Raw genomic sequence first — 72089 nt, forward strand, 5'->3', positions numbered from 1 at the left:
ATAACCTACATATAGGAAAAGGAAATTTTCAACATTATTTTGTAAACCCTAAGACGGGTGAACCAATTAGTGAGAAGAAGCCTCACAATTCCATTAGGTGGTGTACACATCCATGCATAGCAGCACATTTTTGGGAGTGGTGGTGGATGGTATTTGACCATCCACCACACGCTAATCATGAGGTGCCCATGTACTTCCTTAGGAATTTATGGGCTGAGTTTGAGTTGGGTTTGAAACCCAACTATTTTGATATGAAAGCATTTCAGGGGGTTGGTAGAGAGATGCCTCAAGATAGGCCTGGGGCAAAGCTGAGTGACAGAACGAGAAACTGTAGGCGAGCTGAGCTCCTTGTACCTCTTCCTATGCCTGTTGTGCCTGCTCCTCACCATCATCATGCGATTTCATCTGCTTTTACCCATTTGAGTGCCCTTTCGAGAAATTTAGTATAGCAGTGGATGCAGGCAGTACATGCTCCTCCACTTGGACATGTTTGTACTAGCTGTGGAGGCATATGCACAAGCCTCTAGAGCGATCCTGGAGTAGCACACGATGGCTATTATGCTAAGGGTGCAGATTTTGATGATGATGTATACGCTGCCCGTGGTGATGGTAGTGACGAGATAGACATGTCATCATTTTTTGACCTCATGCAACAGGGAGAGCCTGGAGAGAGTCAAGAGCAGCAGGTAAAATTTTAATTTCAATATAAATATAAAGTGCACATAATTATTTACTTTCTACATATATGTGTAATTGTATTAACTATATTAATTTGTACTTTTCAAATAACAGAGGATGGATGACACTGTTCCTCCTAGGAGGTAGTATAGTCTTTTTTCGAGACATACAGATGTTGGTGTCCCTTATACGGTATGCACTTTGAATTACACTGTAAAAATGTACATTCAAATTTGAATTTAATAACATGTGCTCACATGTTCTTTTTATTTGATTTTGTAGGGATTGTCTGCATCTACACATATTGATGTTAGTACAAGTCCTACTCCAGTTACCACTGAGGTAAAACCTCAAATACATGCGGTATGAACTTTTGACTGAAGACCAATAATTTGTATTATTTTTATGTATGTACATTATTATTAACTTATAATCTGAACAATTTTGACTCACATGTATATATATTTTATGTGTTTTGATTTTACGAACAGGAGCATGGATATCATACTCATCCATACAGGCCTCGGTATAGTCTATTTTTGACTCCATCTTATGATTATCGTGCTAGCATACCTGTAGACACATCTGTGACATTGGCTACCACTCAGGTATGATATATACATTATATATACATGTTTAATTTATAGTGTATAAAAAATGTAGTGTACAAATTATGTACTTTGTAATTATATTCATGTATATTTAATTTTGACTAAACATTTATGTATCCATAATTTTAGGAGTACGTCACCACGAGTGTTGCTGAGAGCACAGGACTTAGCCAGATGGAGGTACCTACATTGTCATTTGAGGTCAGTATTTTGATTTATGTACATAATGTATAGTTAATTATGCTCTAAAATCAAATTAAAAAAATGTATGTATTGTAAATTACAGGACCTCACCACTGCTACATTTGGTAGTTTTGACAGTGCACCTCCTCCCGTTACTGAGGGACACACATCTCATGTGGTATAATTTATTTTATTATGTAGTGAATATTTAATTTATTTGCAAGCTAGATTTTGAGACCCATTTCAATTAAGCAAGTACATGATGAGACGTGCCTCCTGTTACACAAGGTGGTACATCTACCTCACAGGGTGTCCGACATGACGAGACGACTCATATTACACATGATGATCCATCTGAGTCCTCTTCGCGTGGAGCAAAGAGGACATTTGATTATATAGATTAGGTCTTTTTGGCACCTATAGATTGTGTTTTTATGATGTATATATATATATATATATATAATTTATGATGTATGTACACTTTGTGTTAGGATAGTTAAAACTGTATGTTAGACCATGTACTATTTTTTTACGATTTCTTATCATGCTTGTGTATGTAGTACATATATTACTATGTTTCACTATGTTTTAAGTATATTCAAACCATTTTCTTTATTCTGACATATTTTATTCATGAACATATGACACATTTTGTAAGTATATATGCAAGATGAACAATAATTTTAACTATCTATAGAGCATTATTGGATAAATATCACATCAAATTTATGCATTGAGATAATTCATACAAATAAAATTGACCTACTCAATTAAAAAATGTATTGATAACGTACCTAACAATGTATCATAAGTGATCTTAATGTGTTGTTTGGTAATGCAAGACTCATTATCACCTAATAAGACCTATTATGTGGTAGTAAACATATGAATACCTATCATAATGTATAACAGACATAATGACTTATTAGGACTCCCATGTCCCCTTAAGACACACATGTATGGATAACTTACCTAACAGTGTACATCATGTAAGTGATCTTAATGTGTTTTTTGGTAATGAAAGATATAATCAATACAATGAATACAATAAGTAATGATCTTTAAATTATCATGTGCAAGTCACTTGTTTTTAATATTACAATCAATAGTAATTTGAAACCTCAAACAAACATTAATTTAAACATGCTTGAATGTAAAAGTAATAGAACAAAATAGGAGGTCATTACTTAAATTGACAATTAATTTATAATAATTTATCAAGTGCACATACCTTTAACTTTCAAATAGAAGTAAACTCTCATTTTTGAATTAGTTTGTACAACATATTTCACAATATAAGTAAGACAATGTCAATGATATATTTATAGTTCACTGAACTCATTTGAAACATAAAATTGGTTGAACACATCTCTTCAAATGAGGTCCTGTAAAATAAAAATGTAAAACAAAAACACACATGTTAATAAACACATAAATTAATATTCAAGGTATCTAAACTATGTAAATATATATGTGTAATTTGTATGTTCTTACTATGTGAAATTGCACAAGATGTTGATGTTCGATCCACTTTAACACTTAAATTTGCATAAATTGTAATTGAGACCTAAATAAGACATATATAAGTTCTCTAAATTGGCATTGACAACACAAACATACATGTAATTAAATTATATAAGTACATATATATATAAATAATACAATAATGAAAAAACTTACATGTGTTTGATTTAAATGTAGTCATCCCACTGTACCATCTGCATCCTCTCTCTTTTGCAATGCATCTATGATTGTCTCATGCTCATCCATTGAAATTGTCCATAATACCTTATTGGCAGGTCTCCCTTTGTACCTTTCTAATTTGATATTTGTTGCCACAACCAAATGAGAATAGTGTACAATCTTCTTTTCAGTTTGGTAGTCTTCAAATGCTGGCAAACCATTTCTTCTTGTTAGGTATCTATGTAGCCAGGTGCCAGCTACAACAATAGACCCGATTGGATACTCAAAACCATCATCGTCTACTTGATGACATGTCATTTTTTTCTTAGGTTCCACACATCTAGCTAGCCAATACTTAGTCAGTTCATCATTATCGCTAGGTGCAATAACAGCATAAACATGTCCTACAAGATAAGATAAAGTATAAAAACACTTTAATCACTCGTGCACATATGCAAATTATATAAATTGAAGCATGAGATCGCAAAAAAATCTAATTAAATTGTGCATACCAGGTTCTATGAGGTATGAAATACGATCATAGTCTTCTGATGCAAAAGTAACATTCTGGCCTTCATTTACTATATCATCTTCAAAATGCGTGTCAGTAGGTGCTAATGATCTTTGTTTCCAATCTTCAACCCATTCTGTATTCTCACATTCTTCCCATTCACTTGCAAGACAAAATTGACAAAAACAAGCAAGCTCCCTAATCCATATAGTCCAAGTGTTAGAATCTAAACTCCTAAATGAATGCCATTTAGCTGAACCACTAATTGTATCACAATCATATCTTGAAGGGATATTATTTTCTTCAACTAGGTAGAAGAAACGTTTGATTGTAGAGTTTTGACTTGATCCCGTGTATAAATATTTGTTACACCATTCGACAATCTCATGTGCATTTTTGAATTTAGCTCTTTCCTCAAATTTTGATTGCTCTTTACTAAGGGATCTCTTCACACATGCACCAACACCATCATGTTCTCCTTTACCATGTCCAGCCTCAAAAAAACTCCATACATGTTGGATGCTAGTTTTCTTATGTGTCCTACTCAACCAATAGAACATTCTAGCATTCTTGAATTGTCCTGTACAATTATCTGACCATATCCAATGTTGTGTCATTTGAATTTATCTTTCTTTTAAATTATCATAAAAGACCTTGAAACAATATTGGACAAACTCAGATGAATGGAGTTTATTATCACTTAAATAAAAATGGTACTCTCTCAATATTTTTCGATCTTCCTCTGTACTATTAGGTGCATGCCTATAAACTATATGAACATAAATTGTTACTTGCACTGAATTGTAATATTGTGGTTGTACCTCTTCTTGCGGTGCAAGCGTGTAGTTCTCTGCAAAGTCAACAACTGAAAGTATAGTACCAATTGGAAATGTATTCTTACATATGCGAAATTGTCCATCAAGCCATCTAGAATATTGAGAGTGTTTAACATATTTTGGTATGATCACACTCTTAAACTCATCCATAAATGCATGAAAACTAACTTTATCTGTAAATAGATCACACCTTCTTCCAAACTTCCCATCCTTCAATGGATATTCAATAGTTTTGAATCTTTTTACCTCAACTAATTGTTGTCCAAAAGTAGTCAAAGCATTTTCATGCAAACATTCATCTAACAAAGAAAGATTGCCACACATATCACATGTACTAGAAAGACATGCATTCAAAAGAAAGTATTGATCATTAGGTGGCTTACAAAACAAACCTGATATGAAATCTTTTATAGTTTGAGGTGGTATTTTTATACCACATTCTTGCAACATTTCTTTACTATGCATGGTACCACGTATAGATTGAAATACATCATAATGGTAACGAAATTGAATATGAGTTTTACAAAAACATGTGATTCTTTCCTTGTTAATCCTTACATACCATGGTTTACACTTTTCAAAAGATCTTTGACTAATGGTAATATTTAATACCTTACCATCTACAAATTTTTTAAACAATTCAGTTTGAGTCATGTCCAAAAGGTGTTTAGGATGTGGATCACGTATTTTTGATCCAATTCTCAATTTAAGAACATCTCTTGAATTAGGTGATACTCTTGTATTATCATGCCAAAAAATTTCAATCAAACTTTTGATTTCACTAGTAAGTTTCATATCACATCTCGGGAGTCTACCACTAGAAGTCCATAAAATATTTGCTAGATCACATTCAAAGTTAACCCTTCTCTTTACAGCTCTTTCTAAAGTCTTACGATTCACATTAAGATATCCACTTATGTTGGTAATCAATCTTTTCTCAGATGTTGATTTGTTAACTAAAGTTGTTGTTATTGCTCGTCGTGCTGCATTCTTATCTTTAGACTGACTTCTCTTTTCGATAACATCAAAGGCATTAACAATAGTGGATACAACTTGTTTTAAAGACTCATTTTTATTCTTGGGTTTTGTATACATTCCCAAACTTCTCATTACTTTTCGCATTTTAGACATTTTAATTAGTTGCAACATTAGCTGACATTGAAACCCAAATTTCTTATTATAAAAAAATGCCTATACAATCTATTAGCATGTGTCCTAATTTGTCTCCATGAAACCAATCCCTCAAGATTATCTAACACATCATTAGGAATATGAAAATTATGTTCAGACACTTTACTATCATCCTGACATGTTTGTTCAGTAGTTGGTGTTTCTATGTCTACATTCATGCAATTTTTTATTTTCAGACACTTTACTATTTTCACTGTTATTTGGGATTTGAATATCATTTTCAAATTTTCTTGGCATTTCTTTTGGGGCAAGCATTTCAATTGGAGTGTTTTGTGCATGATCGTTTGTGAAATGTCCCTTTACTGATTTTGTATGATATTTCAAGCCTCTAAATAGATCTTTAAGATCAAACAACCAATCTTTCAAAGATCCACCAATTTCTCAATAAACCCCAAATCGGGTATGCCAGAAATAGTGCCAAAAACTTCACTGCTTCACATATTATTAGTAAACCTAAAAGTGGAAATTTTTATAGAAATTTCAGCAGCATAAAAGCCTAAAAAATGACATTTTTAGATCTGTATAACATTTACACAACAGCTCCCAAATGGAGGATAAAAACAATGCTCATCGGGCTCCCGAAAACAACATAGAATAGCCCGAAAACACCACAAAAACACTAATAATCTATCATAGAAGTATAATCACGAACAAATACATATATTCAGCTCTATTTTAACATCTAAAAGTTTGAATACAGCACCAACCCAAACTGATATGAAATACTCAACTAGAAACACCAAACTCTTACAAAAAAACACACCCGAAAAATCACAAATTTGCACTATTCAGCACAAAGGAAAACTCTGCATGAGCATGCACATGGAATGGCTTCAAACTCCCATCCTTAGCCTTCTTGGAAACCTGCAAACTCCTGTTCTTGGGTCTCCTTCTCACAGGTTTGGTAGCCTCTGAAGAATAACAAAGAAATGAGCAAAAATCAAGTTCTGGAATCAGCCCAAAATGCCTCGAAACCCCTTAAAAGAGGGCATAAACGTAACTCACGTCCAAGAGGGGTTAATAAAACATATTTTAATAATAATTTTCATTTATTAGTCCATTAGCTTCCAAAGATTATCCCCTTTTTCTGAAACTTCACCGTTTTGGGCATGCCTGCGTTAGCAAAGATTATTATTTTTAATTATTTGAAAAGGGGACATGACAAGTCCTCCCCTTCCAAATATTGGTTGTCCTCAAGCAATGGCTGAACAATGAACCAATCAATCCACCTGGATCCCAAATGTAGTCATGAACTATACTATTGTAAATTAACATAGGCTCTTGCAATATCCTCTGCAATATAACCAAGAGGAATCCATAATCCAACTGACAATTACAACTCAACAAAACTCCAAAATCACAACTTCCACAATCAGAAACCCACAAGACGCAAACTCTTAGAACATCAAAACCCAAGTAAAGTGGACAAATCAAATTGCCAACACAGTAAATACCATCAACGCATCCCACTGGCCTATAAGGAATGTACAATCCAACTCTGCAACAATGGTGAATGCTCCCGAATGAAACTATACCAAGTATGGAGAATCCACACACTGTACAAATCCTATAGTCAATACAACTCTGCAGATCATCGGCCACTGTCTCATAACCATAACTCCCATGCACCCTTGATGATGAAAAGCCATCATAAGATAAAAAACAAGAAATGGAACCCAAACCAAATTTCTTGCCATCAACTCTTCAACACAAGGATCAAATGCTAACTGATGTACATACCCTACAATATAATGTTGATAAAAGAAACCAACCTCAGTCAACAACTCACCATGAACAAGTGATACAACCCACTGTGTCTGATCACCAGCTAAGTCAGGAGATGTCATAGCCAAAGGAGTAGAATCAATAACAACACCCGCTGAAGCATCACTCCAAAACTCCTGCTCTAAGTCATGTATTATCAAGCTGTCAACTGTAGAACCTATCACCATGTCGTGCCCATCACAACTCTCATCTCGAGGCATCAAACTATCCCATAACTGATGATAAGCACTAGGAACCAAAATAAATCTCTGTATTATCATCTCATCAACATGGTCATCAAAGGTGAATTGATGAGCATACCTCACAATGTAATGTTGATAGAATGTGCCAATCTCAGTCAGTGGCTCAGACTGCAATCCAGATGTAGCTAACTACAATCGATCACTAACCAGGTTGGAACTGACTACTACCTCTGAAGACATCACCAAGGGAGTAGTATTACTAGTAGGAACCATGCCAACTGTCATTTCACCAACATCACACATGGTCTTTGATACAACATCTCTAGTCTTTGTGCCATTAGTACTAGAGGTCACCACCATGTCAGGCATACCACAACAATCTTCTGCAGCACCCAATTCAACTGAATCTGACTTTAGTGGGGACGAACCCGATATACTAATGTTAGTATCAAGGATGGATACATCCCCATCTCCATTGTCTTTGACAATCTTGACCATGGACATCCTCAGATCACCAGACACCATAGCTTGTGACTGTATAGAATCTAGTAAAGACTGTAGTTGCTCTAACTCCATGGTCACCTTAGCCAAATGAAACTATGACTCCTTGAAAGCCAACTATGTACTCTCAAGAATCTTAGAAGTCACCTCGAGTTGCTGAGTAAGCTCACTCACCTCATCTTCCTTGGCCAATAATGCGTCATATGCTGTACTCCCCCACTCCATAAGATAATCTCTATTAGCTACCAACTGCATATAATTCTGTCTCAAAATCCGAATAGCCTCCCATAAAGAGTGGATCTCTATCAAGGAAAGATAACTTCCTTCCTACTCATCACTAGAAGGAGAACCCCATCCATAAATTGCTAACAACTGACGAGCAACATTGAAATGCTGGCAAGCGATAGCAATGTCTTGCTCACTAACTCTCAACTGATTAGACACATGATGGCACTATCTAGACTGTCTCCTACAAACCTCCTTTGATGCATTGTCTAAAGGAATATCCCCAAAGTTACTAGTCTCTAGAGTATTACCATCCATATCCTGTGAATCAAATCCAAAGCTCATATCAACATACGGAGTGTCAAAAACTAGAGCACTGCTGTCCAACTCCTTTGTACCAAAAGAAATTGCCAAGGAAACTAAGTCTTCAAAACTACCCACTACATCCTCTTGGATGTCATCAATGCCAATATGATCCTAAGACTCATTTGTACACACTGCCAAATATGAAAGATCATCAACACATTCTAGCAAGTATGGTCGACTAGATATATGAACAAAGCCCAACACCAGTGTATAAAAACTAATACCAACATCAGATAAGCTGCTAGCACAAGAAAAGACAACACCGTGCAATTTGCTAATCAAATCCATGATAGCACCCAAACAAACACTGCTACCAAAAAGTGTTAAAGATCTCTAGTCAACTGAATCCCAAATGCCAATATAACAATCTCGAGTCCATATTTGTAAACTAGAATCAGCTGGTAACTCAAACAAACTCCTCACTTGAGTAATATGACCACTACCAACTAACGCCACATACCTGTCATGATGAGATAATGAAGTCACAATACTGTCTTTGTTCACTTTCAGCTGGCTAGATAAATCATGTGAAGTACTACTAGCCTCAACCTCATGTGGCGAAGCATCTAACTGTGCCTGGTACTCTCTCTTAGCAAAGTCATGAATTCTCAATGTCTTCTCATCTCTACCAGGTATCTCACCATCATGGACAAAAACATCTTCATAATCATTATCTAAACCCACTACCTCCTGTGGTAGAGTAGAATCTGAGACCTCTGCCTGGTTATAAGCTAGTTTCTCAAACTCCTCATGCAAGTTCTTGGTAATTGTGTCACTTGCCCTGTGAGAAAATTTGCCAAATAGAAATCTGGTCAACTTATCCACCTTAGTTGGGTTGAACAACATGTCATTCATCATACGGTGGTGCTCAATCAACTTTTCAGACATGTCATGGCTTATTTTCTTAAGTTTATCTCGAATGTCTAAATAACCATCCTTTCTACTATTCTAACTCTGGATATCAATTGTCCAAGATCGTGTCCTCTGAGACTTTGTACTATACCTATCCATTTTGGATAAAGTAGAGTGTAACCCCAATAGGTTATAACTTCTTCAAACACCAAGAACTAACATGCAAATGATTAGAAGTAGCATGCAACCATAGATTTTGACATGCAGCTGATTAGAAGCAACATGCAACCACCAAATTCACTAAGAACTAACATGCAAATGATTAGAAGTAGCATGCAACCATAGATTTTGACATGCAGCTGATTAGAAGCAACATGCAACCACCAAATTCACCAAGAACTAACATGCAAATGATTAGAAGTAGCATGAAACCATAAATTTTGGCATGCAGCTGATTAGAAGCAACATGGAACCATAAATTATGACATGCAAGATTTGGGTAGTTCTCAAAACTGACATGCAAACTTCTACAAACCCTCAGGCTGGCAAGATCATAGCTCTGATACCACTAAATTTCCCTTTACTGATTTTATATGATATTTCAAGCCTCTAATCAGATCTTTAAGATCAAACAACCAATCTTTCAAAGATCCACCAATTTCTCAATAAACCCCAAATCGGGTATGCCGGAAATAGTGCCAAAAACTTCACTGCTTCACATATTATTAGTAAATTTGAAAGTGGACATTTTTATAGAAATTTCAGCAGCATAACAGCCTACAAAATGAAATTTTTAGATCTGTATAACATTTACACAACAGCTCCCAAATGGAGGATAAAAACAATGCTCATCGGGCTCCCGAAAACAACATAGAATAGCCCGGAAATACCACAAAAACACTAATAATCTATCATAGAAGTACAATCACGACCAAATACATATATTCAGCTCTATTTTAACATCTAAAAGTCTGAAATATATTAGCAACCCAAACTGATATGAAATACTCAACCGGAAACACCAAACTCTTACAAAAAACACACCCGAAAAATCACAAATCTGCACTATTCAGCACAAAGGCAAACTCTGCATGAGCATGCACATGGAATGGATTCAAACTCCCATCCTTAGCCTTCCTGGAAACCTAAAAAATCTAATTCTTGGGTCTCCTTATCACAGGTTTGGTAGCCTCTGAAGAATAACAAAGAAATGAGCAAAAATCAAGTTCTGGAATCAACCCAAAATGCCTCCAAACCCTTTAAAAGAGGGCATAACCGTAACTCACATCCAAGAGGAGTTAATAAAACATATTTTAATAATAATTTTTATTTATTAGTCCATTAGCTTCCAAAGATTATCCCCTTTCTCCGAAACTTCACCTTTTTGGGCCTACTTGCCTTAGCAAAGATTATTATTTTTAATTATTTGAAAAGGGGACATGACAGTTTGACAATTGCTTCTCATGAAGAAAATCTAAATCATTTAAATTGTAACCTGCTTCTAAAAAATCACCAATTTCATCATGAGAGAAAATTCGAGGGTTTGGAGACACACCTGTATTGAACGCATAATTAGAATGTGCACCTGAATTTTCTTGTATTGGGTTCTCTTCTTTGACTTCTTCATCCATCATGGTATCTTCAATGTCTTTTTCCTTTGAAACATTGTTCAAGTCTCTAATTTTGTCTTCTCTCTCGTTGACGTTGTGCTTCATTCTCTTTATTTGCTGCAATCTCCTCATCTGTCAGAACTCTTTCTTTCTTCTTTCTTCATTGTTTTGATCCCATGTTTGCACCAGTTTTGAATTTGAATAAGTAGCCTACAAATTGTATAAGAGGACAAGAAAATAGAATAAGCATGACGAAATTCGGTGTTGCAAGTTGAAACTATTGTTCAATCATTTCAACCATTGAAATTGGGTCGGTGGGGCAGCTTTTGGGACCTAACGGGTACATCAGAAACGGGTACCCAATTTCTTAAAAATCGAGTACCCAATTTTTTAAAACTCGGGTACCCGTTTACAAATCGGGTACCCAATTTTTAAAAAATCAAGTGCCCGATTTTTAAAAATTCGGTATAACGGTTTAAAGAAATCGGGCACTCAATTTTTGAATTACAAATTGGGTGCCCGATTCGTGAGACATGAGCGGGAATTTGGCATGGCTCCCGACTTTTGCATGGGGTTTTGCCTTGGGGAAAGGCATGGCATAGGCTTGGTCCCACCAAGCTATGCCTTTGTACTCCTTTTTTTTTCTAAGGCATTTAATCGACAATTTTTGATATTGTGATAATTTTTTTATAGTCATTCCTATTGAATTTTTTGACGAGACAAAAACCCATTATAGGTCTTGCTGTTTTGATTTCAAAAATGTAAATTTTATAGTGTTATTAGTTTATTTTCTATTTTTCCATTATTTATTAATCAAAACTATCTCCTAAACATTAAAAAGTGACATTCACTAAAATTTTAATAACTTTTTTATTTTATAATTTTTCTTAAATTAATTTATATGTCATCAATATACATACAATTCTTTTGATGTTTAAAACAATTTTTTTTTTTGAAAAAAGTAAGATTTTGATCAAATTATGTGGTCCGTACACGAGAGGTTTTAAAATTTACCTTTATAGCCAATTAATAATTAATAATAAAAAAATTATTAAATAAAAAATTAAGAAAAAATATTGTCATCAATCTTAGGTGTATTAGGTAACTCCCTTTAAAAGGATTTGCAAAAATTCATTTATTTGTGTCAAATTATGGTGTTCATACACGAGCATGGTATGGTCCTGAAATAGGCATTTTGAAAAAGTGGTTTTTAAAGATCCATACCAAAATAATAACCTATCATATGGGTGCACAAATAAATTACATATTCAAAAACTAGATTTCGAACACTAAAATTTTTATTTCTGGAGTTTTTTAATATTCAATCTCTAAATACCTCAAATTTTGACATCAATTGACAAAAAATTTCAAAAATAGGAAAAACACTTCCACTTTTTGGCCAAAAGTGAGACCCAACTTCTTGCACTGACCCTTGTATATCTTGGGATCATTACCTTTTGCAATGGTCTATGATCATCTCCTTAGCTAGCTCTACAAATATTAAATGTCATATAGAAGTTGGGCAAAATGGTTTATATATGTTTTTGTGCCATTACAAACTCATATGACAAAACTAAACTACTTGACACTTGAATGCTCTAATGCTCAATCATGTTGACTCATTCATACCGTCACTCAACTTCACTATAACTACTTTCTTAATTCCAACTATATTTCTTTGGGCATACATATGCTCGGTCTCATCTCAGTTCCAACTATATTTCTAGGTGCATACACGTGCTCGATCTCAACTAAGTACTCAACAATCACTATCTTGTTCGATACAAGCTTTGTATACTCGGCCTTTACTTTATGAATCGGTAGTAGTGATGATCATGTAATCTTGCCTAATAAATGACTAAGTATTTGGACACTAATAGACAACATAGGCTTAGACATCAACAATATGCCCCTTTGACATTAGCAACGAAAACACTTTGTCATGAATAATCATTTCCTTCAAAATGAATACTCCCCCTAAGACCATAGCTTAGATGCTCATCTGATCATTTCATGTCTTCTAATGCTGCTACGATCTTGTCCTTTACTAACACTTCAAAAATGTTTCCCATTGTGGTTTATTTCACTTCCCCTTTTGACTGTTTCACTAATATTTCCCCCTTGTTTTTATCACAAATGGCTTGGGGCTGCTAGGGCTAATTTGTGCTTATCAAAGAATTACTGATGACTTGCCACAATATTGGCATAGCCTTTATTCCATCTCTCCTTGTCAAGGTCCAAAATTTGAAACTGAATTTCTACCTTGACAACTAGATCAATAAATTGTGCAATATATGAAAAATGTTTATCTTTCTTCAAAATGTGCTTGGCAACAAATACCTCCTTTTGAATGATTTCTATATATGGCATTAATTGAAGTTGAATTAATGTCAACTTATTCCTTATTTTTGTATCTTTGGTCATGAGCTCAGCTAACCCCTTTTGACCAAATGTCAATTCATTAAATGAGGATGAGCTTGAACTTGTGTTCTTGCCCAATGTAATTACACTTTCTCTATTGTCTACATGTAGCAATTCTAATGAGTGATTAGTATAAACTATAAAGAAATCAATATCACAAATTTTAGGTACAATGAATGAATGATTTGCAGAATTGTTTCCAATTGTGTGACCAATGTAGAATGTTCAACTTGTCTATGTACGAGTTCTTGTGAGACTTTCTCTAACACTTTATGCTCAACTCTTCTCTTAGACCATTGAAATAATTTATCATTGGTTTCTATATCTTCTGTCTAAATCTTATCAGCTCATTATACTAGCTGATCCAAAATCAGATGTTGATTATTCAAATTTTTAATCTCAAATGCATCTACAAAAATGTCTTTGACAATATATAATACTTTCTTCCTCTTCTGCTCTCTTCTCAGTTGTTCTTGCTTTGCCTTGCAAGTTAGAAAAGTTTGTAGCTCTTGCATTTTCTCAAGTATCAAGTTATTCAAATCATACATAGGTAAAGTTATTATCTTGTCAAGATCTATTGAGTAATTTGCCTCACCTAATTGAGTCACATCTTCAGACCATGGGGGTGTATCAATATGTAAAGCACAAACCTATGTTTCCCTTTTATAAAGGAAAAGGCTAACAAAAATATAAATATTCAAATTCAATGACATAAAACTCATATTTTTATTTAGAATTTGAAAATGAAGTAAACTAATCTCATTTTGGTTTTGACAAGGTAGTGGCAAAATACTTAAGTCATTACTTTGCAAAAACTTAGTGTATGTTGAGCATCAATTGCAAGACAATACATGCTTAGCAATATGATTGTTAGTGTTGAGTGATCTATACGTGTCAAGTCACTCAGGTGCCAAGTCAATAGAAGGAGCTGAGAAAGTTAGTGTGTGCTAAGTGATGTAGATGCCAAGTAGACAATGTATGTCACATTGTTCAAAAGCCAAGTTACAACATTATGAACACATTGATGGCCGAGCATCAGAGTCTTTGGATGTCAAGTGAATAGTTTATGACATAGTTGTTTGTAACGACATAAACTTATATGTAAACCATTTTTAGGTTGACATAATGTTTATTTTATGATTCTAGAAGATATGTATGGAGTCCTATTAAGCTTCTCTATGCAGTACATGCAACCAATCAGATTAAGGGATGTTTCCTCATTTTGGTTTTAACAAGGCAGTGGAAAACACTTAAGTCATTACTTTATAGAAACTTGGTGTATGTTGAGCATTAGTTGATAGAAAATGCATGCTACACAATATGAAAGTTAGTGCTAAGCACTAGTATGTGTCAAGAAGTCTATGTGTGCCGAGTCACTCAAGTGTCAAGCCAACATAAGGAGCCGAGCAAGTTAGTGTGTGTCGAGTGATGTAGGTGGTGAGTAGACAATGTATGTTGAGTTTTTTAGAAGCCAAGTTACAACATTATGAATACAATGATGGTTGAGCATCAGATCCTTTGGATGTTGAGTGAAAAATCTATGACATATAGTTCTTTGTAATGGCACAAACTACTATGTAAATCATTTTTGGCCCAAAACATGCAATGTTTTATGATTCTAGAAGATAAGGATTGAGTCATATTAAGAATCCCTATGTAGTACATGCAACCAATCAGTTTAAGAGATATTTTAGGTGGAAATATGGATGAAACCATAGCCATTGATTCTAACCTAACCTTAGTCCACCTATTTTTACTTAAGGAGGAAAATCCTAAAGAGTTTGTATGCGAGGAGAGAAGGTGCGAGAGACTAATGCTAAGTGTAGAGAGAGAATTCAAGGTGACTATGGGGGTTATGATAGTGCTATGAATTGAAAAATCTGTTGGAGAGAATAGAGCATAGTAGAGGAAAGACAGAGGAGACATATTTGATCTGAAGGATCAAGGATTTATTGGTAAAGAGAAGATCTGACATCTAACAATAGAGTGCTAATCGAAGGATCATGCTGCTGAATCATTTTAACAGGTGATGCAGAGTAAATCTCCTAACAAAGTAGTCTTAATAGACTTGTTTAAATTTCTTAACTGATTGATTTCTTTATTGTAAGTTTAAGTCCTCTAATAAGGCACACTTTTAATAGGGCATTGCAATCCTTTAACAAGGTGAGACCTAATAGTGTTTGTAAGCCTTTAATAAGGTTGACCTTTTACAGGGTTGATCATGTTTCATGATCAAACATTGTAACCTTCATTGGATACACTTTATTATTATAGTAGTGAAGATCTGTGGGTGAATCAAGATCTCAAAATTTAACATCAAAACCAAAATATTGATTACTTCATCCCATATTTTATATCTAACATTTAAATTGTAATGTTGAAACATAAATGAAATACATCACATCCATGAAAGATTCAACACATAACACAATAATTTTGTAACCTAAAAACACTTCAATGCAAAGTTAAAACTAGGGTGGGGATGAAACCCACAAATCTTCATTATTTCAACAAAAAAGTTAACTTGTTAGGGTTATAATGTTTTATCATAAGATATGATATACCCTGTGAGGGGTCTATCCTATTAAAAGCTTTAGAGACTATTAGGTCTCACTTTGTTAAAGGATTTTACACTTACAAAAAAGTAAGGACTTTGTTAGGACATTTACATAGATTTGTTAAGACTGTTTTGTTAAGAGATTTATCTTGATTCAATTAATAGTAACTAACTCAGTACTTGACGCTCAATTTTCTCTGTAAGCTAGTCTTGGGTCTCCTCTTTGCAATATCTTTGATCTGATCTCCTAATTTGATATCTTTGTTCAATCCTTTAGTGCTATGATTGCCCTCTTTTTGATGTGTTTTCAAACTTAGTCTTTTCTCTTCACATGCACATACACATCTACTTCTTCATTGATTCATGCATACATATTGATTCTAGGGTTAGAATCCTCCTTAAATAGATGTTTTGTGAAGGTTCTAGATCTTGATTGATGGTTTACAATCCACCATCTTTTATCATTTCTATTAGATTTTGTGATTGGTTGAATTGTGTACCTTAGGATCATTACCTTATGTAATGACATTTGATCATCTCCTTAGCTGACTCTACAAATATTAAATTTCATATAGAAGTTGGCCAAAATGGTTTACATATGTGTTTGTGCCATTACAAACTCATATAACAAAACCAAACTGCTTGACACTTGAATGTTCTGATACTCAGTCATGGTGACTCATTCATACTGTCACTTAGCTTCTATATAACTATTTTCTCGACAATCTTTAATTTGTCAATGTGCTCAATTCCTTATATTGCTTGACATGTACATATGCTTGGTCTCAATTGAATACTCGACAATCACTATCCTGCTTGGTATAAGTTTTGTATACTTGACCTTCTCTAGATGACTTGGTCGCAATGCTAACCATGCAATCTTTCTTAGTAAATGACTAAGTGTTTGGACACTAATAGACAACATAGGCTTAGAGATCAATAATATATGCACTTGTTAAGAAATATTTGTGTATAGAAAATGATTCATACCATCATATTTTGAAATTGTTTATTCCATTATGAAATGGTTAAGATATAATTCTAGAGCTAGTGGATTATATAGTTAGTCATGCATTGTGTATTTACTAGAGCTAGAAAGGAGATTGTTATGGCATTTTTTAATATAATGAAAAAGCTTGTGATACATTGACAAAATAGTTTGGAAGGTTAAGGTAATATAAGTGTATTAGCTATAATAATATAATATGAAAAAAAAATATTTTCATGGAAATATTGTATGTGAATAAGGATCTAGGAGTAGGTGTATAATTAGGAAAATGATTTAAGCAAAGTAATTGTGCTAAAATTGTTATGGAAGGTGTAGTTTTTAGGGGTAGAAGGCAAATAAGATAGAGTTGCTAGGTGATATGTATGGGGATTAGGAACAATAATGGATAGATGGATAGAGAAGTTGAGATGAAGCATGTGATGTGAAAGAATTGAGAGGTTATCTTAAAGTAAGGTAAAGAAATGAATGTAACGGATGAGAAACCAGAGGATATAATGGATTGAGTAGAAGAAGTAAAGTGTTGAATTATTCATATGAATGGTGGTGAAGGTTATGGAGAGAGTCTTAGAGTTCTAATATCTCAATAATATAGTCAATTATTTTTTTATTGGTTGATCACTAAGAGGCCCTAAGATTAATTATTTTTGTGTTGTAATTTATTATTATATTATTATCTATTAAACTTAAGTGTACTTGAATTCAATGCCTCCCAAATAAGAGGCTCATAATTTACCATTGTATTGTAGACTCTTGCCTTAATCTAATCAATTTCTTTAAACATATCCATGCCATATGATTTAATCAAAAAAAAAATTAAAATAAACAATCACATAAAAAATTCTACAATCTAATTTTTTAATATATTTTCTCTATGATATTATTTGTTTCATTCTAATTAATTCAAAATAAACAATATGATAGTTAGGAGATGATATGGGTTAGTGTTAAATCTTGATAGCATTTATCACAAACAAGATGAGTGCTTGACCTCTATGAGAATCACCTAGATCTAATTAGTGTAAGTGCTCCATTTATTCTCATGAGAGATGGATTCGTGTTGAATCACTACTTATGAAACATGGGTCAATGAGTTTGACTCAAAAACTACACACTTAAAACATGATAGCACTATCACAAACAAGATGATAGTTATATTTCACTACACACTTAAATCGTAATAACAATATCATAGACAAGATAATAGTTATATTTCATGAAAAAAAACTTCATTACAATAATGTTCTAGCTAACATTTTGTGCAAGATGATATATGCCTAGAACCATATTCTTTTGAAGTAACTAAGCTTAGTAATGACTTGCAAATCACAACAACTTAGAGCCCATTTGGCAACGAGAATACAAGTGGAATAGGCATATGAATATTCTTAAAATTTTGAATTCTCTGTTTGGATGCCCAAAATCGAAATTGGAATAGGAATAGAATTGGAATACGTATTCCAATTTTGGCCCAAAAATGAGGATTTGTGAATAGGAATATGTATTCCTATTCCATTTTTTTAAAGTTTAGAAAACATAAATTTTTGAGTCCGTGAATTCTGCATCAAATTCTAGGTGAACCAAACAAGAATAGGAATACATAACCCCATTTTCTATTCGAGAATAAGTATTCCTATTTCCATTATTATATTCCTGTAGTCAAATGGACCCTTAGTGTAAAAGCCACGATAAGATAGATTTGAAATCGAATGACCACATAATTTGCAAGTGTGGAAACTTTTCATTATGCATAGACTTTGAAATGACTAAGAAATTGAATAAATTGAAAGAATATCATAAATAAACTGTTTATAAATGGCAAGTGGAGAATCTATTTGGTACAATAAGTTCAATGGTTCCATTTCACCGTTTCCAACTATGATTAAACAACTGCTTTTGAATGACGAGATAATTTATTCCGTTCTAATCAGACAAGGGGATTTATTCGGCCCCTTTCTAATTGAATGAATATGTAAATAAACTATTCAAGTATGGAGAACTTAGTGTGTTACTGGTAGTCAGGCTGATCCGTTCCACCATTTTCCAATTGAATGGCTAACGTGAGCATTCAGCTGGGAAGCCCTGTGGGAAACGCTTACTGTCCGAACAGTAATCATAAATCATATAATTCTTGCGAGCCCATTGAAGCTTCTGCTGCTCGCTCGAATCCAACGCCTCTTTACCATACCATGAATTTGCAGAGCAGTTAGACGAAGAACTGCACACCTCACCATTAATACTTCTGTAAGATGCCACGAATGGAGCTTTGCTCCAGTCAGTCTTCACAAGCCCACCTCTTGTTGCCCAATCGTCAGCGTTCCAGAGGCTCGAATATATTCTCATCGCCTGATTCTTCGGATATGCAACACCCAAATCCTCATTGTTTATAAATACTCTCACAGGTGTTCCATCCACAGAAAACCTGTATAGATCAAACCACCATACAATATTATATAAGCTAAGCATGGACATGTTACTCGAGAGTAATAAGTTATGAATATACTTACACAATTTGTTGGGGATTCCAGAGCACAGAGTAGGTGTGGAAATCTGCAGTGGGGTCAAACCAGAGGTAGAATTGTTGCTCCCGATTTCCTTTCCCTTGAGAGAAGACATTGGTGTGCATAATATAGGGATCTCCAGACAGATTTCCCAAGAACTCAAAGTCTATCTCGTCGTGTGTAGTCCCTTGAGATGACAGCTGCATAAAATCAATCACAACATATTTAATGGAAAATTTCATATCACTGGTACATAAGCTTCAAGATATAAAGTCGTAGTAGAGTACTTTAAAAGTTGAAACATTTAAAGGGACGAGACATACATAGTAAGCAGTAACAGTGCCTGCGGAATTCCCGGGAACCAACTTTATTTGCATATCAATCTTTGCAAAAAGATATTCATTCTTCGACTGGAACCCAGAACCTGTTTTGGATATTACAAAGGAAGAGAACATAGAGTTTGGTGAGCCATATTCTCTGAATTGAACAATAAAACATGTATCAAATCAGATACATAATAATATATACCTGAGGACTTGTCGAGAGTTAACTGCAATCCCTGGCCGTTGTCAAGTATCTTAGCATGGTCATTTCCCCATGTGATGTCGAAATCACTGTAAAAATTTGCAGAGACGTGCTGAAGAAACACGAGATGGGTGAGGATCAAACACAAGAAGAAGAGCGCCATGATGATTATCAAAGTTGTCTAAATTGGTGTAACTGTGTTGTATTTGAATTGAGTGGAATGTCGAGGCACAATGGAGGAAAATGGCATATATTTATATATAAACCGGCGGCCTCCCTAGCGAAGACCATAGCCCGGAAGGTTCTGAAAAGTCATGAATCCGAGTTACGCGCTTTAATAATGATGGTGCTATCCAGCTGTTTACAGCTGCAAGTACGATGATGCAAAATGGGCACCAAACCTTCAATATGGATGGAAGTATAATGGAACAAGTTTGCGCGTGACAGAGGAGAAGCAATCGTCAGGTCTAATTATTATCCATCAAACTTCTGAAATGTATGTTTTATCGACTAACGTAAGCGTTGTCATGATGTCATTGATGTAAGCGTCTGGAATGTCCATTGTCAAAATGGAGTTATGCCTTCGTTCATATTTGTTATACCCACCTAAACCATCTTTTGATTGCCCGGGCCCCGATTCTCCAATGGCGGTCACAGAGCGGCCTAAATTTGATGGTTGTATGTCGTAATTATGCACCTTACTGTTAAATACAATCATGAGGGAGGATTCTATCCCGCCGACAGTATTTGTGGACCGTTTATTATAGGCCTGTAGTTAGAATTTCCTGGTCACTATTAACACACTGTTTTCAGATGCATACAAATGTTTTGCGATTAAAACATCAGGTGCAAAACAAGGATAAAATTATCCCGAATAGATGACTTTGAAATTGAGTAGATTAGGTTGCAATGCTAACGTGTGGACCAAGCAATGAGTGAACAGCAAGAATTGTGATGTTTCTGCGTGAAGGCGCCTTATCCCCACCCATCTACAATCTTCCACCTCTGGAGAGACTCAATATGGTACGTCCAGTAAAATGCAGCCTCTCCATAAGTCACTAGTATCATGGAAAATAGTTGAATCAACTTTTTGATTTCTTTACTGATTTTGTAATGAGTATGCTTGTTGATAAGTAGGAGAAAATAGTATGCTTGTTATTAATAATATTTTAATACATATAATATTGTTTAGAAAACTATTAATACTAATAATAAAAGTTGTTAGGTGGTGATAGTAATATTAGTAGGAAGTGGTAGGGGGGTTAGGGTCTACTGATTTATATTCTACCTCAGCAAAATTTGAGGTGATTTTAAGAATAGACCATTTTTTACTAGTTTTATTTTCTCTTTTTTAATCTTTTTATTTCATGTCAAAGAAATATATGAGCTAACATAACTATTTTTAGAATTTCTTTTGTGAGTGTATTAAATAATTTGAATAATTTTACTTAGATCTTTTATTATGTTTTAAGAAGTTTTAAAAACAAATACTATAAGAGTTTTTATTATTTCTTAAACATTACACTTGCTGAGATTAATTTTTAATCGAGCTTTAGTAATTTTACAAATCTTAACTAGTCTTAATCTCTTAGTTTAAGATCATGACTTCTGAATCTTTATTTTCGCCAAGTTTTCTAAGCTTCATTTTCTTTTATAGCCTTTTCTTAATTATAATGTGACCTCTCTAGGCCATCTTGTTCGTGTCTAATAATAGCAGTTGGAATAGCTTTTGTAGACCTCTTGATTTCTTATATATTTTCTCTCATATTTAGCATATCTATTGTATTGGGTCAATCTTCCTTCATTCTTTTATACTTTTTATCTTTTACGAAGAAGGTGTCTCCACATGATTTACTCCTGTAATACATTTGCAGATAGAATTTTTTACTACTATATCTTATATTATTTTATTAATATACTTCAAATAATTTAATTTATCTCACAATTTTATCTAAGAATTCAAATTATCTTTTTTTACTAATAATTCAATTTATCCCATGATTTTATCTAGGAATTCCTCCTTTGGGCAAGGTTACCTTATGGTACTTTTATACGATAATAAATAATTAATGAAATAACTGCCTCTGACATAATAATAAATTTTAAAAATATAGATAACACTTAAATAAAAGAAATATAATGTATTCTTCAATTTGAAAACTGTCGGTTGACTGCGGAGTTATTGAAAGCTTTTTGATACCGTCAACGTGCTCTCCGTTCCACCATAACGTATAAATCACACCGAAGGATTTTAATGGCAAGCGTTGGGGAAAAGCTCCAAGGGTCAAGATGTTCTCTTACAAGACATGTTTGAAGTCCCTGCCGGAAAGTCGACTCAGCCCGCCTACATTATTAACACTACCGACCTAATGTTTTGTTTCTTTCAAGTAATTGGCTGACTCAGGCAACGCGGAGGGCAGCTGACGATCACTTCCCAACCAAAATATATTACGGTCCCCTCTTCCATTTTATGTTCATGGTGACCACTACGTAGCTGATATCTTTGTAATTACCCTGACTTCATTATATCTCATACCAGGCAAACCTGCAATCATCTTCATTAGATACATCAAATAATGTCTATAGTCTGTAAAGCACAGAACATATAAATGTGACAAGATCTACCACTAAACTAGTTGACATTAGATATATAAAATGAAATTAAAGTATAAGAACAACTTGATTTTCACATTTAATGTAAGTTTCATTAATTGCATAATATTTGATAATATTTTGTTTCAATGTGATGATTAATCTGAAAAGTTTCTACTAAGGTCAGGATCTTTTCCATTTAAGTTAATCTCCCCCTCTCTCTCTCACACACACACAATTTTTAAAGTATTGATCAATTTTCTTGTTCTTTTAATAATTAATGATTTTTGAAATGGATGTATGTTGTCTTAAAGTTAGATTCTTGTCAATTGACCCTTGGTCTATTTATGAAGCTTATTTAGGTTCTTAACGAGCCTAATATGTATCAAGTCTTACTAAGTGTAAATCTTCAACATCCAAATAAGAGATGAGGTTGAGATTATGTCTAAGTGAGAATGAATGCCCCTTAGTCATTTTCTCTTAGCCAAAGAAGTTTAGCCTAAGGCCAATGCTCATTTTTCATAAAGCTAAAATAGTTTCATGGATGACATCCACTAAAAGAAAATTGCAATTAAGTGCAATACAAGAATAAAATTATCCCAATAAATGTCCTATAAATTTAATATATTATGTTTCAATACTAATGTATTTACCAATCAATGAGCGATGAGAAAGAATTAAGATGTTTTCACATAGATGCATCGTATCCCCATCTTTCTACAATCTTCCACCTCTTGAGAGAAATCAATTTTCTAGTATTCTTATTGTAGATCCAATAGATTGGGCCTCTCTCTATAACTTACTAATATCATGGAAAGTAGTAGTATTAATCTTTTGATACCCATAGTTTTAAGAAAAAATGTTATTTATGATCAAAATTTACAAATACACATAACATCATTTGCAAAATTAATAATACTAATAACAAAAGCAGGTAAGTGATAAGAATTAAATCAATAGGAAATTATAGTGGGTATTGATTATTTCATTTATCTCATAAATCAATATATCTTAGGGTGATATTAGGAGTAGACAACCCTTCATCAAATTTTCCTTCCCTACCTTTGATCTGTCTTTGTTTAAGGAAACACTATAGGCATGACTAGTTGAGAGAACGACTAGTAAAATTTCTATTCAAAGTATCTTAAACAATAGGAATAATCTTACTTAGAACCTTTATGGTTTTTGAAGAAGTTTAAAAAAGATATATTACATATTCTCTTGCACCTTTCAAATAGTGCATTTATTGAGGTTATTTTGATGACATCTTTATTATATTTATAGATCATTACTAATATTTATCTCTTAGCTCAGAGACTTCTTTAATCTCTTAAAAGCATGACCTTTTTTTTTTTTTTTTTTTCTATTATGACATCTTCTTGATTACCTTTTGATCTCTCTAGGCCATCTTGTTGATGTCTAATAATAACAATTGGAATATGCTTGGAGGCATCTCTTACATATTATCTATTATTTAACATATCTACTGTGTCTACGACTCAAGTACTTTTTTAGGGGTTCATGTTTAATCTTCCATCTTTCCTTCATTCTTTCATACTTTTCTATTTTCTTATAATGAATTATTTTCCACTAGATTTGTTCTTTCAATACATTTTCCTATGTATTTGTATACAAGCAGTATGTATGTTCTTATAGTTAAAAATTATACTTGCCTATTTGTATATTTCATCATTCCTCATTAGATGCATAAAAGACTGCTATTAGTCTGAACATCATGTAATACCAAACTAGTTTATATTTAAGACATATTTATAAATAGTTACTTAAAATTACATATATTATTTTATTTTTTATATCTTATGCGATGGAATTAATGTGTATAATAATCTTATCTGTCCTAAAATTTCAAAAGAATTTTATCCATCCCCTTATGCCAAGGTTATCTAATTGTAACAATTGCATCTTAAAAAAATATTGTCACTATTGATATAGATATTAGTTTAATTAAAGAAAGAATAATACATTCTTTAAGTTGAAAACTATTTTTAGAATGTTGAAATATTGAAATATTTTATGTTGTATGATTGATACCAAGGTCAAATCAACATAAGCACTTTTATTGTATAGATGCAAAGTTCTTTATGTTCCATACTAATATATAAATCACACCAATAGTTTACATGTCGATCCCTTAGGAAGAAACATTAAGCGTCAAGATGTAATTGCTACTAGAGTATGTGGTTATTTTTTTATAATTCACATTTGAAGTCCTTGTAAGAAACTTGACTTATGTCAAAACTAAGTAAACTTCATATGATACTCCTAGGGTGAGAATGACACAAACTAAGTTTAAAGGACATGTTGTATTATGGTAGAAAGAATTGAAAAGAGATAGAGAAGAAGAAGGTGAAATGAGGATCACTAGATGCAAGTTGATGGATATTGTTCTTAAGACTAAGCCTGTGCTTGCTAAATTTTATGAACTTGACTTATTCAATATATTGCAAACCTTGAAGCAGAAAGGCATTAGTGTGAAGGATTATAATGGGAAATTTTACAAGGTTACTATTTTTGCAAAAGTTTGCACCGTTGTCCAAAACTTTTACCTTAAGACAACCTTGTGAAACATGGAAACAACCTCCAAGTTGTGGGGCTTGAAGTATGAGGTTGAGTCTCTAGAGAAGGTCGACTTCCTTTGCTATCAAGATGCACCTAACTGCTTCTTGGAGAGGAAAAGGTAGAAGGAATGCATAGAAGAAAACTACCTAATCTAATCTAAGAAGATGATGTACCAAAATAGAGTGGTTAATCTTTCTCTGATTCTCTACTATTGCTTTCCATGCATACTACTATAATTTCTCATGCCTCTAAGCCATTGTAATTCTATGTTGTACCTCTTTCGGCCATTAACACACTATGCAAGATTTCTTTGCCTCTGGTTAATGTTCTTGTCTATATTCTGCAGTTTGTATGATTGTATCTATTTTGGCATTTGAATGATATTAAGTGAAGTTTCTTCCTATAGCATTCTTTTGTTGTTTGATCTAAATGTGGTTGTTGGATTAAACAAAGTCTGAAACTATATTTTTTGATGTTATAATTAGTTAACTATGCATTTATGGGAAGATATAAGATCAAACACTCTATTTTGGTGCATCACCTACTTAGATTAGATTAGGTAGTTTTCTTCTATGCATTCCTTCTCCCTTTTCCTCTCCAAGAAGTAGTTAGGTTCATCCTAATAGCAAAGGAAGATGACCTTCTCCCAAGACTGACCTCATAGTTCAAGTCCCATAGCTTGGAGTTTGTTTCCATGTTTCACAAGGTTGTCCTTAGGTAAAAACTTTGGACAAGGGTGCAAACATTTGTGACAATAGTTACCATTAGGCCTATAATAGAGAACTTTCTAGGAGAAGGTGGCTAGGTATTTTCATGGTATGGGATTTAATATTCAAGATGATTTGAGCATGTTAAGAATATATTCTATAGACAACACTTATTTTTATTCCCTAAAGGAATAATATGAGTTGAAAAGGAAACATCATAGTAACCCTAGAGGATGGGATAAGCAGGAGAGCAATGTAATAAGCATGTAGTTCAAGAAGGATCTACGGAAGAGACACCTAGGAGGATAGGTTGTGAAGCATTTTGAGGTATCTATTTTAAATGTGGTTGGAATGGACATAGGGAATTTTAATGAAAGAAACTTATTATGTTGCAAGAGGAACCTATTGCATATGCTTCTACATCTGAGTCTAGTGAGAACCTTATGTTTCATAAAGCATTGGTGAATTAGGGTAAAGCTAAACCTTTTCAAAGGAGAAACTTGTCATAACCATTTGCAAGTCTTGAGGGAAATTTTGCAATGTAGTTTTGGATGGTGGTATCAAACTATCACACTGCAATAGACAACAAAGAATGATTACAATATTTCAAAACTAGAAAAGTATCACACTATAGTAGAATGAGGTATAGTTCTAGAGTTTGGTGAAGGATCATACAATATACCTGTAGACAAAAAAATGCCAAAAAAATGAAGAAAGTAAAAAAGATTGAGCTAAATCTTGGATTCTAGCCCTATGATGGGTGTCATATATTTGTGTACAAAAAGTGTCACACTTCTATATAAATAGCATCTAAAGAGATTTCCTATAGATTCCTATCCATGACATGCAATGATTCAAGATAATATTGTGGCTCTCAAATGAACCTAGTCTAGAAACCTTTGCAAGGTGCCCCATAGAACAAAATATTCAAAGTAGTCAAAGCAAGAGTGCTAACATCCAAGAATCACAAGTACACAATGCAAGATGCAAGATAAAGCTAAGTGCAATGCAAGATTTAAGCTAAGATACACAAGTCCAAGATTAAGCTAATAAGCATGAAATAGTTACAAAACCCCAATTTGGACTAGGTGAGATTTTCTAGTATGTAAAGGTAATCTAAGCTAAGAGTAAGAGTAAGCTAAAATGCAAGTAAAGTAAGATGAGTTCAAATGTGCTCAAGAGAGTGAGTAAGAAAAATGACAACATAACATTAGAGTGCAAGTATGAGATATGAGAGAGAGAGAGAGAGAGAGAGAGAGAGAGAGCCTCTTTTAAAGATAAATGGATGGTAGGGACTAAGCTACAATCCAATGGTGGAGAATCAATCTCAAGTTGACTTTGAGCACAAGAATCTCCAAGATGAAAAATCAATAGTAGTGTTTACAACGTAAAAGATGTGTGGAGGAGAAAGGAGATTCCATCTACCTTGAAAAGTGTGCCCTCAAATGTATCGAAAAAATCATTTTATTTTCATTTTCTTAAATGAGAATAATCCTTCTCATGTACACATTTAGGATAAGAGGGACTTTGGGAACTTTATTTAATTAAAAGAGGACATGATTCTTTTAATTAAATAAGAACTTAGGATAAGGAGGTCAAATATAAAGTGTTTTTAATTAAATCAATATTTGATCAAAGATGATAGATAAAAGAGATTTAGTCTAGCATTTAAGAATTTAAAAATGTAGAAATGGGCCTCATAGTTTACTAGATCATTCTTGGGTGATTATAGGTGGCAAAATTAATAACCTTGTTCCTAAAATTTGGTTTGAAAAGACTAAGACATCCTTGTGCTTAATAGGATAAGTTGGTTTCTATAATGTTCATGTCCAATTGGGAAGTTGGCATACCAAAATGTTGGCATGTAGTGGATAGATGAAGGAATATGAAGGGATGAGGATGGACGGAGGTAGTGCAGTGCATGGATGGAGGAGTACAAATGGAGGTAGTATGATAGATGGAGGGAGGAGTATGGAGCGAGGTAATATCATGGATGGAGGAAGTACAGAGGGAGGTAGTATGGTAGATGGAGGAAGGAGTACAGAGTGAGGTAGTATGGCAGATGGAGGGAGGAGTATGAAGAGAGGTTGAAAAATGGATGGAGGAGGTACTACAACAAATGGAGGGAGGAGTTTGGAGGGAGATAGTACAACACACAAAATGGAAGGTGTTGCATAGAGATTGGAAAGAGAGTACAAAATTACATGAAAATAATATTAGAACACCAAATCTATCAAATAAATGTCAAGCATGATTAGATATTGAATACATATAACCTATAATTAATACTCACATACAAAGATGGTGCTCTGATTTGCTAGATTTGAGCAAAGTATTGTAGATGAAAAAATAGGGTGAGGGTTTGAAATTGCAAAGCCAAGTAGGGAAGATCTTCCACTTCCAAAATGAAAAATAAAAGAGAATTCCAACTAGAATTCATAGTATAGAGAAAATAATCCAAATCTCATACTAACAAGTTCTACCTATGTATGTTGCACATAACTACCCCTTTGGAGAAAAGTCTCAAGGGTTTACAAAAGAGTGCTGATACAAAAAGCACCTATGGTCAATTAATATGATTTTATCCCCTTTATTAATTAAATCAATTAACTAAATAAGTCCTTCTGATATTATTTAGTTTTTAGGACCATTCAATTAGTTAACCTAATTAAAATATTTTATTAAAAATTGGGGACACTACAAATCCTCGCCACCCAAATATTGCTTGTCCTCAAGAAATCTATAATTCTAGGATCCCATACCATGTAAAGACACAAATTTCTATATCTATTGAAAACTCCATGACATAGATTTCTATATCTATTAAAAACTCCACACTTCTTCAGGATCGCATATGTATAATTGAATTCAATTGACATGAGTAGACCACCACTTGGGCTCCGCTATGCCAATCTGATTTAAGCATTTCTATATCCAAAACTACTAGTATCCCAAGGGAGCCAATCATTAAACACATTGATGTCCCAATCCAAAGCTTTCAAGAAGTTATGTACACCAACCTCTTGTGAAATTCCATTACTCAAATAGATCTTACTACTTCCATGAGGATGGTCATGTATCAACACAGATACAATGCCTTCAATGGATGCATTGCACTCCAACCCAGTTGACACTGCCACAATACCCATACCAATCAATGTTGGCATATGCCTGATGACATTTCCACTATGCCAATTTCCATGATGTTAGGTGACACTTCCATCATACCTATACTAGTCCACAACATGCCAATCAATGTTAATGGAATGTAGTACAGATGGCGGTAGTATAGTAGATGGATGAAGAAGTGTGGAGGGAGTTAATACGGTGGATGGACGAAGTACAAAGGGAGGTAATATAGTGGATGGATGGAGTATGGAGGGTGGTAGTATAGAGGATGGAGTGAGGAGTACGAAGGGAGGTAGTACAACAAATAGAGGGAGGATTATGGAGGGATGTAGTACAAGTACAGATGGAGGGAGGTAGTACAATGGATTAAGGGAGGAGTATGAAGGGAGCTAGTATTATAGATGGATGAATTTATAAGAATGTAAGTCAAGTAGGGAGAATTATATAAATAAATTAAAAATTAAAAAGGAGATGAAGGAAACAATATATATTAAAATAAATTTAATATATTATTAAAAGGATAGTGTTTAAATAAAATTTAAATAAAAAAGTGAAGTGAAATTATTTAATTAAATAAGTAGAGGAATTTAATGATATAGTTCATTATTAAAATTAACTATTATGTTAAGGGCAAAAAAATAAATAAATTAATATTACAGTGTAAAGGATGGTTTAGGTGTCTACACAAAGAAGGTGGAAAATGGGAGATTCCTCAGGAATGGAAAGGGAAAGATACCATAGAAGAAGGGGAAATAAGGGAAAATGAACAAGTACTAGATGAGCCTATGAGTGATGATTCCCAACCTATGCCAAAAGATCGAGCTTCTATCAAAGAATCTACTCCACAAGAAGAGGAAGTTATTCCACCCCCTCTTGAGATGGAGGAAGATATAGGAAGAGATTGCATAAAATGAGAGACAAATGTCCCAAAAAGGCCACATATTTGGTAACTCACAATATTAGAAGTTTCTTAGAAAGAACATGTTGTATGACGAAACAGGTATAGAGGTACACATTGAGGAACAAAGAAGAACTGAGTGAGGAAAGGGTTCATCCATGAGTAAATAATAGGATTCCTACCTAGAAGTATCATCTCAATGTACCACATCTACATGGTTATCCAAGGCTATTTATCTAGGAAAAACATACTTGTATAACTATGCAAGATGTGGACATGACTCTAGTGAGACAATCCTTACATATACATGTTGTAATGATAGAGAAAAATAGAATATCTTAGTGGCCTTCTCCCATTCAATAGGAAGGAAGAAAAAGTTCACTGGCTTAGCCATTGATTTGTTGTCTCTATAGAACTTAGTACCACCACTCTCAATATTAGAGATTGTTATGAAAAGCTCCTTGTTAATCACCATTTCCAAATCATAAGCATGAAAAACATCATTCTCCCAACCCTCAACAAAATCCTATATAACCAATGCATTTGCACCATGAAGGGATTTTGTATAAGGGGTTAAACCACCAACAAATAGAGCACTCCATATTGTTTCTAGATTCTACCATTCATCAAATATAATGGACTCCAATCTATTCCTATCTCCTCATGTCACTAAAAATAGAAATGTATGTGATCCCAAACTAGTTAGAAATAACCACCAACAACTGAAAAAACTTCTTCTCTACAATAAATGTATGTTCTTTGCACCATGCTTCCATAAGTAATGAGGCAAAGAGTGATATTTAAGAAATATTTGACCATGTATTGGCATCACTTATAAGAAGTCATCACATATCCATGGGAATTTGGTCCAATGATCTCCACTTCAAAAAATGATTAGAAATTAGACCCAAGTTGGCAAGATAATTTTCCACATTGTTACCCTAGTGGTACTCATGAGATATGAAAAAATCATGCAACTCATTCAATATAGACAAGAAATCCATAAATTATATTTGCAATCTACTCTAACTTGGAGTGTTAAAACCCTTTAAGAAATTAATTATGTTTAATAAATTACTTTCTTTCTAGACCTTGGTATGATAATTTTCCTTGGCTATCATGCCCTAGGTAGGTAACTTAACCTCATTCATACAAAGTTACAATTGTGGGAATTTGATATATTAGTGATCCAAATGTGATGTCTTTAAATAGATAATAGAAAAATAGTAAAACAATAGGTAGATAGTTATTAAGAAGTGCCTTGTTATGTTGTTAATCGTTAAGATATTTTTTATGTCTAGAAAAAGTATTGGTTAGATATTAGGGGGTAACTACTAGTTGTTCTCCAACCTTCTGTACTACGGGCGAACACCCCTTCTTTTGGCTAGTATCTAATACATCAAAAACAAGTAGATAGTTACATAATTGTAAGAATGTATTTTTTTTTGCAAAAAAGATTTTTTTTTGAAAAAAAGCCAAAATAAACCTTCCCCCATTTTATCATCAATCATGATGGAGTGAATTACTATGGAAAATTATAAAATTATCTCTAGGCACCTACCAAAGGTAGATTGGCTCAATTACTTCAATAAGCTAGAGAATATTTTATAATCCGGATTTGATTCATCATTACAAGTAGCATGTTTAGAGGACTTTTGAAATGTAGAATTATAGGTTTTAGGTAGAGGTTTCAATATGAGAAATCAATTGAGGAACATGGCCATTAATAGCATGCACTTAATTTTAATGTAACCCATACAAAGCAAAATTGAAAAAAAACACAGAGTCAAAGATAAGGGTATGCTAATGGTCCCTTTTTCTAGTAGTGAAGTTGAAAGGTTCTTAAAGGGGTCATCAAGGATCAAGTCTTACTCTATACAAGGTTCTGACATCATAAGGGATGAGGCCAAGATCTCGCCCCTAGAAATGTACTAGGATAGATACCCCTCAATTTTTGGCTCTTAATTATAGAGGTTTACCACAAGGTTCCAATGCTCCCTTTTGGATAGGTAAAACAATTTTGTGAATGAAACAATGACCATATAAAAGTTGATGGAATGAAAATGTCATAAAGGTTCTATTTCTTCATAAACAACCTCGATGTACACATGTTCTATTTTCGTAATTATTATTATGATGAATTTTTATTTAATTTTTAATTTTTAATTTATCTTTTTTGATAAACTAAGAAGTTTGGTATTTAGAACCACATTATAGATTAAAATTAAATAAACATTACAAAAGTCCTAAATATGACCTATGTCTAATTTTTTTAGTTTGTTATAACTATAATATAATTATTAAAATTTAAAAACTTAATTTTAATAATACTCATTTGAAAGCATAAATAATTAATATTAAATTTCATCATTACATAAGGTATTTAGCATAGTAGGACTCTTATAAGGTCCACTGCTGTAATTAAAATTTGATAGCCAATTTTAACATTGTCCATTATTACTATCAAAGTAACATAAAATTTAAACATGGTTAACACTATATGACAAAATATTTTTACATTTATTAAATAAATTAAAAATCATAATATAATCAATTTTAATTTGTCTAATAAATAGAAAAATCGATGTATGAAGAAATCGGTATGAGGAAAGATCCAAGCCACTTCTATTTCCTTGCCGAAATGGAATGTGCACTTCAAAATAGACCTTTGACCGACCCCGTTGCAACTTGTTATCAATTGACGTGACAAGGCTCAATCATGAGACGACGACGTGCCATGGAGTTTGCGCATGTTTAACAACCTGGAATTTATATGAAGCAGAATTACAGCTAGAAAGCACTTTTCTCTTGCAGCTATGATCATGCATGGTATCTAATTAGCTCTGATAGCAAGGCGCTGATAAGATGACGAGGATAAAAATCTTCAGGGAAATTAAACTAGAGCCGCCCCCAGATAACATTCCATTCGAGATTGGTATCGCTGAAAATTAAAGCCAAACTTTGCACGTAACCAAATAAAACCCTGGGAAGGTACAACCATTCATACTATATATACATTCAAGCGATTCAGAGCTTTCAACTCACAACACACTTTAACCTTCATCGCATCTTACTCAAATTCGATTTTCCTACTTCTATCTCCATTATCGATGACCATCCTCGTGTATTTCCTCATACTTATGGTCTCTGCATCATTCTCCCACCATATTGTTTCTGCAGATTTATACGCCGATTTTGATATCACATGGGGTGGCGATCGGGCTAAAATGGTCAACGAAGGATAGCAGTTGAAATAGTACTTGATGGATGCAGACTTAGAAGACAAATTTATGACTGCAGACATTCATTTATACATTTATAAATAGCCTTCAAGTGAAGAGTCATGAGAAGTCGAAGTCTGTGTGATCATTGGACTTCACATTCCTAACAATCAAGCAGTTAACGAAGCTGCTCGTTTATGAGTATTTTGGGTTTGAATGCCAATAGCTAACTTAGGCTTGCCCGATAATAGTTAGATAATAAAATATTATATCATTGAGTGACTAAAAAGAGAATACACAATGATTATATATTATTATATTATATAGGAAACTTCATAAAAGGATTTGATCAATTTTCATAAAACATTACTACATAAATTATATTATATTATTAATTTGATCAATGTAAAAAGATAAAAATGACAATTACCAAGGTCACAAAAAATTGTTGTTTTTTAACTTTTAGTGACAATCATAAGCTCTCACATCTTCATAAGTAGGAGATATTTAAAAAATAATAATAATAATGATTTATTAAAATATATATGTTGTACAATAAGCATTGTACAACATATAAATTTTAATAAAGTAAAACTAGATCCATTCAGTTTATGGGTACGATGGAACAACACCAATACAATACTTACTTACCAATATAAAGGTGGAAATTATTGCATTATACCTAAGAAAAAAGGTTTTTGACAATAGAATCATTCATTGGAAAGCCCATCAATCTCATCAATTGATCTGAAGGAGATATTTAGATCAAATCCTTAGACTTAAACATCTCTTACTTATAAATTGATGACCTTAAGGGGATTCTCCAAAATTTTGATGATGGCACTAGAAGGAATTATTTACTATGTATGAAACTTGGTGGCCTACTTTATTTAAATGTTCTAAAATGTTTACTCTCAAACGCGACATTTGTCAAATAACTAGCATTTTAATTGTAAAGGATGAAATGTCATTTTGAATAGTATTACTATTTAAAAATTTGGCCTTTAATTTCATAGTACCAATTAATCCTTCTACTGAAAATACATATAGGCATTTCATTAAGTAATATTAAACATTCAACCAAGTGGGTAGAAGTGGAACTGGTCAATAATTGTACCACATGAACATTGGTGACATTTATCAAATATGAGATCAACATTGCAAAGTTTATAGATGCCAAGTAAATGTTACTAGTGACCAACAAAACTACTTTTTGATCTTGCTGAAAATTAAAGAACTTTAGGAAATATTCATTTTCAATTATATCAAGAATACATGATAACATCCCATAGAAAATGGAGCAAGAAAATCTTCAAATTGGATGTTGAGTGATGCAACCTCAAAGGTTTATAATGAAGATACATCATAAACTAGGCTTATTTTACAACTTATAATTTTTAATAACATAATACTAGATCCATTTAGTTTATGGGTAGGATGGAACAACGCCAATGCAATACATACTTACCAATATAAAGGTGGAAATTATTGCATTATAGCTAAGAAAAAAGGTTTTTGGTAATAGGGGAAAATCAATAAATAATTAAATCCATGCAAACCACAACCTCTAAAAAACTAACTCAGTACAAAAATTTCAAAAGGGAAATGCAAAAAGAAACCATTTTCATAGAAGCTCATGCATCATATTTAAAAGTAGATTTCTTAAACATTCCCACTAGAGTCATCTCTATCTTCATTTGAATTAAAATAAAGAATGAGAACCCCTTTTCTAGAGAACTATTGATAGAAAAGCATCCTTATTTTTAGCTGATTTATAGTAAAGAATAAATAAGGTGTGAGAAAAAGGAAAATATCTAAGTTTACCAAAAAGATGTGATTTCTAGTGCTAATAAATCTAGAAGTTTGGCACTATGATATATTTCCACAAGTGATTAGACCTACAAATGGGTGCCAACTACTCGAAATAGGAAATGCAATCCAACACCTCTTTTGTAGGCATAAAATTTGGAATAGAGGAGATACACGAGAGGCATTTAGTAGTCTAGTTTGAAGACTTCTTCAAGATTTTGTAGAGTAGAAATCTGAAGGAATTTTAAAGAGAAGTATGGTAGAGCCATCCATAGGAGCTACATCAAGTATTATGTTATCTTAGAAGGGGGTGAAAAATATGGGTTGGAAAAGTCAACAATTAGACACTTTGTTCTATAACAAGGTTCTTAATTTGATATCACAACACCTCTTCATCTTATTAATTGTCCTTATTTCATTCTTCAAGAGCTGTGAGTCATTAATTTAATCACTATCTAATGTGACTATAACATCACATAAATTACATATAGGGTCAACTTGTCATTTGTCTTCTACAAGATTTTTCTTTGACAATGAGAGTCAGTATTATAAACCTCAACTTTACTGCATTGACATAAATTCTTAAAAATAATTGTATTAATTGATTTCTTAGTATGTTTCCTTTGACTCTATGGAGTTTAATTTGTACAATATAGACGGGAGACATAAACTATGAATCTCTTCTAGATTGTAAAGGTAGGTATATTGATTATATCATCATGAATGTTAGATTATGTTTATCCTTGTACTCTCTAAAATAAATAAGGTAATAGAGGGGAAACGTTCATTAGAATATATGATTTCTACCATAATCATAGAAAAAATCTAGTTAAGGAGTATCCAACCATACATTACAAGGAAATAACTCATAATTACATATAGGTATTATATTTGTTGAGAATCATGTTGAAAAGTTTCTCAGTAGCTGTAATGGATTGAGTTATCTTAAGAATGCCTTAGTAATTACAAACAAATCCTTTAACAATAACTCATAAAAAAAATATTAAAAATTTCCTTTATTATATCATATGCAGATTTTTCTCACACCAACTGAATTTGTGTCTCCCACTTCAACCATGTGTGATTGCAAAGGTGATCAATCATGATGTTTACAATACTTCATATGCAGTACCTCCCTTATTTTCATGAAGATAATTTATTGCTAACTTGTGTTCCCATAAAGACTAATTCATCGTGTATTGGCATGGTTGTATTCATTATAGTGTGCATCTATTACTTTATTTGAGCACTTGGCTAGTATCTTTATAAAATGTATTTATCACAATTGGACACTAGATGCCTATGATCTTGGCCTCGTGAAATGAAATTAATTAAAATGAGAGTTGGGTGCAGATTATATGTCATGCAAGTTATAGTTTATTTACAATAACAAACTCCATGATGTGTTTAAATGGAGGTTTTAATACCAATTTGTAAGGTCCAAGTGTATAACATAACTCATCATCTACTTCCATGATACATACAATCAAGGTCACCATTTATTTGTGGAGTCTCTTATACATTGGATTCAATGCATTTATACCTCCTTTCCCGTTTTCTACAAGTAAATTTTGTTATCAAAATTTTAACACATGATCAATGCATATTTCTATATAACATGCATATTAAATTCAAGTATAGATCTAAAAATATTGATGAAGCAGAAATAAATAACGAGCACACTTTAATCTGTCTACAATCTATCATTTGATGGCATTTATTAGATGCAAGAAAATGGTGTGCATCAAGAAATTGGTCCTATCTAACATAATTTGCACATCCCTGTTTAGCTGTATAATTTAATTAATGAATTATTATGTATTAATTCTACAATAGTGCAAACATTTATTTAGTCACAACAATTTGATAAGTTAAGTGTCATAGAAAGTATAACTAAGAATATTAGTATGATAATGATGAGGACGACTATCAATTATGTTGCCTATTTTCGTAAGTATATTAGGAACTATTGACAATTTTTTCATGTTGGAGACAGTATAGAAAATGTTTTAGCCAGTGGGGGCAACATTTCATGATCTTGGATCAGCATACAATATCTTGAATTGGGCTCTTGTGGTGAGGTTGCAATGCTGATTCATTGTGATATTTACAAGACTTCCAATTTAATGTCTCCCTTGTTTTTGTGAGAACTAATTTCTTGGTAATGCAAATTTCTATCAAATTTGATTGATCACGCGCTTGCACAATTGTATTCATTATGCATCTATTTGATTGTTTTGAACATTTGGACAATTTCTTTATAAAATATATGAGTCATAATTGAACCTAAGATTTGACATTTGACTTCACAAAATAAAAAGATTACAAATAGAAACAAATTATTAAAAATAAAAATAAAATGTCATAATTTTAAATATTATTTACTGACACATGAATTATACTTTACGTAAGATAATGAACTCCAAACTATTTGTATGGATGCTTTGATAGCATTCTTTAAGAAATAGTTCTGTAAAGTACCTCATCATTTATTTTCGTAGACTGACATCACAGTTGAATTCTGAAGTATAGGAGCGAAGAGGATGCAACTCTGGAGAGTATTGAACCCGTATCGTCTTGGATCAGCTCTTAGAATATCGCCTTTAAGCTTATGAATAGGTCTGAAGTTTTCCGATACGGTTTAACAAGGACTCTCTTGATATTGCGAAGTGGTTGGATCAGTGAAGCATTTTATTGAGTTATTATACGGGTAAACAAATCTCTCCTTATCGCTGCCATCCGATTAGTTTGTTGAAGAGGTACATTTGTGACATGTATCCCAAGTAAAGTGATCATTTTTCTGTGTAAGATTCCATGTACTCAAGTTTGTTGAAGCTCTACATTTCTAACTTGTATTACAAGGAAGGAAAGATATTATTTTTCTAACATCTAATTGCCATTGTAAGAACACACATTCCGGAATTATATTATGCATCATCCGGTATAAGAATTTCTTCTGTGGCAGTCCAGAGTGGAAATGAATAAATTAAAACTCTTTCGATGCCGGTAGAAGAACAAAAAGACTTTCTAAAATATCTAATTGCTTGGGTAAGATTTCAATCGTTACAAGTATGGCCACTTGGGCTTGAAAATCGCTACAAAAAGAATGAAGGGATAAAAGAAATCGGTGAAACTAGGTGGAGGTTGATCCTTTTAACTCAGTTGAAACTCTAGCGAGTGCATTCAGCGGGGAATCCCTGTGGAAAACTCTTGCTGTCTGTACAGTAATTGTAAATCATGTAATTCTTCCTCACCCATTCCAGTTTCTGCTGCTCGCTCGACTCCAACGCCTCTGCAGTGTACCATGAATTCACAGAGCAATCAGAGGAGGCAAAGCATGTCTCCGGTTTGAAGTTTGCATAAGACGCCACAAATGGGGATTTGCTCCAGTCGATCTTCACTGCACCGCCCCCGGTGGCCCACTCGTCGGCGTTCCAGAGGCTCGAATATATTCTCATCGCCTGATTCTTCGGATATGCAACGCTCAAATCCTCGCTGTTCTTGAACACTCTCACCGGCGTTCCATCCACGGAAAACCTGCACAATATCAGAAATACGCATTATTAAGGATGTTAAAAAAGCAGGAGGGCCAGGCCAAAGAGGGCATCTAATATCAACTCACATGATCTGTTTGAGATTTCAGAGGAGGGAGTAAGTGTGGAATTCTGCGGTGGGGTCGAACCAGAGGGAGAATTCCTCCTCGTGGTTTCCTTTGCCCTGAGAGAACACATTGGTGTGCATTACGGACGGATTCCCGGACAGATTTCCAAGGAACTCGAAGTCTATCTCATCGTCTGTGGTCCCTTGCGAAGACAGCTGTGGCAGAACATTAACATTTTGTTAGGCCATGCTCAAATTCCCACAACAATACACATACCGACTACTCCGAATATAGAATGAATTGGAGGGAGAGAAACTTACATAGTATGCGGTCACAGTTCCGGCTGCGTTACGAGGAACGAGCTTGATTTGCATATCAATTTTGCCAAAGAGATATTCATTCTTCGATTGGAACCCTGATCCAAGCAGTAAGCAAAAGAGATGAATGAAAAATACCAGAGGACTGATCGAGAGTGAGCTGCAAGTGTTGGCCATTGTCGAGTACCTTAGCACGGTCGTTTTCCCATGTGATTTCGAAGCCGCTGTAGAAATCAGCAGAAACAAGGTGGGAGGAGGAGAGAAGAAGGGTTAGCAGGAGGAAAGATGGAAACAGATCCATTGGAAACTTGCAGGGACAAGAGTAGCAGTTGTAATAGTGTGATTCAAGTCCCGGACGGTGATGGCTGATGAGGAGAGTGAAGGGTATTTATGTATATATATAGGCACTACTAGAGTGAGCGTCGTCAGGTAGGGAATGGAAAGTGGCCAGAAATTTTCAGAGTTGTTGACCTACTGGATGAGTTGGAGCGCGCTTTGTATTTAGATACTAAAGGGTAGTTAGGTTTTGTTGCAGGCGGAATTACAGCCAGAAGAGGAGGGAGAGTGTTTCTTGTCATACGGCAGGCTTAGCTGTGTTCATTTTAAAACAGTTGTCGTCAAAATAGTTGGCTTGGATGTTGACCAGCAGACGTAATCAAATGAAGCGTGCAGGGAACCCAAAACGTTTATTACACCATATTTCAAAACATTGGGGGCGGGTTTTTTCCACGTTGTCATCGTGTCCGTACTTATCCATGTGGGAAAAAAATTAGCAACCAATTATGCAACATGCAACTTATGCAATGGAAGCAAGAGCAACTAGCAATCTCACTATCAATGATCATATATATGTATAGTTAAAGGAAAACTTAATTTCCATAAAGTCTAATAATATGACGTGAAAAAGAAAATCTTATAGACATCTTTTGTACACATATTTTTTATGACACTCCAAGAAAGTCTTTACATACTAAATATTGGTGGCTTACTTTATTTAAATATTTCAATAAGTGTACCCTCAAATGTAATATTTGTCGAATAACCAACAATTCAATTGTAAAGGACAAAATGTCATCTCGACTACTATTGTCATTTGAAAAAAAGGCTTTTAATTTCATAGAACTAATTAATCCTCTTACTCAAAATACATATACACATTCCATTAGCTAATTTAGATATTCAACCTAATGGGCATAAGTGGAATTGACAAATAATTGCATCACGTGAACATTAGTGATGTTTATTACATATGGGATCAATGTTGCAAGGTTTTAAAATGCCCATTAAATGTTACTAGTATCCAACAAATATACTTTGTGAAGTAGTGTAAAACTAAAGAACTTTAGGGAACATTCATTTTCAATCATATGAAGAATACACCATAATGTGCCAAAGAAAATGGAGCAATAAAATATTGGAATTAGATGTTGAGTTAGGCACCCTTGAAGTTTTGTAATAAAGATACATCATACAATAGGTTTATTGTACAACATATATTTTTTAAAATAAAATAATACTAGATCCATTTAGTAGTTTTCTTACAAGTATATAATTATCCAAAAGATACTACTTACATCTATCACAATGTTGTATTACTATGTTTCAGATCATTCCTAAGCTATTGGAATCACATCAAGTTATGATATCTTTCCTAAAGATTTTTCTTTGATTTATTTTTTTTATCTTGCATGCATCAAATAGTTGATCAAATATATCATGCAAACTATGTTGCCGTAACTTAAATAGATTGTGTTATTTGCAGGGTATGTTTGGTGTTCAATTTATCAATTATTTTGTTGTCATTGATGTCCACTTAAAGGTTGTAGGTTGATTGTTTACTAAGAGAATTATTCTAGTTTGTTTAGAGTGGAAATAAGATTACATTGTGGTTGTGTAGTTGGAAACAAGGTGTATGCGGGCTATGGATAACTAAGGTATATCTCATGATGCATTATCTACCATCGTGCAAAGTAAAATCATGTTGGTCAAAAGTCATTATGGATTTAAGTGTGATAGGGCAACTAGGTTGAACACTTAATGAGAGACGGTAAATGATTTGATTGTTCTATCATATCTATGATAATCTAGATGTTGTAATTCATGATTTATGATCCATAACCAGTTATGTAATCAATGTCACAATCATGTTTGATTGGGTTTTTAGGAAGACCTTGTTTGGGTCAAGTAAATTATGTTCAAGAAAAAATGTAAGAACACTTGGAAAAGTTTATGTTTGATCCTCAACATGAAGTCTTTAGGTTGACTCTAGTAGATCTTTTACGATGTAAAGTTAGGTGATGATGTGGAAATGATGTACTATAAATGGATTGTGATGAATTGTTCATACATTATTTGTTGTGATCAAATTTCTTGAAGTTATTCATGTTCATTAGAAGAAAGTTCAAAAGGCTAGATGTTCTTTGTTGTATCGATGTGTAGTTCAAACTAGTGAATGCATAGCTTGGTAAAGGTTGAATTAGGATTTGGTAATTTGTTTTGGTGGGCTTGAGATGAAATTCAAGTGTAATACATTTTGGTTAGGGTGGTGGTCACCATAAAGATTAAAGAGTCTACTTATATGACATGGATATGAAGTTACTTGTGCTTAGTGGCTAGCTAGAGGACAACCCAAAAAAAATATGCTAAAGGTGATGCATGAGAATTCTTGGGTAGTTAGCAATGCTACATTACCCAAAAATATTTCCTTTTTGTTCTTGTTCTTGTTTGCCAATTTCAGTGTTCTGGGTAGAAATCATTCCAGCTGGCCCATTATCTTATGAGATCCTTATGGTGTGTTCTATACAGCATGGAGATCCTATGTCTAGCTTCATACCTTGATTTGATGTTTCCTAATGAAGTTATCTTTTAACTGGTTTGATCCTATATTAAATTATTCTTCCTCATCTAATGGCTAGGTTGGCATGAATCATCTTGTGATAGTGTTTCACAATAAAAAGGTAGTTGGCACATTATTCTACATTCTTACTTTCAAATTCTAAGGAGTGCCAAAGAAGTCACACTTCATGATTTCCACATTATTCTAGAAGTTGTGTATTTTTTTCATAATTTTTTGATGAGTACTATTTTTCTATGATTTTTTGAAGTGACTCCATCTTGAAAGTATGGTACCTCTTCATGCACTGGACATAACTTGCATAAAAAAAATCTAAAATCAAGACTTTTAAAAAAAAGTGTATAGATTGAAATGTAGAATAATAATAGGTAATTTATTTTCCATTTGGTTAAGTAGGTCAAAATTTATTAAAAAAATGGAAGACATCTTTCTGAAAGGACTACCAAGACACTGATATAGAAAAACCAACTTCACAATGCTAATCTTGTCCAATTTTTTTTTTTAAATATGGTTAGAAAGGTAAGAAAATGTGTAAGATTATGGTGCTAATTCTAGAGACACTCACTTCACCATTTGCACAAGTGTGAAGTCAAGGATGAGAATTGATCTTAGATGTTGAAAAAATGTCTAAACCAACAAAGAAATGGAGGGAAAACATCAACCCAACCCTTTGGGTAGTTAAACGAGCCTATTACCAACCCTAAATGTGATCACTCTTTTTTCTAACAAAAAATGATTGTGTTATTCTTTATATGACTAAATTTTCATACTAGAATAATGTGATTGCATTATGTCTAGTATGAATTTACTAGACATAACACAATTGTATTATGTCTATGTAAAAGTATAGTCAGTTATTTAGAGGCCTAATAGGCCTAATTATGCCCAATTAATAAAGAAACTACCTAAAATTGGATTAATTTCATCAAATAAATGATTGGAGGGATGATGAACCGTGGGTTTTATACAAAGAAAGATTGTGGTGGAGGGACAATGCATAGTGGGTTTTATACAAAGATTCAAATGACAATTCTACCAAGTAAAGTTTAGCTTCTGGAACTCAAACTTTGGGTCTTAGAATCATTCAGTTTGTTGTTTATTTAAATGGTGGCCCTTACAAGGCAAATCTAATTGCAATGCATAAATACAATGTAAGTTTAGGATATAGGAGAGAGATTCTTGTGGTTGAACTAGAAGATAAATAATCTTTTGAAGAAATGATGGAGACTTCCTATGAAGGCAATGAGGTATGTCAATTCATTTTACTCAACTTTTGTTGGAAATGGAAAAGAGTAATTGAGATGGGAGGTTGAATTAGTTACCACAAAAACAAATCCGAAAGTCCCTTTAAGATGTCAACACAATATAAAACCAATAACTTGACATAACTTAGTTAATACTAAATATTCAGTTGTAATTCGATTAAAACTAAATATATTACTATCACTCGGTTAGTATTGGAAATGTAGATCTTAAGATATTAAATGTGATTAACCTTACTTAACTTATTTGTAGAAATATAAAGCAATTAACATGAACAAATGAGACACCAAGATTTAATGTGGAAACCCAATTTGGAAAAACCACCAATTGCAACTAGTTACTATTGTTCACTCTTTTGAAGTGAGCCCTATTATGAGCCAACCCGGTTAAAAGTTACAAAATACACTGTTAGGTGTGACCCTATTAAAGGATTTAATTCACCATGTTAGGAGTTGTCTTTTTATAGGTCTTTAGACACTTCAATATATAAATTCCACCTTGTTAGAGGATTTGGAAAATGTCTATTAGGCTAACTCTACTAGGAGATTTGATTCACTACTACAATTATTAGAGAGTAACACTGACTTGATCTTATTGTTGATGCAACTATCTTTTCTGATTTCAGATCTTTGTTCTAGCTTGAATACTTGATCCTCCTTGATCAAAATGTTCTTTGCAACTTAGTCAACTCAGATATTCTAATATTCTTCCAATTTTCTTCCTTAATTTATCTTTTTCAATTCCATGCTTCACACTCTTCAATCCTCAACTTGACCTTATACTTATATGAATAAACTTGTCAAGTCAGCTTGAATACACTTTTGAACAAACAATTTTCATCCCTTAAGTCAGCTAGTAGTAACCAATAAATCAATTAAGCTCAATATCCTATCAGTCGGCTAACACAGAATTAAGTACTCAGTCAACCCAAAGAAACTCTTTGTTAACCAATCCAACTCTGTCAATATTGATTCTGAATTGACTTTCCTTTGGTAACCGAGTGAACTCAATCAACAAAGGATCCATGCCAACTTCCTTTTGGGAACCAAGTGAACTCGATTAACACATAATCTTCCTTCGATGCCCGAGTGAGCTTGGTAAGAACTAACTCAGAACTAGAATACTTGGCATACATAGGAAACTATCTTCAATGCCAAGTGATCTTGGCAATCACTGACTTGCTCAGTAAGGCTTGACATTTTGTGTAACATAAAAGACAATATATAATTGCATAATTGTTTTCAACAACTTTCTCTTTCATTTGAATCATGTAGGAAAATTCTGTGATGTCTTTTTTTGTGTATGTCAAGAATAGGAAGAAGGGTGTATTTTAATTTAAGCAATCTGTAGAAAGTATTTCTATTTTTTATTTATCCATTAGTGCAACTGGACTTGACAATGAAACTTTAATTGTAAAATATACAACTTTTTAAAAGAAATACTATTACTACCATCATATTGCCCCCTGCTTTTTATTACAAAAGGTCTAATTACAATTTACTTCCACATTTTGCTTCAAGATCTTAATCGAGTTGAAAGCAGAGATGTAGGATGAATGCTTCTTTTTTGTCAAAAATAACTCAAGCATGGAAATAAAAATTAATTAAAATACACAAGTAATTTCATGAGAGATTCTACTTTCGGAGTTGGTCATTATGGATAGATTGAAATGTAAGAAGCTCTAACCACTTAATTTTCCATTCTATCAAAGAGTTACAAGTATAAGGCATATCTTTAAAGGATTCTAGTTTGTTAGGAATATATGAATTCAATTTATATTAACTTTCTAGTCTTTGAACATAAATTAAAAAATTTTAAACAGAGGATTCAAAAAATAACGAAAAGTAAAAAAGGAGCTTTTTGAAAGTAATAATAAAAATAATAATAAAGTTACTTCTTTTAGCTTGTCATTTTATAACATTATATTAGGCAAGATTCTAAAAGATAGGTAATAGATCATTATTTAATATTTTCTTTAGGTATTTAATAATTTTCATCATGCATTTTTTAGGCAAAGGGTAGTTATACTTAGCCGCTTACTTTTTTCATATATGAAGAAAGGTAGATGAAAATTTGTAGTGATCTCATCATCAAGCACTTGGAAAGGATTTTCCAAGCATTGTAAGATTCATCAAGCATTATCAATCCATACTTTGTGAAATATTTTTCTCTCGTCGTCTCAATTTTTTAATGTGTTTAGGTTTGAAAGGGTAATTCCCAAGTCATTAGTGGTACTGAGGCACATCTTAAGTGTGTAAATGTTGAGTATCCCTTCATCAGTGTCATCAGTGTTATGAGAGCCTAGGATCTTAAATGTGTACATAGATCATTGAAATATAGGACCTTGGGTTGATCAATATTTATGTGATAGTATGTTGATTGTCCTTTAATAAGATTGAAGTTGGGTAGAAGGTACACATAGTTCCTCCACTATGAGATAAATGGTAGAGGAAGTGAGAGGTGTGCCATCTAGAAATATTTTTTGGGTAGAGGATGGATGTATGTGATCTTGTTGTAAATTTTTTTTTTAAAATGCAAGGAGGGCTACATAGAGAAAATATAGAGTAAAACTTTTTCAATGTGTAACCGAAGTTCTAAATAGGACGTTTTAATCTAGGACCACTTGTTGCGGTGCTAAAAAATAACCACATATAAGTGTTCCTCACAAGTAAAGGAAAAGAAAAAGAACACCTTTCCATAGCCATTGCATTAATCTTCCCACTCTTCCACTATCTCACTATAGAGACACACCTAGTTTTAATGCTCAAAAGAGGACCAATAAATTTAGAAACAAGAAAGAATTACCTAAAACTAATAGCTTGATTCACAATACTATCTTAAACAAAGACTAAGAAAGATCTAAAACCATGATTGACACAGTGGAAAATGGGGGAAAACAATTTACCTTTTAGATGATCCCAAATAAAATCACACCATCTTTGATTATGTTTTGCACAAGGAAGACTACTATAATTAGGATTTCATCTACTCTTGAACTTGTTGCACACCATCAAGCCCCATGAGGGGATGAAACCAAGTTGAAAAGCTCAATATTTCATGGAGGTGACATGACTACAAATTGCTTAAAATTAATTTTTTTATTGTATAGGGTGAGAACAGTCTGTCATCACCTGAAATTTCATTAAAACTCCCACCATCAAAAAAAAAATAAAAAATCAATCTAACTCCATCCCAAACTACATAATATTTTGTATTAATACTAGGAAACATTGAGGGGGGGGGGGGGGGGGGGGGGGAAGTCAATGTTTTTATAGATTTGAAATTTTTTACCACCAACTTGCTTAATATAAAACATGAAAATTAAATAGCTAAGTAAAGAAAAACTAATTCAAACATTAAAAAATGTACACTTGACCAAATAATTTTCATCTAGAAACCCTTGGTTAGAGGGAAAAACCATAGTGAGAGTTGTCACCAAAAAATCTTCATTACTATATTAATCAAGTTTCCCTATTAGGATATATTACATCCACCTAGTTAGTGTTTCACTTAGCTATGAGTCTTAAGCCATGTAATTAGAAGTTTTACAAATAAGATCTATTATGTTCTACCTTGCGAAGAGATTTAGAACATCTTCTAGTATTCACCTAGTTAAAGTATTTATTCTTTAGACCTATTAGGATCCTACACACCTTATTAAGAAAAACCTCGTTAGAGGATTTTTGTTATCAACATGTTAGAATAAATAAGTATAGCTTTATCTAAAAGTTGCACCTATTTCATTACACATCATATATGCTCCTAGTCAATTCTCTTCTCTATACCAACTCTTTGTACTTTTTCTTGAGCTAGTTAAAAAACCCTAAATGTGGTTCCATAAGTCAGCCCCAAAATTATTCAACTATTATGAGAGAGAACTAATCCCTTGAATTTTTTACATTCATGTCATCCTCTTTAAAACTATCCACCAACTTTAGGAATTACAATCACAAACTATACTAATTCACAAAGTCTTTCCAAAAAACTATGCCAGTTTTCCTAGTTTTTATTTTGTTACATGTAAACCTTGCAAAATATTTCCTTCCAGTAACTAATCCCTTGAATTTTTTACATTCATGTCATCCTCTTTACAACTATCCACTGACTTTAGTAATTACAATCACAAACTATACCAATTCACAAAGTCTTTCCAAAAAACTATGCCAGTTTTCCTAGCTTTTATTTTGTTACATGTAAACCTTGCAAAATATTTCCTTCTAGTAAGTACCCAGTAGATATTATTTCATATTCAGCCTTAAGTACCTCTAATAGATGTATTTTATAATAAAATTTTCAACATTCATTATAATAGTCATATCGCATCCAAATTGCTCTAACTATATGTCCTTACTCAACTCATCCAACACATGATTATTACATCTCTTTGATCAATCCTATTACCATTATAATTAATATATTACTTGTATATCACTTATTTTATAGCAATGAAAATACATAAATTATGATCTAACCAACTCCTATCAAAACTTACTATACATCATCTTCATTATCCCAACAATCTCCCGCTTTGGTATTTATGACAACACTTGAGAAAATTTTATAAAGTGTAAAAAACTAAAAAAATGAGTTACAAACCAAAAATGTAACTCTCCTTATTTCTCCATATCATACTATGTTTATTCCTCCCTCTTATTTGTACTACTTGATATAATAGCTTCTATATTGCTACACATAATTTTCTCCTATACTACTCCCCCTTTGACGAAAATAACAAATGTGTATATATAACTTGTAAAAAATTAAAAAATTTATTATCAATAGTGGTCTATATCCTCTTGAATACCTCATCAAAATTTATGTTCATCACCTATAAATAAGACTCCCATACTTTTTAAAAATAAAATTTTCACTATTTATATTTGACTTATGATTTGATATGCCAATTCTTCTAATATATCCATTGCACTCATTTCTAGCATTGCCAAGGCATTTTTATCTTCTTTGAATCCACTTTGAAAAATGCCCACTTCAGGAATTAGTTTATTTTGCAAGTAAATAAGGTTATTGATTCTCTTCTCCTATTTACAACTAAGAGTTTTGAGCTTATGATTTAGTAAGTTTACTAATGCTTCAAAACTGTTTGTGGATTATTTGTTAGGATAAAAAATTGTAACCAATAATATGATCTCTTGTTGAGATTCATGCCTACTTCTACCAATATCTTTGGAAATATTTGTAAAATCACTAACAATAGCTAGTATTCTAATTCTTTCCTTTAGTGCAACCTTCATATTGTTGACTACTATAGTTAATGCCCCCTTATCGTTCACAATTTTCTAAGTTAAAATATGATATCTCTTTTTATTATATTCCCTTTTAACAATTCTCATTTCATCTTCCTCCAAAGTTTTCATCTAATCATGCATAGTAGACAACAACTAGCACAATTATTCAATACATGTTTTATTTTCATTAATGTTCAAATTTTGCACAATCTCTACAAGTATATCTCTAGTTGATTCAATAATCTACTACTCCTTCCTCCTTTGACCTCTCTTGTCTTTGGATTTGATTTCCATTTCCATCTGGATCATTTCCTCTAGACTCATTGAGCTCAAATCACCAATCCCTTTTATTTCCACTGGGTTGTCTTCATCAAAAAGATTTTTCAAAATTGTCAAGATCTTGACAACTTCTCAAGTTCTTGACCAACCTCACTAGCATCCTTCTTTGGCTTAGTATCTTCATGTGTTAATCATTTTCAACTTCTATTTCACTTTCACAACTTGACCTAGCTCTATTGTTGATCATCATTTCCTACTTTTTCACCGATAACATCATCATGTGCATTTTTGGTCTATTCCCTAGTCACCATAGTAAGCATCAAGTTCCTTTACAAATTAATCAATTTGTGTTGTATTAGGAACTTCCATTTGATCTTCTTGTACCTTTTGAGTATCTAGATCATCTATTAACAATTGTACACCACCAACATCTCATCTAAAGTTAAAAAGTGTAGCTTTATTAAATTGTGGCTCCAATAGATATAATTAATCTTCAATAACAACATGTTTTTCTTCCTTTCTCAGTTTCTCATCCTCAACCTTTAACTTTTTGATGCTTCTTAAGTAGATTCTTAGTTAATTCTTCAATATTGTAGAGAAGTCTAGCTAACATCTTCTTTTGTTTTAAACACCAAAATTATATTATTTGGGCATTTATTTGTAATAAAATCCAAGGTTGTAAAGTGATGAATTGATTTTATGAGAGTCCATATACTTTGTGTATTTAAAATATACAACATTAAATTTCAATGTGTATCAAATGCAAAATGGAAATACCATAAAGAATTTGATGGTGGTAGTTATTAAGCAGTTTTTAATTGCTGAGAGCTATATTTAAAATAGAATTATGTTGCATCAAAAAAACAAAAGAAGAGAAATAATAGTTTGAAAATCATTATTGCCTAGCCATCAAAAGCCCTATGTGTGGAGCTATAAAACTAGTGTTTAAAGGAATACAATGGATAACCAAAACATTCAAAACAATAGATTTAACTCACATATATGATTAGACGAAAGAGAATTAAAGTATCAAAGTAACCTAAGAATGTGCAAACCTCTTAAACCAAGAAATCTTCCCTTTGATGCGTAGATGTGTTCGAAAGATAGGATGTGTGCTCAATGATGTTGCTCAATCTTCAAAGGAGGATATGACTCAAAATGGATTTGTGGATGAATTTTTCCATTATGATGGTATTTTGATAGTCCTTAGGTCTCAAAATAGCATTATAACATTAGCATGAAAGTGGATGATATTTGTGAAGGGAGAGGGTTTCATTTATAGGCCAAGGGGTAGTGAGATGGAGGGTCAAGATGCAAGGAAGGGGAATTGGTTAAGGAGGGCTAGATTGCAAGGAGAAGAGAGCACATGGATTGTGCTTCTTCAAAGCTCTAGCCTTGTGACAAGTGTCACAAAGGGATTGGATAGGTAAGATGGTCAAGATAGGTGGTTAGGGGGAGTTATGAGGGAGGAGAAGGGAGGATGATTGTGGAAAACAGGTGTAAAAAGTCTCTAAAGAGCCTTTAAGTCATGTAAGAGCCTTTAAGGCTCTTGGATAAGAATGCAAGACTTTAAGGATAGAACTTTGACTTTGGTTTGGTTCAAGACTTTCTTAACCCTTGGTTAAAGTTGTGCACATGCTTAAGGAAGGGATTAGGCTTAGCTTAGGATGAGATTAAGAGGCAAGTGATTTGGGATTTAATGAGGTAGGTTAAGTCTTTATTTGAATATATTAAATGAGAATGTTAAGTCTTTGTTTGAATATTAAAATGGAAGATAAATTCTTTGTTTGAATATTAAAATGGGAGGTGGATGAAAGTCTTGACTTTGGATATTAAAATGGTTGGTGGGTGGAAGTCTTGACTTTAAAATGGAGGATGAAGTCTTTGTTTGAATATTAAAATGGGAGGTGGGTGAAAGTCTTGACTTTGGCTTGGTTTAGGAATTCTTAATCTAGGATTAAGGTTGTGCACATGGTTAGAATGAGGATTAGGCTTGGATTAGAGGGGGATTAGGGGGCAAGTAGCTTAGATTTGATGGGATGGGTTAGTTAGGTGGCTAAGTGAGGTTAGTATGTGTGAATGTGTTGGATTAGGGGTTAGGATAGGGTTTAGGGAGGCTTTTAGGATTTTAGATATTTTATTAAATGATTTATTTAATAAAAGGGGGTATGGAATTAAATTGAATAGATTTGAGGATTTATTCAATTTAATAGAGGAATAGGGATTTAATTGATAAATTGATTTTGGGTGATCATTTGATTTTATCGATTGGACTATAGTTAATTAAATTAACAAATTGACTAGGGGATGAAAATAGATAAATTAAATATTAAATACTTAATTAATGATGCCTTAGGAGATGACTAGATAGGATTACTTAAGTGATGTAATTAGATTTAGGTGTCTGCACTATGTATATTAGTTCGATAGGTAGCTAACACAATCATTGAGGACCAATTTTTTAATTTGAAAATTCAACTAACCAATCAAAACAATAGTTACTTATTAATATTTATTTATAATAATTTAAAATCATATTTTAAAAGAATTTTAATTGTTTCGGGTAAGCTGAAAAATTATATTTATCTTGGGAAAATAAAAAATTTGTTACTAAATGGAATCTGAGCCATCTATTTGTTTTTAATCCAAAGATGCAGGAAGCTCCACAATTCCCAAATTTTGCCTTCTGGATGCTTCAACAAAAAGCCTTCATTTTTAAGCTAATCGACTAGGGTCTAATCATCATTTTGAACCTTTATGTTTAGATGGATCTTGGTTTAGATGCTGATATCATTGAACCTGATGAGGGATCCTTGGGTGCTTTGGTTAGGACAAGTTCCAAAGTTAATGGAGGGAGGAAATTGAAGGAAAATGTTTCTAAAGATCTAGTGAAGCCTGAAATGGACAAAGATTTTATCACATTTGGTGGAGAAAATAGTGATATTAATGTGTTGATTACTTTACTAGAAAATGCAGTGAGTTGGGCATTTAGCATGAAATGAGAATGAAGATGAATTATGGCTCATTTGATGAGGAACCCCTAAATACTTTGGTTTTAATTGCTTCTGAACTTAATAGAGGAAGAAATTTTAAGGAAAATGAGGCTAGTAGTCAAAGACCATGTCAGCAACATTGAAGGTGAATTCAATGAAGTTCAAAGAAGAGAGGCAAAGTGAGGTGGAAAAATCTTCGAGGCTGACAAATCTCAAGTAACCATGGTTGAACATACTGAATAGCATGAAAATAGAGGACATTTTAATGTAGATTTCACTTTCTAGTGCATATCCTCATGGCATAGACACTTCAAATAAATTCATGAACATGTTCACTAATTTGTAGCTAAAATCCTTGTTACAACCAAGTGTGTGGTCTGTGGAGGATAAAGGTAATACACATTGCCCTTTTCATTTTCTGGTCTCTTATTTTCACCTCGACTCTTGTACAGAGTAAATAGATTTTGAATTGAGCTTTAGGAGATTTGAATCTGGGATCTTACAGTTATAGGAGATACCTAAAATTATTGATTATGAAAATTTAATTAGTTGGAGCCCAACTAGCGGGTACAAGCCATGCAAACACTATCGATAGGGGTTTTAATTGGGCCAAATCTCATACTCTTCTTACACCAACTGGCATAGCTCATACTTTCATTTTATCCTTCCCTAATTCTTCTCCTTTCAATTAATTATATGGAAAGTTCAACATACCACCTACTTGTAATTAGTCTAAGCATTCATTCCCCCTATGTTCTTAGTTAAATAAGCACTAAATTTCAAATGGGTCATCATCTAACACTATTACCTATTGTGAAATAAAAACCATCAAACTTTGTTTTAAATGACAAACAACTCTTTTGAGTTTATTTTCCAACATTTTGGTTTTATAAACATTTGTGCGCCACATCTTGATTTAATTTTAACCAATCTGTCATTTTCTTTACAAATTTAAAGCATATATTTAAGCAGGTGTCTAATATGGAGGTAACATGTTTCCTTCAATTTGTTTTTAGTGACTAACTTTTCTCTCAATCCTATGCTTCAAAATATTCATAGTTATATAACTTGTTTTAAAGTGTTCAACGGGGACACATACACAAACTCCTCCACTGGAAATTAGTGTAACTAGAATAAATAGAAATAGTCTCAGCCATTGTCAAATCATGGTGCTTGAATGTAGTTGTTTCTTTGTTCAAAGTTAGGCTAGGCTAAATAGTGGAAGACAAATGATAATTTGATATTGGGTCCCTGTGACAACCTTTCCATACATTTGTATGGGATAGTTTTCTCATGCTTGGATTCTTGAAGGGTTCTCTTACCATTCCTAGATGGGATGAAATCAACATATTTCTTGCAAAATGTTAGCATTGATTTTGCAATATACCTTGTACATGTTCCTCTTGTACCAATGATGATAACAATGTATTAGTATAGTGCAGGGCAATAGTGGTGTTTGGCTTAAATGCATTGCATGGATAGTTATCAGATTTCTAAGGGTCACTGGGAAGGTGCTTGGGATCCAAGAAACACCTAGAGTTTGATTCAGTATACAATTGTCCATGGTTATAATATATATGCTTGGGAGTTTGGTAAGCCCATTTTAGCCCAAATGTAAATAATATTTCCCAGCTTTGTGAATCTTTTTATTTTTCTTCATTTATTTATTTTTCACCACATATAATGATAGATGGTATTATCTTTGGGAGATAGTAAATGAGCTAAGTGGATCTGGTATTGGAGCAAGAGTTGATGCTATTTTGTATGTTGTTGATGGATTCTTTGATCCATTTTGGTTTGAAGCAATTCTTCAAGAGCTGTTACATGACATGTGTACTATCTTGGAGCAAGTAGATTACATAGACAAACAACCTTAGTATTTTCTTCTAATCTCCTTTACAAGATTGGGCAAAATAATAATACTTTTGTACTGGTCAGGCATGGATAAGAATTTGGCAATGTAGATATTGGACTATCATGCTTTAGTACTAGATGACTATGACTCAGGTTGCAATGGTGGGCCTATGTCAACTGCCTATGAGTATGCCTTGAAAGCCAATGGGCTAAAAAAAGAAGAAGACTATCCATACACTAGAATTAAGGAGACCTCCAAGTTTGAAAAAAACAAAAATTGCAACCAAGGTTGCTAACTTTTTTGTCTCCATTGATGAAGAACAAATTGCAATGAATTTGGTCAAGAATGGTCCATTAGCAGGTGAGAATTAAGAAGTGTTACAAATAGGGATTACTGAGAGGGCAGGCTGAGTCAGTAATCTACAAATGTTAGTCACCAATTGGATATTATTAGTTACTTTAAAGCATACATAACAAAACAATAAAGTAACACTGAACAATAATAGTAACAATGCACAAAGATAACTCATAGCACCATATTTTGTTAACTATGGAAACCCTAGCCAAGGGAAAACCTTGGTGGGGATGATACCCACTAGATAATATACTAATATATAAGTTCTTTGTTAAAGGATGGACCCTATTAGGAGTCAATGAGAAAATTCAGTATAAGGAGTCCCTATTAAGAGACTTTGAATCCTTGTTAGGAGATTCCAACCCTGTTAGGAGTTGTGGTACAATAGATGAAAAATGAGCCCACTATCCAAACATACACTTCCAATTACAAGAAGAGCTCACTGCCCAAACAAGTAATCGAACTTCTAGAATAGGTACTTTATATTCTCCCTTGACTGATCTTTGATCTTCAGCTTCATCTTGCATCACCAAATAGCTCATATAAAGTTTCATATATATCGCTTTAACAAAAGTTCACATCTAGCACTTACACACTGCTTACACACTTCTTATTACAAAATGTCCTTTGCATAAATATCATGCCTTTTCACAAATTGTTTTTTGGTTGGCTAAGACCACAAACCACTTTTCCAACTTAAAGTAAACATCTAGGATGTCGGCCCTAATTGGACAAGTAATTAAAAACAATTCTTTCCTTCAATTCCACTATCTTGTTTTACTTCAAACATGACTATCTCTCTTCTATACAGTCTGTACTAACTTCCAAGGTTATACACATCATCACCAACATGTATACTATCTCCATTTAACTTCGCTAGTCATAATATGACATCAGCAACAAGTTATAAACAAAAAAATACACTGCTATAAACCACATTCTATACTAAGACAATTTTTTGATTATTAAAGACTAAGTATCTTTATTTTTGAGGTTTCCTGTGAACATGTACATCATGTGTTGCCATAAATAACAAAAATTACATATCACTATTAGCCAATTGTCAACAATCTCCCCCTTTGGCATTGATGGCAACAAAATAGGGAAAATTGGCTAAGTGACAAAAAACTTACAATAAAAAATAGATAACACCTTGCATTACATCTATTACAATTTGTTCATCTTTACATATGCTCCCCCTTACAATATACTTTACACTTTTATCTTCTCTTCTCTTTATTGGATTTATAATTTTCACATTATATCTCTCCCCCTTTGACATCAATGAAAAAAGTCAAAATGTTAATATTTGTCCAAAAAACTATCCAAAAATGTTGTCCTTCCTTATGCTGATATGATCTTCATGAAATCATCAAAATTAGCCTTTAGACTATCCATACCCTTAGTCCATGTCTCCTTGGTAGACTCAGCTAAGGTGAGAATTGTACATAAGGCATATGATACAATCTCAACAACATTAAGATCTGAATACAAAAAGTTGGAATATGTGTCCACTCATCTATGTCTAACTCATAGTAGAAGAGATATTTAAACAAGTCTAATTCCTTTAGATATTCAAATATGGGCTTTGCAATCATTTCATGGTTGAAAACCAATTCCATATCTTTGTTCATGAATTCACTACCAATTGATTCAAACTTGCTATTCAAATAACTTCCTACATCTTCAAGATATACTACATTGTTCAGAGTGATAGACAATGTTGAGTTAGGGTTTCCTTCAGTAGGTTTTACAAAAAAAATCTTTAACTTAGGTCTATCTTTGTTCTCAACACTATGCACTATTGACATATCCATGATTCTATCAATTATGAACTTTTACCGAATAAATTTGCAAAAAATTGATAAAATACCTCTTTCTCAAAATAGGGTTTTCTTCAAAATTTCTCTAACAAGCCACTTCTAAATACTCTTCACTTTAGATGTGTTCACAATGAAGTGAAAATCAATTTTGTACTCCATTTATTCCATCAACTTGAACTTGCATTAATTGCATACTTTGCAAACATGAAAAAGTTGTCAACTATGTTCCGTAATCAAATAAATACTTAAGATCATCTATTTGACCTTTAGATGTCACCCAAGGTTTAATATAGCCTCCTTTTATCATGAAAAAACTCTATTGAACTTCGCATCATGAAATTCTCTACAAAATCATACTTTTCATCTTTTGCTATAGAATTGACATTTATTGTAATACCAGTAACTCTGAATTCCTTCATAACTTGTTCAGATAAGATCCAAATTAAAAACGAGCTAAGGTGCCATCTAAACATAACTAAATACACCTTTTTCCAACTTTTCTACCTCTAATAAATTCTCTAAATGAAGTTCTCAAATTCTGATGCTGTGAACAAGCTTAATTCAACTTAATTGAATCAAACTCAACAACTTACTTTGATCTTCCTATCTCATATCATCTAGATTTTCTTTTGAGATATCTACTCCTTTCACAAATGCTTCATCAAGTTCTTCCCAAAGTTCACTAACTATGTTTCTTTGTTCCTCATTCTCTCTATTAGTTCTAGAGTTCCTTTCATGGTTCCTTCTATCATTTCTGATGTTCTCTCCATCATTCCTTCTGTTCCTGAAGTTTCTTCCATTATTCCTTTTGTCTCTGAAGTTTCTGTCTATTTGGCAGTACTTTTTTGTGTGTCCAAATTTGTTTCATAACTGACATACTAATGCTCTACTTCTAGGATTTTGTTGATCATCAAGTGCATGAAAATTCTAAGCAATGTGTCCTAAGTTGTTACACTTATAACACACGATTTGTCTTTTGTCTTCATAAGATCTTCCTTCTCTTGATGTTCTTTCATTGGATCTTCTTCTATTTGTAGGGTTAGTATTTTTAGACATTCTACTATTTCTTCTATCATTATCATACTTAGGTTTCATACAATCAATTGCATTATGACCCATACCATGACAATTATGACAATAAAAGTCCTTAACATGATTAAATGACTTATTAGTACAATCTCTTTTCATATGACCTATTTCATTACATAAAAAACACTTACCTCTAAATTCATACCCGGTTTCCTTAGGAGATTCCACATGTTATGGTTCATCTAAGATTTCAACTTCCTTGTCTTGCTCAACTTCTTTAGGTTTATCAAAAGATTGACTAGATTCAATCTTATCATCAAATTTGTCTTTATCCTTTAGATTTGATCTAATCTCAATTTTCTTCACAAACATGTTAATTAGATAACCAATACTAGTCTTATCATAAGTAGGTCTCTATATTGACATTGAATCATCAAGCTTTTCTCTACTAGAATATAGCTTCTCGAGCTACTGCTTGCATTGTGTTAATTCACCTTTCACAATAGTATTGTACTTATGGAGTTCTTCATGATCTTCTTTCAATGTTTCAAACTCAAATGTTTTCTTTGCCAAACTTGCACTCAGATCTACATTTTCAGTCTTCAAATTACATTCAATATTGCTAGGATCATTTCTCAAAGTCAACTTCAGATTTGTAATCTTCAATTCATGTTTAAAGATCTTGTACTCTGTTTTCAACTTGGAATAATCATCACTAGTTCCAGATTCGGTAGATTCAGGCTTGGATTTGAGATATTCAATCTTTTCCTTCAATTGACCAAGATATACTTTGGAGTCTTCATATATTTCCTTCATCTTATCTCTTTCTTCAGTAAGGAGGTCAATTTGTTCAAGAGCTTCTTCAAGGTTCTTCATCTTCCATATCCATAGGGATCTTACTTAAGATATTAAGCCTCTTCAAAGTAACTAAGCTTTCATACCAATTGTTAGAAATAGGAATTACTAAGACGGGGGGGGAGGTGTGGGGTTGGGGGGGGGGGGGGGGGGAGGTGTGGGGGGTGAATCAACGATATACAAACTATAGTCGCCAACTAGATATTATTACTTATAATTTTAAACCATGCATAATAAATTTATAAAGTTATGTTGAACAATAAGAGTAACTATGCACAAAGATAACTCACAGCACCATATTTTGTTAACTAGGGAAACCCTAACCAAGGGAAAACCCTCATGAGGATGATACCCACTAGATAATAAACTGATATATAAGTTCCTTTTTAGAGGATGGAACTTGTTAGGATTCAATGAGAACATTTAGTATAAGGAGTTCCCATTAGGAGACTTGAATCCTTGTTAGCAGATTCTAACCCTAATAGGAGTTGTGGTACAATAGATGCAAGATGAACCCACTGCCCAAACATGCGCTTCCAATTACAAGAAGAGCTCACTACCCAAACAAGTAATTAGACTTCTAGAATAGGTACTATATCTTCTTCCTTGATTGATCTCTAATCTTTAGGTCAATCTTAGATCATCAAATAGCTCATATAAAACTTTTCATATATCTCTTTCACAAAAATTTGCATATAGTACTTACACACTTCTTATCACAAGATGTCCTTTGCATAAATACCATGCCTTTTCACAAATTTTTGTTGGGTTAGCTAAGACCATAAACCACTTTTATAACTTAGAGTAGACATCTAGGATGTTGACCCTAATTGGACAAGTAATTAAAAACAATTCTTTCCTTCAATTTCGATGTCCTATTTCACTTCAAATATGATTATCTCTATTTTGTATAGTTCGTACTGACTTCCAAGGTTATACATGTCATATCATCAACATGTATACTATCTTCATGTAACTTCATTAGTCATAATATAACATCAGCTCAACAAGTTATAAATAAAATAATACATTGTTGTAGACTAGATTTTATACTTAGACAATTTTTTGATTACCAAACACTAAATATCTTTTTTTCTGAGGTTTCCTATGAACATGTATATCATGTGTTTCCATAAATGACAACAATTATATTTCACTATTAGCCAATTGTCAATGAGAAGCTCACTTCTTTTATAACTAAAAAGGTAAGTTATATGTTGTTGATAAATGCTCATTATTAATGTAGTGGTCATCAGTGATGCTTCCTGCCCCAATGTTTGTAGTAAAACAAATCTAGATCATGGAGTACTTCTTGTAGGGTATGGCCAAGCAAGTAATGGCCCTGAGTAGAATGAAGGAGGTAATTTTTAGCCCAAAGTTACCCTCTTGCCAAAAGAAAATCAAATTCAAATAATGATCTATTTTAGTGGTCACTAAGGATTCTCATTAAATGATCTAAGATTGGCTATATTCCTTATTTCATGTTATGCCTTATAATATTTTGAGTCACGATTGTGTGATTCACATGGTCATGGTCAATTAAGTGATTGAACACAAGGCATAAGAACTGGACTGTTGATAGGGTGGCATAATAGTGAGAAATATTTGGTCCACATAGCAAGATTTAATGGTTAGACCTTAGTTGACCAAGGTTCATGATTGAGTTGGAAGTTGATGGCAGAAAGAGCAAATCCTTGAATGATGAATCCAATCTTTTTGATCTCTTGCAACTACTCTTATCAATCCCTAAGCCTAATAAATGCAAAAAAAATACTCCACCATCATTTTGTTGATCCACTCATTTAATCAGAGATTAAAAAGACCATCACTATTGACCTCTCAGAGATTTTTTTGGTGTGGAAGTGATCCTCTCATGTGTGGATTTACTCAATGGCCATATCTTTTCAGATTTGTAGCAACTATTCTCTGGAGATTTGATTGTAGTGGTTGAATTTTGTCTTATGAGGGAAGTCATCCAAGTTATTCTTGCACTATAAAGGAAAATATTTTACTCTTTCTTAGGGTCAAATCTTCTTTATTTTCTCTAGTACTCTCTTGGCATGCTACTGTAAAATTCCCATTTTCTTTTGAGTTATATGACTTTTTGCCTTATTTCTTTTAACTGTCATCGTACTATGTAAGCCTATTTGCCTCTCTTAAATGTACTATGATAACTGTAATCTACATTCTCTAATATCTCTTTGACCTGTGAATGACAAGAAGTGAAGCATTTTCCTTGTGTCATTCATATGGTTGTATGATCTTTTGTAGTTTATATATTAAAGCAAAGTTTGAATCCATATCTCTTTTGACTGTCATAATAATAACACTGTGTGTGTATGGGTAGAGATTGGTTTGAACACCCTACTTTGGTTGAATTTTTTCTTATGAGGGAAGTCATCCAAGTTATGCTTGCACTATGAAGGAAAATATTGTACTCTTTCTTAGGGTCAGATCTTCTCTATATGGGTAGAGACTGGTCTAGACACCCTATGTAGTGGTTGAATTTTATCTTATTAGGGAAGTCATCCAAGTTATGCTCGCACTGTAAAGGAAAATATTGTACTCTTTCTTAGGGTCAGATCTTCTCTATTTTCTCTAGTGTTGTCTTGGCATGCCACTTTTTCCTTTGAGTTATATGACTTTTTGCCTTATCTCTTTCAATAGTTATCATACCGTGTAAGCCTATTTTCCTCTCTTCAATGTACTATGATATCTATAATTTGCATTCTCTATATCTCTTTGAAATATGAATGCTAATAAGTGAAGCATTTTCCTTGTGTCATTCATGTGGTTGTTTGATCTTTTGTAGTTTATAGATTAAAGAAAAATTTTAATCCGTATATCTTTGGACTATCATAATAATAACACTATGCATGTATGGGAAGAGACTAGTCTAGATATGCTATTTTGGTGCATCACCTCTTTAGAATAGAATAGGTAGTTGCTTTCATGTATTCCTTCTCCCCTTTCTCTTCAAGAATAATTTATGTGCATCCTAATAGTAGAGGAAGCCAACCTTCTCTAAAGACTCAACCTCATAGTTCAAGTCCCATTGTTTGGAGGTTGTTTCCATGTTTCATGAGTTTGTCCTTAGGTAAGACTTTGGAAAAGGGTGCAAGCTTTTGTGACAACAATTTTTGGCACACCCTGTGGGACATTTTATTTTAAATATTCCAAAGTTCATTGGCATTAGGAAAAGTTTCTTTATTTATGTTGAGGAGATAGTACTGCCTTTAGTAGAAAGCCTTAGAGAGGCTTATTACTCAGAAGTACTTGTTGACTCTAAGCTTTCAATGTATCTAGTTTTTAGACCAAAGTTGTTGTGATTTATGCCAAAAAGACATAGAAGGGCATCCTCTAGAGGTAAGTTCCATTATCAAGAACTTCTCTTTCTAATCCAAGAAGAAAGGTTAGAGTGTCCTTATCACCAGTAAGGAGTGTGATAGTAACACATACCCCTGCAAGATCTATCTCCACTCCTCTTGTTGTTAGGTCTTAGCCTAGAATACTATCTACTCATATCAATGGAACACTTGCTTATATGCCCAGAGCTCATGCTTTTGCCACCTTTAATGGTGGGAGCCCCCTCCAATTGGCCCAAAGACATGACATACTAGTATTAGCTCTCAAAAGTGTACCCAATTTTATTGGTGAAACCTCTATCTCCCCCATTGAACACATTTAGGAGGTTCCTAATGTCTGCAACATTCATGGTATCATCAAGGATGATGTAGTAGTCAAAATTTTGGCCTCATCCTTGAAGGGGAAGGCACTATAATGGTATAGAGGTTTGCCTCACAACTCTATTACTAATTGGGATGGGTTAGGGGCAGCCCTATGAAAGAATTTTGAGGACAAAAGTGACCACCTATCACTTTTAGAGCAATTGACAACTATCAAATGGGCCCCCCATGAATGTATTACTAATTTCAATTATAGATTTCAAATTACATGGGACAAAATACCTACTGCGGTGAAATGTTCTCTTGATAATGCATTCTTGTATTATCTCAAAGCCTTCAAAAGTGATATTGCTACCACCTTGCAATCTATGGGAGGAGACACTTTACCAAATACTTATGAGGTTGCCATAAAAGCTAAAAATGTTTTGATACAAGGCTCAGGAAGTTAGCTCCAAGGCCCCTAGTTCCTCTCTTCCCTGACATGCCTAACTATTAGCCTAGGTTGTAGCCCCTATTCATGTCTCCTTTGTAAGTTAGCCTATTTTTGTGGTTCCAATAGCCTCTACATCCTCTAGTGGAGTTGATAGGATTGAGGCTATGATGTAGGCATTGATGCAGAATGTATACAGAAGGATGCTAGATCAAGAAAAGAAGATGGAGGAGAATAGTGCAATAGTGCAAAAAATGGGAAATGAGTTGGTGACCATGAAGAGGCAACAAGCTCAAAATAATAAGCCTCTCTAACTCGAGAGTCAAGGTCCCATTCATGTTAGACCTCTAAACTAGAATCATACCCCCTACAATTAGAATAGACCTATCAATCACTCTCACAATCAGAATAGACCTATCAACCACCTCCAATCTTCAAACATCAACCTAATATAGGGCCTTATTCCCTTAGAACAACCTTGTCTGGGATCATGATTTTTGTCCTTGTAACTACTCCTATGGATAGTGTATGTGTCAGAAGGAAAAATCTTACTTGGCTTTAACTATACTAGAGAAAGTTGTTGCCTAACAATACAATGCTAATCAACTTGTTGATACCTTTTAGTAGGATGATTTTTCTTTTACGAACCACCTAGTAGAAGAGCAGGGTAATGTAAACTAGGATTCCTATGCTTATAATACCAGGAGAAAGAAAAGAGTTATGGAGGAGTTGACATGTCAACCTCCTAATCAGCCTTCCACATCAAGTGCAACACCATGTGCACAAGTAGTTTCCTAGCAAGATAATGTAGACCAAATTGCCAATGCTTCTCAGCAACAAAGGCAAGGTGAAAGCAAAGATAATGTGAATAACCTATAGATTATCCCACCTCAAGCTTCTACTTCCAAGGCTCCTGCTAGAACATCTAATGCTTCTTTTAGTGTGGTAGAGTAGATGAGAAAGACTAATGCAAACATTTCTATGTGGGATGCTATAACTATTGTACCATCACAAAGGAAGCTACTACAATAGGAGTTGGAAAGCATTGAACTCAAAGATTAGCCACCTAGCATGTAGAACACCACAAGTTTGATACAACCATCTAAGGAGGTGGAAATGAGAAAAAAAGGTTAGACCTCCTCCATTTCATGTTTCTCTAATTATAGGAGATAAGCTAGTTCACAACTACATGCTTGATTCAGGGGCCAGTAGTTCAGTAATGCCCAAGTGTGTTGCCGATACTTTAGAAATAAAATATGAACCTATTGTTAATGAGGTATTGCAACTAGATGGTAGTATTGTCAAGACTGTAGGAATCCTTAGGAATGTTGAAATGACCTTACATGCCTATCCAAGTTGCACTGTAGTTTAGGATATATCAATCACTTATGTCAAACCACACTTTACCATTTGTCTTTCAATACACTTCACTACTCAAATAAGTGGTTACATATCTTCTGATTGGTCATATATGTTTTTTAGAACTAGATACAAAACCAAGGCTTCAATCAAAGCAAAACCATTAGCCCTCCATCATATTGAACTTTGTACTCCTAATATCATCAATATGAATTGTACCATCCTAGAGATAGATGAAAATGACACAACAAATGAGCCTTCCACTTCCTTATTTGATACACCTAATTTCCTCTTGGATGAATGGGCTAATTTTTATTAGTTTGATCCTATATCAGAAACCTTAGAGACCAGCTTGGGCATGTATTGTATATCAAAAAAGGATGCTCTTGTCCCTAACTTGATGAAAGCCAAAGAAGTACAAGTGGGATATGGAGTGTGTATTTTGATGGATCAAGAAACAAAAATGAGTTAGGAGTTGGTGTAATGTTGGTTTCTCTTGCATTAGAAAAGTAATATTTCTCATTTAGGTTGCAATTTAGTTGTACCAATAATGTAGCTAAATATGAGGCATTGATTTAGAGTCTCTTACTTGCTCAAAAAAGAAGAATCAAAACATTGACCATGTATGGGGATAGTGAGCTGGTGATCAATGAGGTGAGAAATTGAGATGTCACTAAGAATAATTTTTTGAAGTCTTACAAGCATAGGGTATGGGATTTTCTTGAAGGTTTCAGTGCATTTAATATTCAAAGCATTCCTAGAAAAGAAAATAGGCATGTTGACAAACTTGTGATAGTGGGTGCATCTTATGATGTCCCAAGAGACCTCGAAGATGAGAGGAGATACAAAATTAAAATGGTGGTTAGGCCCACTATTCCTAATAATGATATCAATTGGCAAGTCTTTGAATCTGATGCACAAATTATGAGTTTCTTGTAGAATGAAGTAGATTTCTCAAATAGAAATCAATTGAGATTGCATGACCAGTATGGTGATCAAATCATCAGCCTCAGCTCCAAAAAATTACTTAAGGGTCTCATTATCTTAGAGAGTGTCTTCAACCCTAATGACCAAGTGAGGGTAAGAGGCATGAATCTTGCTGCAAACAAAGGAGACCATGTGCCAATCACAATTATTGATGGAAAGATGCTAAACTTGGGAAAGATATGTTGTGAAACTAAGAAAGAATTTTTTTTTCATATATGTCAAGAATTTAATGATATATTTTCTTGGGCATATGATGATATGAGGGGATTTGACCCTAGTCTATTCCAACATACCATAGATCTGGTGGATAATGTCAAGCTTGTTAGGAAAAAATAGAGACCAATAAATCCCAAGATTGATCCCCTAATGAGAACTGAGCTGTCCAAATTAATTGAGGCCAATATCATTTTCCCTATCAAGCACTCCTCTTGGGTGGAAAACCTTGTCCCTATTTGGAAAAATAATGGAGAGATTAGACTCTATGTAGATTTTAGGGATCTTAACCAAGCCTCCATTAGAGATCATCATCCTTTCCCTTCTATGGAGAAAATATTGTCGAAGGTTAGTGGTTCAGAGAGACTCTCCTTCTTGGATGGATTCTCAAGTTATAATAAAGTGTTAGTCAAGGAAACTGATAGATATAAAACTACCTTCACTACCAAATTAGGTACCTATGCCTATAGTAAGATGCCTTTTGGACTAACAATTGCATATGTCACATTTTAAAAAGCAATAGAAATGGCCTTTAAAATATGATTGAGAGGTTTGTATTAGTCTACATTGATGATATTATAGTATACTCAAAGGATGTAACAGAACATTTTGGTCATCTCAAACAAGTATTCATGAGATGTAGAGAGTATGGGGTGTCCCTAAATCTAAGCAAGTGTATCTTCACCACTAATCAAGGAAATTTATTAAGGCATATTGTATCTAAAGAGGGTTTGACCATTGATCTATAAAGAACAAAGGCAGTACTTGCCCTCCCTCTTCCTAGTCACAAGAAAGCTCTACAAAGTTTTCTTGGTACAATAAATTTTGTAAGAAGATTTATTCCTAACCTAGCTACCATGGTGAAAATTCTTACAACTATGCTAAAAAAGAATATGGTCTTCTCATGGACCAAGGAAAGGAAAACAAGTTTTGAAGAGATCAAAGTAGCCATAGCTTTAGCGCCTACCCTCACTAATCCAAATTTTGATAGGATTTCATTCTATATACCTTAGGAGGTGAGTTGAGTATTTTTTCTACTTTAACTCAGCTAAATGAAAAAAATGAAGAGCAACATGTTGCTTTTGTTAGTGAAGGACTCAAAGAATATGAAAATAAGTATAGCTATGTGGAAAAGTAAGCCCTTGTAGTTATAAGAGCCTTGAAGAAATTCAGACACTTGTTGCCTCATAACAAAATCCACTTGCTAGTTCCCCATGCTAGTATAAAGTATTTCTTGTTGAGCAAAGACATTAATGAGAAGAGAGCTAGTTGAATCACCAAGGTAATGGAGTATGATATGATATATAGATTACCAAGATGGTAAGGGTAAGGGGATTGTGCAAAAAAATGATCGTATCTCATGAACCTGATGAAGAGGTTGTCTTGGTGTTGGCAGAATGACATGAGGTAAGAAATGACAATCCAAGGAGTTGGATGGATGATATGAAGACCTTCTTAGCTAGGAATGGGTATCCTCAAGGGTTGGATAAAGCTAAGAGAAGACAATTCAGGTTGTAGTCTATTCCTTATTCAATAATTGATGGTGTCCTTTTTAGGAAAGATTTCAATGGAGCCCTGCTAAGATGTGTTGATACAAATCAAGTAGAGAGAATAGTTAAATAACTTCATGATGGTCCTGATGGTGGCCACTTCTCAGCAAGAACTACTACAATGAAAATTATGAGAGCTAGTTACTACTGGCCATCCTTGTTCCATGATCTCTGCAAACATGTAAGGAAGTGTGAGAACTATGTTTTCTTTTGAGGTAAGTAAAGACTTGCAGCTCTTTGACTTCATCCTATCCAGGATGATCAACCTTTTGCCCAATGGGGATTAGATTTTATTGGTCCCATCAATCCACCTTCTAGCTTTGACCATAAATGGATTCTAACTACTACATACTATTTTAAAAGATGGATAGAGGCAATAGCACTAAAAGATGCCATAGAATCCTCAATCATTGAATTTGTTGATGAAATTGTAACCAAGTTTGGTGCCCACTAGACTATTATTTCAGATAATGCTAAATAATTCATAGGAACTTAGATTTGTACATGGGCACTTGATCATGTTATTTACTTGAGCACATCGTCCAATTATTATCCTCAATGAAATGGCTTGGCTGAGTCATCCAATAAGAATTTGATCAGAATCATCAAGAGGACTATTGAAGATAACCAAAGGTGTTGGCACTAGAAGTTGAAGACTACCCTTTGGGCTGACAGAATAATGCCCAAGAGAGCCATAGGAAATTGTCCTTTCATGTTAGTCTATGGAAGGGAAGCTAGGATGTTTGTCTCACTAGATTTTGATGCTCTTGAATTGGCTCATTAGCTAGAATTGATTGAAAATGATGCTATGTCTATGAGAATGGAAAATCTAATAAAGAGGTCAAGCAATCTAGACCTTAAAAATACATCAGCAATAGATGAAGAGGATTTTTGATAAGAAGGCTAAGGCCATAAATTTGAAGGAGTGTGATCTTGTGCTTAAGTGGGATGCAAATAGAGCGAAAGTAGGGAGACACTCAAAGTTTGATGCCTTATTGAGTGGTCCCTATGTGATCATCAATTATTAAAAATCTAATGCCTTTTAGTTGAGCAAGCCTAATGGTGAAGTCTTGCTCATTCTAGTCAATGGGTGTATCTTAAGTCCTATCTCTGATGAATATCAATATTCCATGTACATAGTCAAAGTAGTTTTTCTTTCCTGTTCTTTCCTATTTTCAAAGAAGTGCATGAGCACATGTTTTGTTTTGTAGGAAAGGGGTTTGGTTATAAGCATTTTTGTGAATTTCAGAGGAAAAGAGTATGTTATCATTCATAATGCAAAAGGGGTAGTAAATTGATGAGTTTCATATGCTAAGCAAGCTTGCATCCCCTTTGAGTTGCCAGAAATGTTAGCCCAAAGTTGCCCTCCTGCCAAAAGAAAATCAAATTCAAATAATGATATGTTTTAACGGTCACCTAGGATTCTCATGAAATGATTTAACATTGGCCATATTACTTATTTCATGTTATGCCTTATAATATTTTGAGTCGCAATCATGTGATTCACATAGTCACAATCAGTTAAGTGCTAATTAAGGTCAAGATGATGAAGTTGCGCTTTGTTTTGATTTTGACTGATCACATGGTTAAATTGTATGCTATGTTTTTTTTTGTGACGGTTTGAAAAAGGAATATCTTCAGTGTTTCAAGACATGTCCTGCATCATTAGATCATCCAGATCTATGACTAGTGCATAATCTCCACAAGTTAAGAAATGGTGAAGGTTAAACTTACAAAGTAGTAGTTCCCTTGTTTTGGTTGATTGCAAGGGTCAGACAGTGACATCAGTCTAAGAGGGTGATGGTATAGATATGATCTAACCTCAAATTTTGTGAGAATTCCAAGTGCAGGTTACAAGGCAACAATGATTAGTGGATGACGATTTTTGCAAGCACTAATAGTTATTAAGGAAAGTTGATGGTGAAGTTGTGATCATAGGTGATTGAACACAAGGCATAAAGATTGGACCACTGATAGGGTGGCATAATGGTGAGAAATGTTTGGTCCATGTAGGAGGATTTAATGGTTAAACCTTAGTTGACCAAGGGTCATGATCGAGTTAGAAGTTGATGGTAGTAGGAGTAGTTCCTTAAATGATGAATCTTATCTTTTCGATCTCCTGCAACTACTCTTTTCAATCCCTAGGCCTAATAAATATGAAAGAAATACTTCATTGTCATTTTTTTTATCCACTCATTCAGTCAGAGATTAAAATGGCTGTCACTCCTAACCTCTTAGAGATTTTTTTTGGTGCGAAAGTGATCCTCACATGTATGGATTTACTCAATGGCCAGATCTTTTCAGCTTTGCAATAACTATTCTTTGGAGATTTGATTGTAGTGGTTGAATTTTGTATTATGAGGGAAGTCATCCAAGTTATGCTTGCATAACAAAGGAAAATATTGTACTCTTTCTTAGGGTTGGATCTTTTTTATTTTCTCTAGTACTATCTTGGAATACTACTGTAAAATTCCCTTTTGTCTTTGAGTTATATGATTTTCTACCTTATCTCTTTCAATCGTCATTGTTGTTTGCTTCTCTTTGATGTATTGCGATATTGGTAATCTGCATTCTCTATATCTCTTTGACCCATGAATGATAAGAAGTGAAGCATTTTCCTTGTGTCATTTATATGGTTGTCTGATCTTTTGTAGTTTATAGATTAAAACAAATTTTTAATCCATATATATTTAGACTATCATAATAATAACATTGTGCATGTACGAGTAGAGACTGGTCTAGACACCCTATTTTGGTGCATCATCTCTTTATAATAGAGTAGGTAGTTGATTTCATATATTCCTTCTCCCTTTACTCTTCAAGAATAATTTAAGTGCATCCCAATAGTAGAGGAAGCCAACCTTCTCCAAAGACTCAACCTCATAGTTCAAGTCCTCCAACTTGGAGGTTGATTCCATGTTTCACGAGGTTGTCCTTAGGTAAGACTTTGGACAAGGATGCAAGCTTTTGTGACAATAGCAATGCTCCAAGTAGATTGAATGAGAAGCCATACTGTATCATCAAGTATTCATGGGATTCTGATTGGATTGGTCATGGTTATTGTAAATTGTGCAGAGGATACAAGGTCTATGGAATCAACCCATCATTTCTACAACCATAATCAATGTTAAATAAACAAACATTTGTCTATTAAAATTTGTATAGATATAGTTCTAAGGGAATCACACACCCATGACTTGAAAGTTTCAATACTATAAAATTCTCCAAGTTAGATTGGTCACACAATTCTGCTTCATAGATTTGGGGAATTAAAAATGATATCTTCAATGCCTACGCAATATAATTAATTACTTTCACCACTCACATGTAACACAATTTCTTCACTCCACCTTAACTATATTCTCATCTTACCACATCTTACCTAAAAAGCATCAAACTATAGGTAGAAAGTTTGACGCTTGCATCTCTTGTTAAAGATTGAAATTCTTTAAAATTAATAGTTCAAGAAATAGTCCTCTTTTACATTTCATGTTAACAAATTCCCAGTTTATTGAAATTCCAGACCAATCAAGGTTTTTAATTATTTTTAATTCAAACTTAATTCAAACTTGATTTAGTCTTAGATTTGTCACAATTAAATTTGATTTCATAATACCATGTGCATGTCCAGGTCTTTAAGTGAAGGCATTAAAGTCTTTAGCTGCTGCAAGAATTATTTGTCTTGTTAATTGCTTGCAATGGCTTTCCAAAACCAATTCACAATCAGTTAAGCATTCAAGGTTTTCAAAATGAAAATTGGACCAAGTATGGTATCAGTTTTAGAGAAGATTTTGTTTTGAAAAATATGAGTTAATGGGATTTTCCATTGCATTCATGGAAACAATTCTTTATTCCCCATTTCCAAATTAATGCAGATTTTGGTATTACTATAACTTAATTTGGTTTTGGGGTTTCTAGCATCGGTTTGGATAAGAAAACTTAGAGAAAATTTGGAGTAGAAAATTTTGATTAATAATGATTTTGGTCACCGGTCCTAATGTGAATAAATTTCTAATTTAGGAGCTCAATTTGAACATAAAATGATAGCTCTATTTTATTAGAAAGAAAACTGATTCATAATCAGTTATTCATACAAATGTCTTGTAGATTAAATATTGAATGAAGTATGGTATCGATTTGGTTTAACCATGATATAGACTTGGTTTGATCCAAGATTAAGTTTGTACTTTCAAATTTAGATTTTTCATGTGGCTATTTATTGATTGTAATGGAGATGTTATTGTTTTATTCGAATTCAATCATGTGGAGGATTGGGCACTAAATCATGTCTCTATTAGTTGTGCTAGAGAGTTAGTTTTCAAAGTAAAGGGCATGTAAGGTGTTGGAAGCAATATATTGCTTAATATAAATATCAAGTGGATTCACACTATACATATTCAATTAGGGAATTCATTGTATGATTGAATTAAGTGGCCTTGATGAAACTATGTACCTAGTTGCAAGAATAAAATAGTGAATTGAACTTGGTTAACTAGTTATTTTCTTCTGATTTAAAGTTTCAATGTGATAGATCCAATGCAAGGATTAACAGTTGGCCTCTAACTAGTGGACTTCATAGGGTTTGTTGTTGAAGATATACAAATCTAGATGATTTTTTCATAAGTACCAGTGTAAAGGGGGGAAAGTGAATCAAGGAAGTAAATCCTACATTCATCATATAACCACACTTACCCAACTCAAAGAGTGAATCAAGGAAATTGACTTTTCAATCCCAATTCTAAAGACTAATTCTAGAAATATTAGTATAAGTCAAGTGATAAAGGAGCTCCAATGCAAGCCAGATTTAGTGGGGTAGAATATAAAAAAAAAGATACAAAAGTCATTGGAAACCCTATACATTAATGAGAGCTTGGGCAAGATATATAAATGTAATAACTAGATATGTTGAAATGAAAAAGATGTTAGAAGACACACCTTTTAGACCTAATTGTATGCTTGTTCTACTAATCAAAACTGGAAGATAATGTCAAATTTGGCCATAAAATGTTGAAACCTACAAAACCCAGATATCATTTGCTGATCTAGCAAGGGTGACTTTCCTTTGCAAGGGTGGCCTCTGTGGCCTTGCTCACAAGGGTGATCTCTATAGACTTGTTCAAATATATTCGACCTTGATTCTAATTTAATAGTTTTAAAAAAATCTAAAAAAGGAGTATCCAAATTTTCAACCTATTTGCCAATTCTAGATCTAAAACCTCACAATAGTAGGATCTCTCGAGTCGAATGCAATGATCTCTCTTCACTGATTGACTTGGATCAAGAATGTTGATGAGTGGTTGTAGAAGATGCAACAAAGGACCTTGAATGGATTAAAGGATATCTTGGATATGAAATTCTTATATTTCTTGAATGCTTGAATCCTTAATCTTCAATTGAGGAATTTTCTTGAAGAATGCTTGAAGACTTGAATGCTTGAAAACTTGAATTCTTGAGTGTTAGTGCACAATAATAAGATCTATATGCAAAAAGGAGGAAATATATGGTTTCATAAAGGACTCAAAATTAACTAATGCTTGTAGGCCAACCCACCTAGAAGTCAACACCCCGAGATAATCTAGACATGGAACTTAGATAAAGGACCCAAAATGGGGCCCAAGAAGAGGTGCACTGCATCCTTGATTGGGCTTTAAAAGGTGCACTACATCTCTAATTGTCATGGATTCATTGTTTCATTGTCAACTAGGGCCCAAAACCCTTGAGATTTCTTCAAGATCGAAAAAGAGGCCTTGGATCTTGAAAATTAAGTATAGAACTCAAGATATAACCATTTCAATGTGGATAAGAGATTCTAAGATATAACCATGTCATGAAAATAAGAGATTTAATGAGGATCAATTAGGTCTTACCCTAGTTCCACCTAACAAAAAGGTGAAGAAAATGAAAAAAATTAGGACAAATCACGATCTCACATTAAATAGGTGCTAAACCATCATTAAATTGAAGCACTTCCAATTTAAGATGGTATACTTATCACCCATTTTAGTAAGAGAGTATAATAGATCCAAACTCATGGTAAAGTAGAGCACAAGATATAGGATAATCTTATCACAATCAAGAAGACAAAGAATTCATCAAACTGCTAAAGAATTGACTCTTTGCTAACTCTAAGATCATAATAAGAGAGAAATCATTGATTGACAGAAGATGAGAGAGAAGGGGTTTGATTAATTCTCTAATGAGAAATATACATCTCATTGTGAACCATAGTAAAAAA

The 72089-nt window shown here is 33.4% G+C and overlaps 1 protein-coding gene and 1 pseudogene across 2 annotated transcripts; both read right to left on the bottom strand.

The window, feature by feature from the left end:
* Positions 1–18981: 18981 nt before the first annotated feature.
* LOC149564095 (xyloglucan endotransglucosylase protein 1-like) lies at positions 18982–20530 on the bottom strand. The gene is made up of 4 exons (XM_089827174.1): positions 20228–20530; positions 20023–20123; positions 19706–19899; positions 18982–19620 (listed from the first exon to the last, which is right to left on the bottom strand). The coding sequence occupies exons 1-4, from the start codon at positions 20385–20387 to the stop codon at positions 19254–19256; spliced, it is 822 nt and encodes a 273-aa protein (XP_089683300.1). The 5' UTR covers positions 20388–20530; the 3' UTR covers positions 18982–19253.
* Positions 20531–38169: 17639 nt separating this feature from the next.
* Positions 38170–39434, bottom strand: LOC149564096 (xyloglucan endotransglucosylase protein 1-like; annotated as a pseudogene). The gene is made up of 4 exons (XR_016364159.1): positions 39219–39434; positions 39082–39184; positions 38783–38976; positions 38170–38697 (listed from the first exon to the last, which is right to left on the bottom strand). The product of XR_016364159.1 is annotated as a xyloglucan endotransglucosylase protein 1-like (transcript).
* Positions 39435–72089: the final 32655 nt, after the last annotated feature.

This window comes from Cupressus sempervirens, chromosome 4 (assembly GCF_028749045.1).
Source record: "Cupressus sempervirens isolate cs-2001-9-10 chromosome 4, ASM2874904v1, whole genome shotgun sequence".
Classification (NCBI taxonomy): domain Eukaryota; kingdom Viridiplantae; phylum Streptophyta; class Pinopsida; order Cupressales; family Cupressaceae; genus Cupressus; species Cupressus sempervirens.

Excerpts from the sequence above, each read along its gene's own strand:
- LOC149564095 (XM_089827174.1), bottom strand. The coding sequence starts at position 20,387 with ATGGCGCTCTTCTTCTTGTGTTTGATCCTCACCCATCTCGTGTTTCTT. Across the intron at positions 20,124-20,227 it reads AACTCTCGACAAGTCCTCAG|GTTCTGGGTTCCAGTCGAAG; the intron begins GTATATATTATT and ends TATCCAAAACAG. Across the intron at positions 19,621-19,705 it reads TGGAATCCCCAACAAATTGT|GTTTTCTGTGGATGGAACAC; the intron begins GTAAGTATATTC and ends TGATCTATACAG.